The sequence below is a fragment of the Microtus oregoni genome, unplaced genomic scaffold (genome assembly GCF_018167655.1).
Source record: "Microtus oregoni isolate MIOR12 unplaced genomic scaffold, Mior012 000020F_ref0000438, whole genome shotgun sequence".
NCBI classification, from domain to species: Eukaryota; Metazoa; Chordata; class Mammalia; order Rodentia; family Cricetidae; genus Microtus; species Microtus oregoni.
The window spans coordinates 24,071,516-24,142,700 of record NW_024543079.1 but is presented as its reverse complement, the minus strand read 5'-3'; the positions used below and the strand labels follow the sequence as shown (position 1 = coordinate 24,142,700).

At 45.3% G+C, this 71,185-nt stretch overlaps 2 protein-coding genes and 1 non-coding gene across 7 annotated transcripts; 1 reads left to right on the top strand and 2 right to left on the bottom strand.

Moving 5' to 3' along the window:
* Positions 1-42,001: 42,001 nt before the first annotated feature.
* Snx5 (sorting nexin 5) lies at positions 42,002-59,528 on the bottom strand. 4 transcript variants are annotated; one of them, XM_041670676.1, is made up of 14 exons: positions 59,389-59,528; positions 59,071-59,153; positions 51,565-51,669; positions 50,894-51,004; positions 49,313-49,434; positions 48,663-48,786; positions 47,932-48,027; positions 46,519-46,624; positions 46,360-46,435; positions 45,534-45,573; positions 45,350-45,436; positions 44,285-44,444; positions 43,428-43,513; positions 42,002-42,628 (listed from the first exon to the last, which is right to left on the bottom strand). In XM_041670676.1, the coding sequence occupies exons 2-14, from the start codon at positions 59,119-59,121 to the stop codon at positions 42,578-42,580; spliced, it is 1,215 nt and encodes a 404-aa protein (XP_041526610.1). In that variant the 5' UTR covers positions 59,122-59,153; positions 59,389-59,528; the 3' UTR covers positions 42,002-42,577. The 4 variants fall into 4 exon arrangements, with proteins under 4 accessions (XP_041526610.1, XP_041526611.1, XP_041526608.1 ...); XM_041670677.1 differs by having other exon boundaries at positions 51,565-51,664; XM_041670674.1 differs by lacking the exon at positions 59,389-59,528 and having other exon boundaries at positions 51,565-51,664; positions 59,071-59,325.
* Positions 55,051-55,289, bottom strand: LOC121460591. Its single transcript, XR_005976081.1, has one exon. It is a non-coding gene; the product is annotated as a small nucleolar RNA SNORD17 (small nucleolar RNA).
* An 83-nt stretch (positions 59,529-59,611) lies between the features above and the next one.
* Positions 59,612-70,188, top strand: Mgme1 (mitochondrial genome maintenance exonuclease 1). Of its 2 annotated transcripts, none has more exons than XM_041670678.1 (5): positions 59,612-59,760; positions 60,673-61,230; positions 66,405-66,621; positions 68,886-69,018; positions 69,380-70,188. In XM_041670678.1, the coding sequence occupies exons 2-5, from the start codon at positions 60,735-60,737 to the stop codon at positions 69,539-69,541; spliced, it is 1,008 nt and encodes a 335-aa protein (XP_041526612.1). In that variant the 5' UTR covers positions 59,612-59,760; positions 60,673-60,734; the 3' UTR covers positions 69,542-70,188. The 2 variants fall into 2 exon arrangements, with proteins under 2 accessions (XP_041526612.1, XP_041526613.1); XM_041670679.1 differs by having other exon boundaries at positions 59,672-59,760; positions 60,678-61,230.
* Positions 70,189-71,185: the final 997 nt, after the last annotated feature.

Below are 71,185 nucleotides of genomic sequence, written 5' to 3'. Positions count from 1 at the left end.
GGGGACATAGCTCAGTCAGGGCAATGTCTGCTATGCAAGCCTGAGGATCTGAGTTCAGATCCCCGGGACAGAAAAGTGACTACAGTGCTGATGGCTTATGGCCCGGGGCTCTCCTACCCTCACCCTCACCCCTGACCACAGCAGGGCATGAAGCCCAGCAGGGGGGCACCTCTGAGCATGGCGCCCTGTGTGACTCTGCAGACAGTGGGCCTGGCAGCTGGTCCCCGCCTACCAAGACCTGGCTGAATCAAGTATAGAGGATTTCCACCAGAAACATAGCTAGGAGTGGAGCCAGGAAAATTGATCAAGAAGGGGTGAATCCTGGCCTTGGGAGGCCAGGTCCTGAGTGAGGTGCAGCCCCCTCCTGCCCCCAGGAATCTCACCAGAGAAGATACAGTAAGTATTCGTGGTTTTGCATTGAAAACCTTGGCTCTACAGATGTTTAAAGCCCAGAAGACTCTGAGGGTCATGGTTACTCCACAGCTTTAGTTAGCAAAAGTGCAAATCAGTAGAGCTTCACGCAGGCCAGGCCAGGGGATCTGGAGCTGGTGTCTATTTAATGCGTGGAATATCCAGGCTAGTGCAAAGGGGTCTTCCCCCAGACATACATACATGCACACACACACATGCACACACGTGTACACGTACGCACACGCACATACCCGTGTGTGCCCTACCCCACCCACATCTCTGCTGGGACCATCGTATCACCTCCAACACGCCACCCATAAGCTGGCTGGCCCACAGGAACCTGCCCCTAGGCCTCCCGCCCCCATGCCTCCTGGATGCTGGGCACCACAAAGAGTGTCTGTGTTATCGTCCAGCAGACGCTGAGCCTGCAGACAGCCTACCCCTCCTGGAGGCCACAGGGCACAAAGGCTGCTCTGTGTGGCCTGCCTGATGAGCCCACTGCCTCCCTTCCTCCACCAGGCACAAGGATAAAGTCATCGGAGTTTCCCAGGAGGCTACCCAGGCAGCTGAGGAGACAAGGAGTTGCCCAGCTGAAGGGTCCAAAAATGGTCCTACAGGACTCCAGTGGGCAAGCGAGCTGTGGCCTTCCTGCAGAGTGGCTGAGCGGTTTGCCAGTCTCTCTGGAGTCTCTTGGTTGGGTCAGGTAGTTCCAATACACTCTCCCCTAATCAATCTTCCCACACTCGGTACGGGTACCACGATCTGCAGAAAAAGGCCACAGTTGTCCCTTAAGTCCATTTCCCGCCTCTCCTGGATACTGCAGCTCAGTCCCATTGGTCTTTATTTCCCCAGCACTAGAACCGAACCTTGAACCCAGAGCCTTAAAAACGCTGAGCTGGCACCCTTCCACTGGGCGACATCCCCAGCTCTCTTTGTAATTTTCATTTTGAGGTAGAGTCTCTCTCTCTCAGCTGCCCAGGCAGGACTTGAACTTTCTAGTCTCCTGCCTCAACCTCTTTTGTGGTTGCGATGATGGGCTTGGATCACCAGGCCCAGCTCCATCTGCTTTCAAACTCTCTGGAGAGACGGGGACCACTTGAGTCAGAGCTCCCCACCCCTCACCCTTGCATTGCCCTCCATCTCCCCAACCCCTCCGTGGCCAGGAATGCTCCCTTAACACATTTTATTGCATGCCTTCTGTGTGCTAGGCACAGTTTTGTCAACGCAGTTCTACAATGCTTGGCATCCATGTTAAACAGCACCCCAGGGGCATCTGTCTCCATAGCAATGGCTCCTGGGTTGGGTCATGAGTTGATGCAAGTTGTGTGCACTTATGAGCACAGTGGGTGCCCAATGTGTGGTTCTCAGTTGGGAAGACTGTTTCTCCATTAGGTACCTGGGTGCCACTATTGCTAGCCCTCCCCAGTCCTGGGCTCTCCGCTGAGCTCAGCTGTGCTTTGGTGGACAGGCAACAAAGGAGCTCAGCTCCCACGTGCACATGATCGGCTTTGCTCCACAAGACCCCTCAGTCCACACTCGGAACCACCCAAAGTGACCAGAATTCAAGGGAGACTGGAGAAAACCTCCCTGATGAGGGTCTGGATCCAACAGGTAAACACTGTAGCCTCCCCTTCCCTCTTATCCACCCTGGGTCCTTGGATGATCCCTGCAGTGAAGGAGCCCCATCGTCCACACCGGTATCCAGCACTGATGTACTCACCATTGACTTCTCTTGCTCCTTCCATTCCCTTTCTTGCATGTGGGAGTCAAGAGAGTGCTAGCCCCAGGGTCTGCTTTGGACCAGAACATCATTCCGTATCTCCTGCCTGGCCCAGCTCTGGTCCCTGACTTCCTTCAACAGGGTGCCATGTGCCTGGTAAATGCTGACACCAGTGACTTGGGCACTGTAACCTTTTCAGGATAGCCCTGTCAGTTTTTACTCTAGCTGTTCTCACCTTGTGAGGAGAGAGAAGGAAGTAGGATCTGTACAAGTCAAAGAGTGAAAAACAGGCCAGGGAGGAGGAAGGCATAGCTGATAGATACTATGTCATCAATTCCAAGGGACAAAATGTGGGATTCCCCTCTGTATGCTGTGAATATCATTGGTTAATAAAGGAACTGCTTTGGGCCTATAGCAGAGCTATAAGGGAACAAAGCTAGTGAGGGGCAGGAGACATGACTAAACAGAATGCTGGGAGAAAGGAGGCAGAGTCAAGGAGAAGCCATGTAGCCCCACCAGAGACAGATGGAACTTTAGCTGGTAAGCCACAGCCACGTGACCATACACAGATTAACAGAAATGGGTTAAATTAATATGTAAGAGTTAGCCAATAAGAAGCTAGAGCTAATGGGCCAAGCAGTGATTTAATTAATACAGTTTCTGTGTGATTATTTCGGGGCTAAGCGGCCCCCTCCTTACAACAGGGATTTGCAATTGCTTAGATCCAATCTATAGGAGACAATGGTAAGAGATGAGATGAAGACACACAGCCCATTTCTCCCTCCCTCACCACAGGGCTGGTGAAGGCACCATGTAGTGACCTCTGTGGGATGCCTTTCTGTCCAGATCCTGGCAACTCACCCTGGAGCCCTTCAGGAAGAGGGCCTCAGCCCACTCAGGGGAGAGCAGCCCCTCCACGAAGACAGGCTCTGCAGTGATGCGTACCGAGTTCTCACTTGTCTCCTGACGTGGTCCACACTGACGGCAACCTGATAAATCCCCAGCAAGGACCCTTGTGCCTCACCTCACGCAATCCAAATCAATATTTGGCCCAGATGACCTCATGGCATCTCAACTCAATTTTCACATCTGGAAAATGGGGGTTAGGGCAGTAGGGCTGAGCATCCTGCAACCCTCTTCACACCAGCCCAGAGGAGAGAGGGGTTGCCAACAGGCTCTGGACTCCTGACAAGAACAAGGGCTGGAGGAGTGACATTGCTGGTTCTTTCTCCCCACATGTCTGCTTCCCACCACATCCACTCTCCGCCACACCTTTCTCACAGCTTTAGCATGGCTCACCCCAGTGGATGAACTTCTACACACTAAAATAGAGATTATTCACTTGCCACAAATTGGGCTTCTGTTTACCCTGCAGTCAGCTTTTTTGTCTTCTGTCCCTGTAAGAGAATACCTAAGCCTGGGTAAGTTATTCCCTACAGACATTTAACTCATGATTCCAAAGGGTAGGTAGCCCAAGTGTGTGATGTCTAGCAAGAATCTTTACAATTTCTGCATCAACCCATGGCAGAAGCTGGGAAGGAAAATGACATGGGAGTCCCCTCTGTGGGCTGTGATTACCATTAATGAATAAAGAAACTCCCTTGGCCTGTTGATAGGGCAGAACTTAGGTAGGCAGGGAGGACTGGACTGAATGCTGGGAGAAAGAAGGCGAAGAGAGAGAGACCATGGATCCGCCACCGGAGATAGACATGCTGAAACTTTGCTGGTAGGCTGTTGGGAGCAGTGAGACCCCAGATCCTGAATTTCTGGTAAACAACTTTTTTTCTCCTGATCTGACTGCCTGCAGCTGCTCTGAGCACGAGACCTTCAGGAGTTCCTGGTGGCAGGAGAGTGGTTTCTGGTGGGTTTGGCTGGGGCGTGGCTATCTCTATATAATCTGCCCCTGAACACAATAAAGGGGGCATTCTTGGGGAATTCAAGGATGACCCGTGTCGCAGTCTCTCTGTCTGTGTGTGTCTGTGTATTTTAACCTCCAGCCCCTTACCCGAAGCTGGAGGTAACTGGGTGCCAGCACACAGAGCGCAGACACGGGGGCGCCGCCGCGTGCACGGCATTTGGAGGTCCCAGCCGAGATATCGGGAACTAGGGAACGCTGAGAGGTCGCCCTCAGAAGGTAAGGGTGGAGTGGGGTATGTAATCCTGACGTCCTTCGCTCAGTTTGGCAGCAAGTGGAACCAACCGAGAAAGAGGGGTAAACGAACAGGGTTGTCCCCGGCCAGAGGGGGCGTATGTATTGGGAAAAGATAGAAAGAATGTATATAGCTTAAAAAGATAAATATGTACAGATGTATGATATGTTGATTGTGCTGTCTTTTGTGTTCTGGACTGGAGAAAGACATTTGATTCAAGGAATTGCTAAGAAAGGTATTTTGACTTTAAAATAAGGGCTTTCTGAACCAGCGTTTGGAGCTGCGTGTGTCAGTCTGTTTCCCAGCCTCCAGCCCCCTTGCCCGAAGCTCGGTAACTGGGTGCCAGCGCACAGAGCGCAGACACAGGGGTGCGGTGCACGGCAGTAGGCACGACCTCGTGGTGATATACAGATTAATGGAAATGGGTTAAATTAAGATGTAAGAGTTAGCCGATAAGAAGCTAGAGCTAATGGGCCAAGCTCTGATTTAAATAATACAGTTGCTGTGTGTGGGCTATGCTGCCGGGAACTAATTAGAGGCCCCTCCTGCAACAGGGAAAGAAAGGCTGAAAACAAGATGGGGTTGGAGCCAGTTTTACTGTCAGTACAAAATACCTACCCCCAGGAAAACTAGTTAAGCCCTGAGGGCAGAGATCTTGACGCCAACACAGATACTTTGAGACTTAAGTTCCAATGCGGGAATTTAGCAGACACATTCAAGCTCTCCTCATCTCCCTGGGCCGTTGACGTCCTTCTATTCTGGGCAACCCCACTGTATTCCACTGGATGCCCTGCCTGTATTTATTTTGTTGACTTGTCCCTTAACTCAGGATGTCTCCTTAGTAACTATCACGGGAATTTAAAGCATAAGTCATCTCCCTGGAGCCTTCTCCCAGGCTCCCTTAGGAAGCAGGAACGTTGCAGTCCTCCACATTTGACCTAGTATTTTGTTGGTGGTGGTAGTGGTGGTGGTTGTTGTTGTTTGAGACAAGGTCTCACTGTGTAACCTTGGCCAACCTGGACTCACTATGTAAATCAGGCTGGCCTCAAACTCACAGCAATGCTCCTGCCTCTGAGTTGTGCACCAACACGCCTGCCAATCTGGCAATTTGAAGTTCACAGCAGTAAATAAAATGACAAATCATTTATCTCCCTCCCAACTCCTCACCTTCCTCTTCCCTTCCCCCTCTCAGAATAAGTCTGACTTTATCCTGAGCAGTCTGCGATATTCCCCTTGGGGATGAAGCCATCCTCAGTTAGTTGGGTTTTGCACTGAAGGAAGGCCCAAAGCCCATCTGCCCCCAGCCCCAAAGGCCGGCTCTGGGCTTTCAAGTTCACACAGCACCAATTCCAATGTAGCTTCAAGTTTTCCTTGGGGCCTTCAAAAGAAGAAGAGGACACTACAGAGAGTGAGAAGATACTGTACAAATAAGACTTTAGATGTTGAATGGACCAGTGTCCCTAGAAAGGCAAACAGCACACTCGCCTGGGCAGTCTGAGAAGAGTTTAACAAAGACCATATGCAAAGATGCAGATTAGTGTAGGAGACAGTACAGGGTGTCACTCATCCCACGGCCAGCAACAGCAGGGGGCCACTCCAATAGGTGAGGTGACAACTGCTGGTACCCAGAGACAGTGGCAGCACAAAAAAGGTCCCAACCAGAAACTGCGGCCTTAGGCAGGAGATGGACTCAACAAACAGAAACCTAGAAAGGAAGGGATTAGGGAGGAGACCTTCTGACTCTCTCCCTGTCCTCTAAGTACTATCAAAAAGGACCAGCTAGAACAACATCTTAGGAACCCACTGGTACAGGCTTTAGAATCTAGCATCCCAAGACACTAAGCTGAATAGATGGGGGAACCAGGCAGAGCCCAGAGGGGAGCAAATGGGACGTCCCTGACAGATGCTCTGAGAGTCTAGATTCCAATTAGAAATTGCTGGGTTAATGGAACTGGGGAGTAGCAGTTTTCCTAAGTATATGATTGCTATTCTTTTACAAATATTGTCAACTATTTTCCTTTCAAAGTTCTCCCTGCAACTGAAATTTGATTTTAATTATGGGATTTTCCCACTTACTCATTGCTGTTCCTGACCTCAGACATTCAAGCAAATAAAGGCATGGAGCAAAGTGAGGTTCGGTATCCCCATCCCCAACCCTACAATGTCCTCGCTGATTCTACAAAGGACAGAAGAAGGCAGGCAGCTCCCCAAAATGATTGCTGGAAGAGGGAACACCCACAGAAATGCCAGCCAGCCCTTGCACAAAGCCCTCGCCCGAAGACTACCTTACAAAGGTCACACCCGACGTAAGTGGCTAAGCTGAGACAGAATAGCTGCCTGTGCTCAGCCGGACAGCTGCCATCACAAATAGTGCAGGGGGCCTTGCAGGGGAAACTAATCCTTAAGTTCCAGATCAACAGAAGTTCCCTCCCCACCCCCTCGCCGCCAAAGGCCCGTTCTTCACATTCCCACCAGGAATCCCCAAATCTACAGAACTGTTAAGGTGAAGAGCTGGACTAGCGTCTTCCAGCTAAGGTCCTGAGAAAGGGGCTTCTTCCCCTGTGTTCTGGCTCTTCGACACAGCCGGCACTGCAGAATTATATCTTAACATGTGATAACAATAAAGCCAGCCCGTGAGGCTGGGGGCTCAGCTCAAGCCCAAGAACAAAATCCACCCCCATCCTCCCAGCTGGGAGACAAATGTCTGGATTCACACAAAGTGCTTGAGATATGATGTCACCCAGTACTCTGCTGGACCTGAGGTGTCGAGGCAGGAGCTGTAGAGACAGACAAAGCCGTCGCAAGCCACGCTCAAACCTTTCCCTAACATTTTCCGCCACTGCCAGCACCTAGGTGGGGGCCTTTCTCTTGGAAGTCGGATCAGGAAAGGGCAAACTGCATGAAGGTCAGAAGCCAGATTTTAAAGACGCTGTTCTTAACAATTGACCTTTTCAGACAGATCCTAAAGAAATTCCTCTCTTGGCACAGTGTTGGAGACCTCAGAGAGGGAGGGAATGCCAGGTCAGTGGTGAGCATCTTTGTCTCTTCTGAGCACCTCCTGGGCCCTCTTGAAATACCTATTGTGTTTCTGCACACTGGTGACTGCAGACTGGTTCCTTTACATCATAATTCCTCAATGGAGGCCATTGTCTCCTGCCACAGGCTCCACAGTTCTTGTCTTGCTCTGTGACAGTGTAACAGGATCCAGCCATGCCCAGAGGAGGCCTTGGTTCCTTGGCAGCCTAGGCAGAGGCTGATGGGCAGGATGAAGGAAAGGCTCTCCATCCCGGAACTGGAGCCAGACTTGAGCAGCCTGACTGAAGCAGATCTCACCGTTGCAGCCAGCCTGTTCATCCTGGTCTTCCAGTCACATGACACCACTTTCCACTGCTCTGAGACGGCTAGCCTTTACCAGAACACCCCACCTCCTGGTAGCTGGACCCCCAGAAGTCCCCTCACCTGTATAATCTGTTGTGGGATGGTAGCATGCGACCTGGCCATAAAAGACACAGTGGCTCCTGCCTCACTCTCTTGGGCCCTTCCCTTGAGAGAGCTGGCAACCATTCTGTCGAGAGGTCCGGAACTAAAAATGGAGAGGGTGAGATCAATGTCCTGGGACCAAGATCAGTGTGTCCAATGGAAGCTCCAGGGGAGACTCTCTGCCTCTTCTAATGGCTGCTGGCATTCCCTGGCTTGGAGCCATCTCTCTCCAAGGGTGGTGCCTTCAAATCTCTGCTTCATGGGCACATCCATTTCTCCTGTGTGAGGTGTGTTTCAGGTTTCTGAGATTCTCTCCCACAAGGACACATAATTGACATGTGAGGCCTATCTTGGAAATCTAGAATAATCCTTTTGACTCACAATCCTCACAGCACATCTCCAGAGACTTTTTTCTCCCCAGTACCAGAGATTGAGCCTAGGGTCCCACACATGGTAGGCAAATACTCCTTCGCTGAGCTATTCATACAACCCTCGTTCTTTTTCTTTTGAGACAGGGTCTCACCAAGTTGCCTAGGCTAGCCTTGACAACACACACGTGGAAGTCAGGGGACAACGTTGGGGAGACAGTCCTCTCTGACAGCCACATGGCTTCCAGTGATCAAACTGAGGCCAACAGTGTTGGCAAAGGAAAGCACCTCCAGGCCACCATGCCAGCCCCACCAGAGTTGTTGCTAATTATCCCAAACACGCTAAAGTAGGGCTGCTCTGAGCTTCCCAAGTCTCTGTCAGGACTGCTGATGCTATACTTTGGGATCACTTGAGACCTATCAGTCTGGACTTAAAGATGGGATCCGGATAAATCAGTCTTCCTCGAGGTTTCCATTATTTTCAGTTCACGGGTCCTCTAGAAATGACTAGACTTCCTTGTCTTCAGTAGAGGCAAAAGAGAGTTTATAATGAGGAGTTCTCAAAGCATACTGACTAGGTTTGTGTCCTGGCCCTGAGGTTCACAAAGATATCCTGCCCATATGTTCTGCAGTGTGGTATCTGGGCTCCCACCTTCGGTACAGGGCCAGCTTGTTCCATCGCTGTGGACCAGCGGTGAGGCAGAGTTCCACGGAGGCAAGAACACGCTCAGAGAGGCCAATCAAACAGCACAGAGAGAGAGACAGAGTGAGCAGGTAAAGGGTAAGATACACACCTAAGGACCCGACACCACTGGCCTATTCCTCCAACTAGGTCCCACATCTTGATGGTTTTTTCCTACCGCTGTCTGTGAACAAGAGCTTGTGGGGGCATCTCATATTCAAACTGTAGCATGATTCATTTCTCCCCCTCTTCTGCACTGAGAGCCTGAAAGTACTTGTTACTAGCGTGGGATAGAGGTGACCCCATGCTGTTTCAGAAAACTCTTTTACCAGACTCCTGGCCTGCCTCTCGCCCTTGAGCTCCTAGCGGTTCTGGACAGGCCATACTGTGGCAGCTCATTATACAGAACCTGAAGCAAGCAGCAGGCCTCAATGAGTTCCCAGCAGAAAAGACCACAACGAAGACCTGATGCTAAATTTGGGTGAATTTGGGTGGTGAGCCCAGAAGTAAACAGGAAGGGGTGGAGCTGTGAGAGACAAGAGAAGGCACCAATGGGAAGAAAGACTTCACATTTAGAATGCCACTAGGGACCTCCTGGGGAGAGTGCAGGACACATCTCAATACTGTCTCAATAAAATCTGGTAGTCAATAAAATCTGGAAAACGATAATAGAAATTGCTGAAAAATTTTGAAGATAATACTATATATAATCAACAATCACACTTCTAGGTTACCATCATTTGAAAACATCTTCAAATTTCAGGTCAGGCCAATGTGATGAGAGACCTGAAGGCTTCCTGGTAGGTGGGACTGAGGACCTCAGCAACATTTAGCTACCTTGCCCTTCTGCCGGCCTCAGCATGGGAACACAGCACCCTCCTCCCAGAGGACACTGAGAAAGCCCTCACCAGGCACCAAATTCTGAGTTTTAATCTCGGATTTCCTAGACACCAGATTATGGGGGGAAAATCCTATTATTTAATATCACCCAGTCCAGGAGCTGGGGAAATAGCTCAATGGTTAAGAGCACTTGCTGCTCTTGCAGAGGACCCAGGTTCAGTTCCCGGCATCCACATGACGACCCATAAATGCCTATAACTCCAGGTCCAGGGAATCCAGTCCCCTCTGGAGACCTCCACAGGTACCGGGCACTCATGTGGTACACATTCACACATGCAGAAAAAGCACCCGTATACATAAATAAAGATATAAAGAAATTTTGGGGATTTTTGTCTTTATTTTTGTTTGTTTGTTTGTTTGACAGGGTCTCACTGTGTACCTCTGGCTAGCCTGGAACTTGCTATGTAGACAAGGCGGGACTTGAACCCACAGAGATCTGCCTGCCTCTGTCTCCTGAGTGTTGGGATTAAAGGTATGGGCCACCACACCAGATATAATTTTTTAATTAAAAAAAAAAACTTTAAAAAATTCCCTAGTCCAAAGTTTTGTGTTGTAGCTGCCCAAAGAAACTAAGAAACAGGACTAGATTGCAAATAACTCTTGAAGAAATATTTGCATGTTCATGTTTATTACAGCCTTAGCCCCAGCAGCTGACAGGTAAGAGGAAGCCAAATATCCACCCACAGATGAACAGTAAAGGTGGCCAATAGGAAAACACTGGAAGATTTTTTTGCCGTGACAGAGTGAATTCAAGCAGGCACAGCAGCACACACCTACAGTCCCAACACACAGGCAGCAGGAGCAAGAGGAGCCTGAGTTCAAAGCCAGGGTCGGCGCCACAGTGAGCTCCGAGCCAGACTGGGTTACATAGTAAAAGCCTCCCTGGAAACAAAAAGAAGAAAAGGAAAATCCAGATTATTCTATAACGGGGAGGGGACTTCGGGACATTATGCTGTCAGTTGCAGAAGAACAAAAATGTCTGACGCCATTTATACGAAGTTCCTAGAACCGTCAAATTCATAAAGACAGAAAAGAGGATGTGGTCACCAGGGCCTGGCGAGAAGGAAACGAGGACTTGTTCCACGGGGTGCAGAGTTTCAGTTTTGCAAGGTGACACGATCTAGAAATCTACCCCTCACATGTGGTACCTACAGTTAACAGTGGTACATACACTTGGCAGCGTGAAGGCCATGAACTCAGTGTTTTCTGCCTTTGTTTGTCTGGTGTTGGGGGTCGAACTCAGGTCCTCACGTGCGCTAGCCAAGCGCTCTGCCACTAAGCTGCATCCTCAGCTTTGAAGTTCTATGTTTTGCCACAGTTAAAAAATAAAATAGTTGGGGCTAGAGAGATGGCTCAGCGGTTATGAGCACTGGTCGCTCTTCCAGAGGTCCCAGGTTCAATTCCCAGCATCCACATGGCAGCTCACAACTGTCTGTAACTCCAGTTCCAGGAGATCTGACACCTTCACACCAATGCACATAAAATAAATTTAAATAAAATTTAAAAATAACAAATAAATGAAATGAAATGTCTTGGCCAGGCAAGGTGGTACACACAGGCAGGAGGATTTCTGTGAGTTGGAAGGCAGCCTTCTCTACATAGTTCTAGGACAGTCAGAGATAGACAGTGAGACCTTGTCTGAAAAAGCCAAAATAATAATTAATAATAATAGTCTTATTAAGTAGCATACATACCCATCGTCTGCCATCCCTCACTGTCTTAGAGGCCCACACTCTAAAGGTCCAGTGAACACACACACAGACATACACACACAAAAGCATGCTTGCACGCACGCACGCACGCCCCACAAAGATACACAGAGGTGTGGGCCCATAGAGACTGGGTCAGATGTCACTTCTGGGTGGCTGAGGACACAGGCAAGGCACACACTACATCTGCCATCTCATTTACCTTGTATTCTGTTTCCTCACCTGTCTGTCAGAGATGAGGCTAATCCTCGATTGGAAGATTTGCCGGGGCAGTTTTGAAGACACCTTGCGGTGTGTTCAGTTAAATCTGCTGTGGGAATGCTGGAAGGAGGTGCCATTTCCCACCCCATCAGGCCCTGTTCCACAGAGCTGCTTCCCAGTGCCCCACCCTAGGATGAACTGGACCCCAAAAGTCAGGCAGACCTGCTCTGGGTACCCTGATTCTCTCAGAGTTGCTACAGTAGCTCGTACTCAGCCCTACAGGCCCAAGGATGTCCCCAGGCCTGTCCCTAGGGCTGCACAGACTTTCAGGACAACAACTGGACAAAACCTGCTCCTGGGCCCCTCCTGGACCCTCCAGCTTTGCCTTCAAGGGGGGTTCTTCCTAGCCTGCCCCTAGCCTGCATGCCACTTCCATCGGAACCAGAAGGACGCATGGGGTCTGCAGTTTTCTCTCCTCTCCTTTGTATCTTTAAAAATCAGTAAACTCCTCTCTCGGCTCCAAACATACGGGAGCAGCCTGAGAGTCTTACAGATAGGGCAGGAGCAGCTCTGAGTTCTCCAAGGTGTCCAGCCATTTGTCCCTCCCGGCTTACAGACACAGCCCAGCAAGAAGCACAAGCTTCCCTCAGGGCCGGCCTCCGCTGGCCTGACATCACTGCTCTCCAGAGAAGACGTGGCTTTTCCTTATTGTTCCCCACTTCAAGAGCAGTCTGGAAAGGCTTTTCTGGATGCTGGGAAGGCATGAGCCTGCAAGATTAACAGGGCTGCAGCGGCTGCAGGCCTCCAGCTGTTATTTTCTTCTTTATTCCTTTTCTATTTTCCACAGTGCGTACCTTCTATTTTTTTTTTAAGCGTCAGAGAAACAAATGAGAGGTTTTTTAAGTAAGCAATTTAAAAGCTCGCTCTGTTGCCTTCGGCACGTTCCCCGGCCTCTGCTCATCCTGGGCTCCAGCGTTTGCTGTTCTTCTCTTGGCTTCCAGTCCTCACCTTCAGCCCCTTCCTCTGTCCCTGAAAACTCTGTGCTAATTGCAGTGGTTAATGGGAACTAAACCAGGCTCCTGAGAAGCTTCTAGATTTTTCCTTCTTACCTGGAAGGAAATAAAATCCTTTTATTCTCCCAGACCAAGAAACTGATCTTCTGCTGATAGGAGAAGGGGACATTATTTTCCGAGAATTGTCGGAAGGCATACAACCTGAAGCCAATCACAAAGAGATGTCAGTCAGACTCTACCTAAGGGACGCCATGCAAGATCGCTGCCTGCATTTGTCATTGATGTCAATGTCATGGAAGGAGGGCTAGAAACAGGACAACGAATGTAGCAGAGAACTGCGATATTGTTTTTGCTGTAAAGGATATCGCTGGAACGGTTGGTGACATTTAATCACAATTAGATAATTGTGTCAATTCCCGTCAATTGCCTGACCCAGAAAACGGCCCTGTGACTATGGCTAGAACGGCATTTTCTCTTTAGGAATAACACTGACGCTCTGGGGTGGGGGTCAAGGGCATCATCTTGTCTGTAATTTATTCTCACTTGATTTAGAAAAAGTATAGGCCAGGTGGTGGTGGTGCACACCTTTCATCCCAGTACAGGGAGGCAGGGGCAGGCAGATCTCTGTGAGTTCAAGGCCAGCCTGGTCTACTGGGTGAGTTCCAGGACAGCCAGGGCTACACAGAGAAACCCTGTCTCAAAATATCAAAAAAAAAAAAAAGAAAGAAAGAAAGAAAAGGGGAGAAAGTATATAGATACATAAACAGATACACACAAGTAGAAATAAAACAACAAGATAAATATGGTAAAAAAAAAATCTTACAATCTGGGAACTCTGGGACAATTTCTGTTCTGTTCCTGTGTTTTTCTGTCTCTTTGATTTTGAACCTTGTGTTAATGAACAAAGATTGAATCCTAACTGGCCCCTAACTAACCTGTTTGCTTTCTTCACCCTGAGCAGGCTAGCTGAGTGATACTTAGTTCTTACCAAAATAAGCTGTTTTATTTTGTTTGAGGCAGGGTCTTATTTTATGTGGCCCAGGCTGGCCTTAAACTAGCTATCCTCCTGCATCAGCTCTCCCAAGGCCAAGAGCATCGATTGTGTTACCGTGTCTAGACTACAATGGGTTCCTGAAGTTGCTATTGCTATCCCCAGTTTACAAAGGAGGGAACTGAGGCTTGCTTATTAAGGCCACAGCCGTTATCCCGTGGCCCCCAAATCATCACTGTCCCACAGTGACCCACTCTGACACTGGTGAGGAGACTTCCTGTCTGTTGCTGTTTTAAACTTCTTCTGGTTATCCTTTGCTGAAATGATGGACGGAGAGAGGAGATCGAGGCTGCCTGGTACAGCAAGCATTGGCTACACACACACATATCGATGCACAAATTACGCACAATCGAAATGCAAACCTCAGTCCCCGGTAGCACTGGACACACCTCAGCTCAACAGCCTTGTGTAGTTAAAATCTGCTGTTTTTGAAGATAACTGAGCATTTCTTCCATTGCCAACTGGCATGCCGTGCGTGCTGTCCTGAGAATCTTTACCTGCAGTTGACTGCCCACGGCAGCTTCTCTTCACATTTCCTACTTCGACCGGGCTGGCCTCGAACTCACAGAGATCCTCCTGACTCAGCCCGAGTGCTGGGATAAAAGGCCTGCAGCACATCCACGCCCAGCTTCCTGGGTAACGTGGAGTTCACAACAGTGTCTCTGTCAAGCACAAATTCATTTTTTTCTGGAGTCAAAGGGAGACACCTACAGGGAGTATTTGGAACTGTAACCCTAGCACAATCAGACACTGACCTTTGGACCTCTTTCCGGTTTAACAGGTTATCAGCAGCCACTTGTGAGGTCATAGGTGGCCTGAACTTGTAAGAAAACCTCCCACGCCAGGAAAAGATGAGGACAAAGTACCAGGAAGATAAAGTTGAACAAAATGTGCATCCACCTCCAACCTGAACCCTCCAGCGGCATAGCCCACAGGGTTAGCACAAGAAGGGCCATTCGGGAAATCCATGGCAAACACTAACTGTATCCATGAAGAAATGTCTAGTGAAAGCAACCGACTCATTTGCAGGAAGATTCCAGAACCCTACGCCGGGCATTTTTGTGTACTAACTTTGGCTTTTAACTGGATGTATCATCCACTGAGACATCAGGGTGGAAACGGGATCTACTTTCAGGCAACTCATGGTGTAAAAACACATCGAGGAGCCGGGCGGTGGTGGCGCACGCCTTTAATCCCAGCACTCGGGAGGCAGAGGCAGGCGGATCTCTGTGAGTTCGAGACCAGCCTGGTCTACAGAGCTAGTTCCAGGACAGGCTCCAAAGCTACAGAGAAACCCTGTCTCGAAAAAACCAAAAAAAAAAAAAAAAAAAAAAAAAAAAACACATCGAGGGGTGTTTGAACTTTATGGGAGTCATCAAGCACAGAGACATGGAGATTTCTAAGAAAAGCACTAGAGACGTTCCCATTTTCTCTCTCAACACAGGATGCAGGAGTGAGTGGTGCTTGCTTGATTGAGAGACGGATCCATCTAAATTATTTATCGACCCACTCAGTTCACAAACACTCGTCAGGCCTCACAGCATCCTGGGAGCAGTGGGGTGGAAAAGTCCCAAGTCCTGAACACAAGGTTCGTCTTGGCTTGGTCCCAGTCTTAGATTCTTATATCCCTGGGCAAAATATCAGACAAAACAACTTAAAAGGAGGGAAAACTTGGGAAGGTGCCATGGCTCAGTGCTTAAGAGCACTGCTTGTTCTTTCAGAGGACCCGTGTTCAATTCCCAGCCCCCACGTGGTGGTTCGCAATCATCTGTAACTCCAGTCCCGAAGAATCGGATGCCCTCTTCTGGTCACTACAGGCACTGCATGCACATGGTGCACATGCAGGCAAATACTCCTATTCATACAATAAAAGTCATTAAAGTCCAAAAAAAACTTTTTAAAGGAGAAAGGATTTGGTTCATGGCTCTGTCTGTGGTCAGCTGGCTCTATGATTTGGGCCTAAGGTGAACCTGAACACCATGGCCAAGGAGCCGTTTACCTCACGGTAGAGAAGAAACAGAGAGGTGAGAGACAACCGTCCAGGCAAAAGAACCTTTGAAGGCAGGCCTCACTCTACCCCAGTGATCTATTTCCTCTAGCTCCTAAGTAGTCCTCCACTTCCCAAAATAGGGTCATCCACGGAGGACAAGGAACTCAGTACATGAGCCCGCAAAGGATGCTTGGAATCCAGATCATAGGAAAATTAGTTAAAGAATGAAGTCCAGTTTTGTTTAGGGTTTGCTTTAGTTTGTCTGTCTGTTTGTTTGTTTATTTGTTTGACACAGGGTTCACTATGTAGCCTCAAACTCATAATCCTCCTATCTCTGTCTCCAAAGTGCTGAGATTATAGGTATACACCACCATACCCGGCCCGAATGAATTCTTGACTTTGCAAGAGGGATGGTGTCAGAGCTGGACCCTGGGAGCAGACACATTCTATTTCCCGTAACAAAGAGAAAAAGAGATGCCAACAAAAGCCACCGACACCATCCTAGGGCAGTAAGTGTTCTGAAGAGGGCTGGACTGGGGAAGTAGACTGTGGTCTCTGGGAACTCAGAGCAATCAGGGGAGCCCCACGTCCACCTGCCACCCTGGGTTGACTTGTAGCCAGAGGCTAGATGGAGGGCAACAGCTGCCAGGAAGGCTTTGTGTTATAAGACGTCTTTCCACTCAAGACAGGAGGTTGGGAATACAGACTTGCTCTGCAGCCTAGGCTTCACACTGTCATTCTCCTGCCTCAGCCTCCTGTATGCAAGAATTACAGTTGGCTATCACCATAGGTTACCTTTTTTGATACACTGTTCTTGGGTCTTTTTTTTATTTTTAATCTTAGAAAGATATGAGCTCAATACTGTTTAAAAACACTAGCTGTTCCGTGTGTTCTAGTCAAATTAGGGAGTATTTCCCCCGTTTAAGGAAAGGCTCTTTTTGCCTCATTAGCGAGCTCAATGGGTTTCCATCCCCAGGGGGATGCAGAGGGTTTTTATAAAATCTCACTGCAGCAGTCGCTACCTGAGAAGGTAATGACGCAGGCCCTGCCCACATGGCTTGAGGTGTGTGGGTGCCAGCTGTCAGCCTTAGACTCTTGTCTCAGCATTCCTCTCCAGTGTCCGGGGAAAGAGAGGAGACAGTGAGAGTGGTGGGTGGGTGGGGTGGCCAAGCTCAAGGTTAACCACCAGACACAGTCTGGCTTCAAGGGCATTGGGGTTAGGATTGGGACTTTGCCTACGGTGGGAGCCTCCAACAAATGCCTGTGTCTTGTCCTAAAAGTCCCAGCTCTTGCCTACAAAATAATTAAAGTGGCTGGGATGAGGTTCAGCGTTGGAGCACTTGCCTGGTGTGCTTAAGGTTTTATCCTCAGAACCAAAAATAAATAAAAAATAAAAAATAATAAAAAAAATTTAAAAAGTATTCTCTAGACCGGAGAAGAAACTCCTCTGACTAGAACAGACAGGTAGAGAAACTCAAGGTTCACTGAAGGTGAAGATGGAGTTGGTGAGCAGGCCTCAGGTGTCTTGGAGCTCGAGGATGCCCACCAGAGAAACAAGAAACTCTGGTTTCGGGGCACATCACTTTGGGGAGACGCACTGTCCTTTCCTGTCGGTGCATTTATACTAGGTTTTGGCTCTGCTTGGAATCCAGAGCTCTCAGTCTCCCTGTGGTGACAGCCCCCCACATTCTGATTCCAACTAAAATCCACTTCTTCAGGGAAGCCACGTAGCATCTACATCCCCACGTGATCGCTAACATGCTGCTGCTGCTGTTGCTGACGATAATGACGACGACGATGATGATGATGATGATAATTTTTGGTTTTTCAGGACAGTATTTCTCTGTACAGCCCTGGCTAACCTAGAACTCATTCTGCACACCAGGCTGGCCTCAAACTCAGAGATCCAACTGCCCGCCCCCACCTTCCAAGTGCTGGGATTAAAGATGTGTGCCACCCCAGGGTACTAATATGCTTCTTGCTTTTCACAACCCTTATTACTTACGGATGTTTGCTTGTTCATTTGTTTGAGAAAAGGCCTTTATGTAGTCTCGACTGTCCTGGAACTCACTCTGTAGACCAGGCTGACCACAAACTCACAGAGATCCGCCTGCCTCTGCCTCTGCCTCTGCCTCCCAAGTGCAGGGATTAAAAGCGTGCACCACCACACTCTACTCCATTTTTTTTAAACAGTGCTGAGAATGCGTCTCTGCTTGGTCACCTCTCAGAACTGGGCTGTGCCCCCATGTCACACCCAAAGCTTCGCTGTCTTTTTCCCTTGTAGGCCATGACAACCGTTCTCAACCTGTGGGTCACGACCCCCTTGACAAACCTTTATCTCCAAAAAATATTTACATTACAATGCATAACAGTAGCAAAATAACAGTTATGAAGTAGCAGTGGTTGGGGTCACCACAACATGAGGAACTGTGCTAAAGGGTCCCAGCATTGGGAAGACTGAGAACCGCTGCCGTACAACATTTACCAAGTCCATCATGGGTGTTTCGTCATTCAGTCAGCCAGGCGTGGTGGTACCCGCCCTGGTCCCATATCTATGAGCAGAGGGTTACTGACAGAGCTCTAAGGCAGGCAAGTGCAGGAACAAGCCAAGCTGAAGGCACACAGTTGGTCATCACTAGAACAAATTCAGTCAAAGTCCACAGAAACTGATTAAATCTCTGAAGCGGGATGAGGTACAGAAATAAAGAATGAGGGGGCAGAAGTCTTCAATGCCCAGCACTTGGGAGGCAGAGGCAGGCAGATCTCTGTTAGTTCAGAACCAACCTGGTCTATATGGTGAGTTGCAGGACAGCCAGGGCTGGCTTGCAGTGCACAATTCTCCTGCCTCGATCTCCTAAGGACTAGGACAAAAGGCATGCACCACCACACCTGGATTTAAAAATTTTTATTATCCATTTGTGTGTGTGTTTGTGTGTGTGTGTGTGTGTGTGTGTGTCCTTCCATTCTGTGGGTCCCTGAGATCAAACTCAAGTTGTCAGGCTTGACAGCAAGCACCTTTAGTCACTAAGCCACCTCACCAGCCCCAGGGGTTAGGATCTCAACCAGGGCAGTCTGGAGGTATTGTCAGGACCAGGACAAAGACAGAATGAACAGCTTATAACGGGTCTTTAGAAAACCACTTTAGACCAGGTGGTAGTGGCACACACCTTTAATCCCAGAACTCAGGAAGCAGAGACAAGCAGATCTCTGTGAGTTCCAGGCTAGCCTGGTCCACAGAGTTCCAGGACAACCAGGGTTTCACAAAGAAATTCTGTCTTGAAAAACCAAAAGAGAGGGGGCTGTTGAGATGGCTCAGAGGTTAAGAGCATTGCCTGCTCTTCCAAAGGTCCTGAGTTCAATTCCCAGCAACCACATGGTGGCTCACAACCATCTGTAATGGGATCTGGTGCTCTCTTCTGGCCTGCAGTCATACACACAGATAGAATATTGTATACATAATAAATAAATAAATATTTTAAAAAAACCAAAAGAGAGAGAGAGAGAGAGAAGGAGGAGGAGGAGGAGGAGGAGGAAGGGAGGGAATGGGGAATGGAAAGAAAGAAAGAAAGAAAGAGGGAGGAAAAGAAAGAAAGAAAGAAAGAACGCACTTCGGTTAAAATCATGGACTCTACACTTCAGCCCAAAAATGCTGAAGGCTGGAAGCTAAGAGAGTCTTTTGTCAGGGTGTAATCAGCCTGGATTCCAGGAACAGGTGAGGCTTCTAAGGGGCAGCCCCTCCAGAGAGGACAATTATCTGTGCAGCCTACGCTACAGTCAGGAGTGGAAGGAGACAATGCTGGGTAGGAGCATGCCTGGACCAGGGTGCTTTAATTACAGACCTTTTGTCCCCTGCCCGAACCTAAAGCTCCAGTCAGTACTCTGAAGACAGAACAAACCCTTTATTTCTTCCCCTTTTCAATCCATTCATTAAGTCTTCGGCCACGAGGTGACGGTAGCTACTCTAGTCAGCCCTAGAATCCAAAATCTTCCGGGGACATTGTCTGACAAGACCTTGTCTGACAAGAAGGGGCAGAACTTACACTACCATTCTGAGGAGTTTGAGGTATTCTGCTGTGTTGCTGAGCCCTGCCCAGACCTCCAGGGAACAGGTGAGCTGCCCGTTAAAGGAAGAGACCGCCCAATGGACAGCCAGTCAGCCCTAGCTGACCACCAACTTTGTACACAAGAAAGACCCAGGAAGTCAACAGAACCCAAGCAATGGCAGGCAGTAGAGACCCTACTGGCTGTGACTAAAAATAACTGTGGGGAGTCTTGGTATTGGAGAGAAAGTGAGAAAGAGAGCGAGAGAGACCGAGAGAAAGAGACAGAGAGATAACGTGTGTGCACACGCGCCTGTGTGCTCACACGGGGCTTCAGAGATTCGAGGCAAGTGCTTTACCACTGAACCACTTCCCCCCCACAGCTGTTTGCTAAGCAGCCCGCCTGTGCCAACAGGCAACCAATAACTTCAAACGGGACAAGGAACTAGCGGTTTCCAGCCCAGCACCTGAGGAGTCTGAACACCATCACTCCATCTTACTAAGATCCAACAGAGTGACAGACCAGGCTAGGAACAAACCTCAGAGGAGCAGTGCTGGCCTAACATGAGCAAGGCCCTGGCTTTACTCCCCAGCACCGCTGGAAAAAGTACAAAACAAAAACCAAAACGAACGAAAACAAAGGCAGACCAGGGTGCTCCGTACATAGACTGTCAAGTGTTGTAACACCCAATTCTGTGTTACCCTCCAGGTACAGTTCACGCAGCACTGTACCATACGGGAGTCGGGCAAGGGCCTGGAGATTGAAAGAACACACAAAGAGACCTGGGTCATTCGAAAGGAGATCAGCCAAGAGCCGTTTATTCAACCTTGGGAAAATCCTCATATACCTCACTGCTGCACAAGGATTTCCGCCCAGGCAGGTGGGAAATTACCACAGCAAAGATGGAGTAAACAATGCCCTACAGCTAATCACCAGGCAGGGCAGAGGGAGCACAGGAACAAACAGAATGTTTCAGTTAGCTGACCAGAAACTGTCCTCAAGATGAACCCCAGGAACAAGGGTGGACCCGGGCCCAACACAGTGTAACCCGCTGTTGTGAGTGCCACAAACAGAAGCTTTCGCCGCAACCAGCACGAGGGTAGGACAACCTGAATGTGGCTGACAATGTGCTGTGGGCACAGTGCGAACAGGTCTGAGGGACAGCTCCAGGGGACAGGTCTAGGAGGGGCACACCCACGCTTCTGTGAGTTCACCGCCATGGCTACCCAGGTCTCACGTTAACAACCGGAGGAAAGTGTTCTCGAGCCTGGACGTGGGTGGGGGTGTAGGGTGGGAAGCTCAGTCACTTTGAAATATACCAGAGCATTCTGTCCTTTTGAACCAAGTCTGCCTCCAAGAGAAACTATTTTACCACAGCCTAATCTACGGAAGTCCAATCAGAACCCAGGTTGAACTGATCCAGGGAAAGGAAAAAGCCCAACCTCAGCCTCCTGTAGACATCCTGTTTCATTGAATTAGAGGAGAAAGCTGAAACTCGCTCGTAAATTCCCAGCCTGAGGCACAGGTAACTAAGGGCCAGAGATCAAGCATGGGAATTCAGAATGCCACTCACCCGAACACTTAAGCCGGGCTGTTAGAGGCCTTCCGCCACAGTTCCACCTGGTACATCAGCCCAGCTTCCAAAAAACTCGGAAAGACTGAAGGCTGAAAGGTTTGAGGAGACAGAGAATCTGCTATGGCAGAAACGATGCAATGACCAAACCAGGGCTTTGAAAAATTGTGGAGCTGGGCATGATGGCACACATCTGAGATCTCAGCACTCAGGAAGCTGAGTGAACAGGGAGCTGGAGACCAGCCTAGGCCATACAGAGAGACCTTGTCTCAAAAAAATGAACACACACATACGACTAATGTATTTCACATATATGATTAATGTGATAAGAACTTTAATGCAAAAATAGACAGATGTTAGGTAGATGCTCTAAGCAGACATGGATATTAAGGAAGATAATAAACCAGATGTGCTAGACACTTAAAAAAAATAAACCACTGCATCAGAGGCTGGAGTGACGTCTCAGTGGTTTAAGAACACATTAGAGAGGACCCAGGTTCAGTTCCCAGCACCCACATCAGACCTGAAGCCTCTGCTTGGCACTGGCACCTGTACTCACATGCCTGTAGCATGCACATGTGCACCATGCACTTGCAGACACACACAAACATGCATACAATTAAAAAATAATAAAAATAAATCTTAAAAAAAAAACCACTGTAACAGGAATGAAGAATGGCTTTGATGTCACATTGGTAGACTGGACATGGCTGAGAAAAGGACCTCTGAGGCAGCCAGGCATGGTGGTGCATGCCTACAGTCCCACAGGAGGAGGTTGGAGGACTATGAGTTCATCTTCAGTCACACACTGAGTTAAAGACTAGCCTGATGGGCGGTGGTGGCGCGCGCCTTTAATCCCAGTACTCGGGAGGCAGAGGCAGGTGGATCTCTGTGAGTTCGAGGCCAGCCAGGTCTACAAGAGCTCGTGCCAGGACAGGCTCCCAAGCTACAGAGAAACAAACAAACAAATAAACAAAAAAAAAGCATTTGGAGACAATAGAAACCTCCAAAACTTGAAAGAGAGAAATAAGACTGGGGATGACAAGGGGCCAAATGAAACAAAGTATAAAACTTTGGGTCAAGCAAACAAGCTGTGATGTGCGCACAGGGCTATAGAAGGAGAAGAACAAACTATCTTAAATAGTATCAATAGCAAGAATTTCTCCACTGAAAGACACAGATCCAGGAAGCTCAGAGAATGCTGAGTAGGAACAAAAATGAAAAAAAAAAAACAACAACTAGGAATATTATATCCAAACTGCAGGGAAACAATCTTGAAAAAAACAAGAAGAAAACACTGGAAAACCATGCAAACAAGAGTGAATGAGATGGGCTGGAGAGCTGGCTGGAGATAGCATCCCAGCTCAGGGGCCCCGAATGCCCTCTTCTGACCTCCATAGGTGCCAGGCTTGCATGTGGGGCACAGACATACATGCAGGCAAAACATGTGTACGCAAAAAGTTAAAATCATTTAAATTGATTTTTCAAAGAATGAGTGAAATGCCTAAATTGGTCCAAGGAAATAAAACAAACCTAGAGCCCTTTATCGTGTAAAACTATGCTTCAGAAGAGGCGTGCCCTCGTTGACTTCTCTGGTGCTGAGATGAAAACTGACTAAACCACCTGAGGACAGTGCTTCTCTCTGACAGCTAGCTTGCTGTCTATCAGCGAACGAAGCCCAGAGAGGAGATCAGGGAGGCTGAAAGGAGCTTCCCTCTTCCCAGATGACTTCAGCATATATGAAACTGGCAAACACAAGCTAGCACAAGGAGAGAAGGCCTGGTGGTCCACCCCGGTATCCCAGCACTTGAATGGGGGAGACAGGAGAACCAGGAGCACCAAATCTCCTGTCGACGTTGACATATACCTAGTTCAAGGCCATCCAGGGCTATATGAGATTCTGTCTCAAAAAGAAAATAGGAGAACCTAGAGAGATGGCTCAGGGACCACAAGCATTTGCTGAGGCAGAGAATCTTCAGTCTGAGGCTAGTCTGGTTTACACAGCAAGATCCTGACTCAAAAAAAAAAAAAAAAAAAGCAAAACATAACGGACAACAAGGAATTTCTCAATGCTGTCAGGAGCACATAAGCTATTTGCCAGGAGAAAGTATTTGCAAAGGATGAACTTGAATTGGATAAACGATGTATCCAAAGTACACAAAGAACTCTTAAAACTCAACAATAGTAGCCAGGTGTGGCCTGGAGATGGTGGCACACGCCTTTAATCCCAGCACTCAGCAGGTGGATCCCTGAGCAAAGGCAGGCGGATCTCTGTGAGTTCGAGACCAGCCTGGTCTACAGAGCTAGTTCCAGGACAGGCTCCAAAGCCTCAGAGAAACCCTGTCTCGAAAAACCAAAAAATAATAATAATAATAATAAGTAGCCAGGTGTGGTGGCGCGTGCCTTTAATCCCAGGACTCAGGAGGTGGATCCCTGAGCTCAAAGCCAACCTGGTCTACATTTTAAGTACCAGGACAGCCTCGCTATGTAGAGAGACCCTGTCTCAAAAAACTAAAGAAATTAAAATTATAAACCTCAACAATAGTAAAAGGAACAATTGAATTTTAAAAAAAAATGAGCCTAACGTCTTCACAGAATCTTCACCAACTAAGACAGACCGCGAACAAGCAGGTGTAATGCTGTGCACAGACTGGAAGAGCCAGTCACGGCAAGAAGTGTCGGCTGGGTCAGATGGCAAAAGTATGGTTAGCTTTGTGAGAAACTGCCATGTTTTCTTCCCAAGTGGCTGTGGCCCTTCCCAGCATGCTGCTGTGAGCATCCTCATAGCATTTCAAACTGTAGATGCTGCAAACAGCAACACCAAGATTAACATATGAAAGCAGCCAGTTGACAGAAAAAGATTATAAGGCCTACATCACCTGGGCTTTTTATTATAAACAGAGCATGAGCAAGAAAAGCACACACACACACACACACACACAAGCGCGTGCACACACATATTCACCAAAGAGGCAGACACTGTGTAGATGATCTATAAAGGGACATAGAGTTCATGGCATATCCCTTTTTGAACTTTTCTTCAGTTCACTGGCCACTTCTATTCTTGGGGGTGTTGTCCTTCCCTTTCCTTCCTGTCTATCTTTCTTCTTTTATTCTTTCTCATTCTGTGTGTCTGTGTGTGGGTCTGTAATGTGTGAGTGCAGGTGCCCACGGAGGTGAGAGGTGTTGAATCACCCGGAACTGAAGCTACAGTAAACTGTGAAATGCCCCATGTGGATGCTGGGAATCTGCACTCTTAACCACTAAGCTATCTCTCCAGCTCATTTTTCTTCCTTCCTTCCTTCTTTCCTTCCTTCCTTCCTTTCTTTCATACTTATTTTTAGCAGGTTGATGGTGGTGCACGCCTTGAATCCCAGCATTTGGGAGGCAGAGGCAGGGGAATCTAAATTCAAGTCAGTCTCATCTACAGAGCAAGTTCCAGAACAGCCAGGGCTATGCAGAGAAATCCTGTCTAGAAAAACAAAAACAACAACAACAAATATTTGTATTATTTTTCAGTTGTGTATGCGTTTGTCTCTAGTTTGTATCTTGTATTTTGCTGACGCGAACATGTCATTACACATTGCTCAAAATCCAGAGAATGCACACTGGTGTGATGGTCAGTCTTCGTTGTCAACTTGACTACATGTGGAATTAACTAAAATCCAGAAATGGAGGAAATGCCGTGAGGAATAGTTTGCTAAATTTTAAGTTGGTAGACCCACTTCTAATCCAGACCTTTGAGGTGGGGAAGAAACACACCTTTTATCCAGTTCTTGAGGTGGGAAGACACACCTGTAATCTGGCTACACCTTCTGCTGGAAGCCCGTACAAGAACACGGAAGGAGGGAACTTTTGCACCTTGCCTGTTTGCGCTCACCTCGCTAGCAAGTCCATCCCTTCACTGGCATTGCAGCCTACTTCTTTGGGATTCCAGCATCTACAGAAGACCAGCGGAGACATCCAGCCTTATGTACTAGGAGCAAGTCCATTCCTTCACTGACATTGCAGCCTACTTCTCTAGGATTCCAGCATCTACTGAAGACCAGCGGAGACATCCAGCCTTATGAACTGGGAAACTCTCAGATGCTTGGACTTGCACAGCTCAGTCATTCTAACAAATCCCTTTTTTATATGCGGTAAGATTCATTCCCTAAGCTGTTCCTCCAGAGAACCCTGACTAATACAGCAGGAAGAATGCTAATGCAGACTACAGACTGAAGATACTACAGTTACGGCAGATGTACCACTCCACTGCAGGGGGTTGACAGTGTACAAATATATGGGGGAGAGGGAGAAGGAATACAGCAACTCTGTATTTTCCTCTCAGTTTTGCCAAAATTACCCTGAATATTTAAAGTCTATTTAAACAAGGTGTGAAAAATACTATGAGAGAAACAAAGCATTCTAAGGGGCAAGAAATTTCCCTAACACACTCTGGTGGTTTGAATAAGAATAGCTGGCTCATATATTTGAGTGCTTGGTTCCCAGTTAGTGGAACTGTTTGGGAAGAATTAGGAGGCGTGGCCCTGTTGAAGTGGGTGTATCACTGAGGGTAGGTTTTAAGGTTTCAAAAATCCACACAGGCCCAGACTCTCTCTTTGCCTGCAACCTCCATTCAGATTTAAAGTCTCAGCTACTGCTCCAGTGCCCCAATGCCAGCCTGCCTGCTGCCAGGCTTCCTGCCATAATGACTGTGGACTCTGACCCTCTGAATCTGTGTAAGCAATTCCCCAGTTAAGTGCTTTCTAAGTTACCTTGGTCACGGTGTTTCTTCACAGCAACAGAGCAGTGGCTAAGACACACTCTAACTGTAGACTCAGCAACAGGAAGAGGGGAGGGTGCACTGTACCCTGGGACAAGAGCAGGGCTCCAGGAAACAGACAGGTAGAAAGAGGGAGCCAGGTAAGGAGACACACCTGTCATCTCAGCACTGTGAAGGCAGAGGCAGAAGGATAGCAAGTTAGGTCAACCTGGACTACACAGTGAAAGACTGTCAAAAATGAAACCAAAAAAGAAGGAAAACATAGTGTTTGTTGAAATCAAAAATATAAGGCAAGATTCTAAAGTTTAGAATCTACTAGAAGTAGATTCTGTTGGAGGAATGTGAGCTGGGCAAGTTTCTCCCTTTTCCTCTGCCCAGTGCAGCTAAGAACCCTGAACATAGCACATAAAATACGCATAAGGAGACTGGAGGGGAAAAGACAGAAGAGACCATGACTAAGGCCCTTGGAATCTGTTTTTGTTTTTTTTTTTTTTGTTTTTTTTTTGTTTTTTTTTTTTTTGAGAAAGGGTCTCCGTACATAGCCCTGGCTGGCCTGGAACTCTCTATGTAGACCAGGCTGGCCCCAGACTCATATAGATCCGCCTGCTCTGCCTCAAAAGTGTCGGGATTAAAAGCATGAGGTATCATTCCCAGCTCTCTGGAGTTTTTTTGCCTCGTGTATTCCAGAGCAGGTGCCTGAGAAGACACAATCCATACATGCAAACAAACAGGTGCACTAGAAAGGGAGGGGTAAAGGGAGGAAGAGGAGGAAGGGGAAAAATAAAACAGGAGAGAAGGGGAGGGGAAAGGAGGGCTGCTCTCTTTAGCCAAACTACTAGAGGAAAAGAGTCTCACAAAAACATTTTGGAAATAAAGAATACAAATCACCCAATCTAGAAAAGAAAGTTGACTTTTTTTATAAAAAAAAAAAAAAAAAAAAAAAGGAAAAGGACCAAGATAAAAGTCCCAGGGTCCCATGGGACTATGATCAAAGAGGTGCCATCCACGCCACTGGAGTCCCGGGAAAGGGTGAGCAGTTGAAACCGAAAAGCAGCTGAAAAAATATGGCTTATTTTTTTCCCAGTTTGGTTAAAAACAAAAAATCTAAAAGCATACTGTTTACAGCTATGTGTGCTGGAGAGATGGCTCAGCAGTAAAGAGAATATAACTGCTCTTGAGGAAGATTGAGTTAACCTCCTAGCATCTACAGAGGGCTGTACCAATTGCCTGTAACTCCGGCTCCAGGAGGGGATCCAACACCCCTAACCTCAGAGGGCAGAGGGCACCAGAACTCTCAAGCAACACCACACACACACACATACACACACACACACACACACACACACACACAAAACCTAAAAGTAAATCCAAAAAAAAAAAAAAAAAAAAAAAGATACTCCATAAATCCCAAGCAGGATAAACCCAAGGACCAAAATACTAATAATAGTAAGGCTGAAAGCAGCAAAGCAAGGATGCATTCATTGCCTTCAGACCGATGGCACTTTTCTTATCAGGAACTCGGGATGACAGAAGGAAGTAGCGTATTTGTCAAGCATTTAAAAGAACTACCAACCTAGAGACCCACGTTCATGAAAATATCCTTCAGAACTGAAGTCAGGACTCTCTCAGATACAGGAAACATAGCAATTTGTGACTGGCAGGCCTGGGCTGGAAGAACAGTTATAGGAAAGCTTCTAAAGGAAAGAAATTGATCAAAGAAGGCACCTTGGAACGTGAGGAAGAGATAAAAACAGCGCCAGCAGAAAACATTTGGGGGAAAGCACAATGGACCCTATTTCCTCTCCTAAATTAAGTCTGACACTTGAGGGGACGTTGTTCAGAGTTTCCTGCTAAAAGACTACATACACTTCTCTCACAGATGCCAGAAGTCGTTTCCGCCCTGAATCTCATCTTCAGTAGGCATTTTGGGCATCCGCACACGTGGGCGACAAAAGTGCCCCTTCACAATGAATAAACATGTGGGAATCCCGCCTAAGATCAGACCAAGCCTCTTTCCCTTCGGTCTACAGCTTTCCCTGTAGCGGCTTGGAAATCATCTAACCCGCGTAACCCTGGCTCCAGTGTGGGAAGGGTGATCCAGTAAGGTGTGTGAAGGTGCAAAACAGACAACGCTGAAATGGCCACTCCGCGGGTGGAAAAGAGAAAGGTTATTTCACGTTGCCAAGGCTATCTCTCCAAGGAAAAGCAGAGATAGCAATACGCGGGACAGAGAAAAGTCTTGAGGGTTCTAAAGAGAACGGGTATCTGGGAGGAGGGCAGACTGGCAGGAACAGCCTGGGGCTCCGATCTGTTGGAGGCTTGTTGGAGTTGACAGAGAGCTAAATGCCCTCTCTGGAGGTTGGGGGCTGTAGGAGCAGATAAGAAACCCTGTCTCGAAAAACCAAAAAAAAAAAAAGAAAGTAATGGCTTTTCCTGACAAACAGAAACCCATTTTACAAGGTTTCTGAAGGATGATGGGTGTTTACTGGGGCAGAGTCTAGCCCGAGCGGAGCCCGCATTGCCATTTGCAGGTGGAAGACCTGACAATAAGTATTTAATACAACCATGTTACAGAGAAAGGGTAACTAATTAGCCTTTAATCACTCATATCTGATACAACTAGAGGAACCATGGGGAAAGGCATGCGAAGAGATTCATTCAAAACCAGAACCCAGATCTCTTTAAACAATAAATAATACCACGGAAATATTACATGACTGTATATGTATAAATCTGATCATTTCAATGAGATGTGTGGCATGTTATTCAGGCTTTCATCCCTGTACCAATTTCTCAGATGCTCTTTCTCGGCGTTTCAGAAGTTCCAGTCATGGTCAGCTGGATTGATTGCTTTGAGCCTGAGGCTAAACTGAAGATCACAGCAACAGGCTTGAACGGTAGCAGAAAAAAAAAAAAGAAAGAAAGAAATGATCAAGGCAGCCGGGAAACAGAATGTACTGTGCTCAATGGCTTCCTCCTTTCATTCCACCAGGGCTTTTGGATTATTGGCCGTGCTGCCTACATTCAGGGTGGTTGACTCAGGAAATGACCTCAGGGACACTCGCAAGGGTGTGATTTATTCATTTCCCTAGGTTTCTCTCCACCCTCAGAGGGATTATCAAGATGGGCCATCACAGAGGGGAGGATGGTGGCTCACACCTGCAGAGCCAGCATTTAGGATTGGAGGTGTGAGAAATGGGAGTTCAAAGCCAGTCTGACCTACATAGTGAAATCCAGTCTCAAAATAAAATCAAATGTAATAAAAAGAACTGTAGTCGGGGTGGTGACGGCAGCACACACCTTGAATCCCAGCACTCTTCAGGCAGAGGCAGGAGGAGCTCTGTGCACTGAGGCCAGCCTGGTCTACACAGCCAACCAGGGCTACAAAGTGAGAGCCCATTAAAAATGTTTTTCTTTTGAGACAGAGTCCCATGAGTAGCTCATGAGTAATTAGACTTGAACTCATGACCCTCTTGCCTCAACCTTAGGAATGCTGGGATTTATAGTTGCAAAACAAGCCTGGCTTTTAAGTTGAAATTAAGAAGAACACCCATCATAGATGGACTCCTCAAAAACAACAAAATTCCACATTCCATTTGTGACGATTAATCTTCATAGTTAGACAAATGGACTTAGAATTACCACAGAGGCCCGGAGCATTGCTGTGAAATCGTAAAGACCAGTTTGGATCCCAGCACTCACACAGCAAGCTGGGTGCCATGCTTGCACCTGTAACCCCAGCTCCAAGGGGTTTGGAGACAGAATTGCTGCGCTTGCAGGCTTACAGCCTGAGAATACTCCAGCCCCAGGTTCATGGAGAGATCCTGCCTCGAAGGAAAAGTTGGAAAGCAATAGAGGCGGACCCCTAACATCCTCTCTGGTTACAGCACACACATGGGCATGCATACCACCCCCACACACAAATAAATAAGTCTTCTTTAAACATTATGTTAAACAGCTCCCTACTGAATGCCCCCCCCCAATAACATTATGAGACAAGCAGAACTCCATACTCATATTCAGCACCGTGCTAGAAGCTTTAGCTAGTGAAATAAGGCAAAAACAAAAGAGACACGAGAGACAAAAGACAAACAGAATGTGGTGGCACATGCCTTTAATCCCAGCTCTTGGAAGACAGAGGCAAGCAGATCTCTTCTAGGTTTGAGACCAGCCTGGTCTACATAGTGAGTTCCAGGACAGCCAGGGCTATGTAGAGAGACCCTGCCTCTAAAACAGAAAGAGAAAAGGAAAAGAAAGTAAAGGAGAAATAGTATTGCCCTGGCCTGTGGGTATGGCTCTGGGATGGAGAGCTTGTGAACTAATATCTATAATATCCTGATTCCATTCCCAGTGAGTGAGAGAGAAATAGGTTCCGACCTGCAGATGATATAACTGCCTATGTAGAAAACCCCAAGGAAGCTGGAAAAAAATAAAATTAAATTAATACTGCAACTAGTAAGTAAAGACCTGAGTTTGACCTCTGGGACCCATGTGATACAAGGAGAACTGACTCTACAAGTTGTCTGTCCTCTGACCTCCACATGTGTGCTGTAGTACACATGTGTGCATCACACATAAATAAGAGGAAGTAGGGAGGCAGAACATGTTCATGAGAAAGATAGTCCCACTCATGGTCAGTTCTTCAAACGGACTGCCAGATTAAAGCTACTGCTATCAGAATTCCAGTCAGGATTTTATTGATATGAACAAGATTATCTTAAATTTTATATGTAGTGACAAAGGAACCAAAATAAATAATCCCAAGAAAGACAAGGTTGGAGGAACTGACACAACTGAGTAGTTTGAAAATCTACAACAGTATTGGAGAGGGGACAGACAGACAGACCAGTGGAGGACAGAAGAGAACCAGATGCTCGTGATCCAGCCAGCTGCCTATGCAGAGAGGTACAGAAGCCCCCGTGAAGTGACGATGGAACAAACGGGCACCCATAGGACATGCACGACACAAAACTCAAAAGGGACATAGAGCCGGCGTGGCAGAACACAGCAGTAAGCACACTTAGGAGTCTTTGAAGGAGGATGCTGAAGTCCAAGGCTAGCCTGGCTACATAGTGAGACCCTGTGTAAGAAATAGATTAAAGGCTGGGTGGTGGCGCACGCCTTTAAATCCAGCACTTGGGAGGCAGAGGCAGGCGGATCTCTGTGAGTTCGAGGCCAGCCTGGTCTACAGAGCGAGTTACGGGACAGCCAGAGTTACACATAGAGAAACCCTAATATGAAAAGTCAAAAAATAAAATAAAATAAAAATGGTTTCTGGCTTATGTGCAAAATGTAAAGCATAGCCCCTAGAGGAGGCGCAGAACAGCTCTGGGATTCAGCACTTGAGTTTTATATGAAGGTCACTACCCGCAGTGGTCAAACTAGACCTCGCTGAAACTAACAGGATCTTGTTAAAGTGATGGGAAGCCAGGCCACAGGGTGTGAGATAATGTTCTGAACCACTCAGCCAACAAAGAACATCATTCACAAAGCTCCTCAGAAATAAAAACAAGCAGTTCAATTAGAAAAACAGGTTTAAAAAAAGAAAAAGCAGACATTTCTCTGAAGAGGATATCCAGGCAGAAAACAGGTCCGTCAAAACATGTTCTGCACTATCAGCCACCAGGGAAATGCAAATTGAAACCACGGAGACACCAGCGAATGCTGCTCCTCTGTGTGGCTGTAAAATGAACAGCCGCCCTGGAGAACAGGTGACAATCTCTAAAGAATTCCCACTCAACAAGAGGGAAATCATGTCTAGTACAGGAAACCTAGCCAACTCCCCAGGACTAGGAAAGGCAGGAGTCTTGGGGGAGAACCTGAAACTGCCACTTTACAAAGCCAGCATAATCCCTAACTACATTCTAAATATTTGCCCTTGTACCCACAGATAGGTGCCCTCCTCACCCCTTGCCAAGGAAACTTTTCTTTGCAACAGAGACCATTACAGAAAACCACAACCAATCAACATGCAGAGTTATGAAGCTCAGTCATAAATCTACAAAACACTGCCCCTCCTAAGGCTCAGGAAACATTGCAGAGGTGTGTGTTTGGGAGGGGGGGGAGGGGGGGAGAGGGGGAGGGGGCACAGAAAGATTGTAAGAGCCAGAGGATGTGTGCTGTGAGATTGTTTCATAGAAATGTCAGAAGCTACACCAACACGGCTGCCTGACCATGACCTGAACAAGGATAGCAACAACAGACACGTGTGTGGGTGATGGAAAGCCCATGAGGCCTCAACCTACACAAAGAACTGCTGGCAACTACGGAACACTGCGAGCAGGAGAAATAAAATAGTCTTCTCTAGGACAAAGCACACAATTGGTTATCCAGTACCAAATGGTCAACCTTGAATATATACATAAAAGTAGCATTATACAGCCTGAGCAGGTTGTCCTCATGTATTTAAGAATTTGTATGTATGCCTTTAATCTCAGCACTTGGAAGACAGGTGGATCTCTCTCTGTGAGTCACTCAGGCCCTTTGGAAGAGTCCAGACGATCGTGAGTGGGTCCCAGAGTGGGCAAAAGAGTTATTTATGCTGTTGGAATTTCATTTTGCTTTGTTCAGACTGTGCCTATGTCCTGCTTCTTCCTTTTTGAAGTAAGAAAGTATTTTTTATTTTATAGGAACCCACAGTTGAGAGACTTTGAACTTTTTTTTTTTTTTTTGACTTTTCGAGACAGGGTTTCTCTGTGTAGCCCTAACTGTCCTAGAACTCAGTTTGTAGACCAGGGTGGTCTCCAACTCACAGAGATCTGCTGCCTCTGCCTCCTGAGTGCTGGGATTAAAGATATGTGCCACCACTACCTGCAACTACTTTCTTTAAAGAGAAAAAGAAAGTGGGGGCTGGAGATGGCTCAGCAGTTAAGAGCATTGCCTTCTCTTCCAAAGGTCCTGAGTTCAATTCCCAGCAACCACACGGTGGCTCACAACCATCTATAATGAGGTCTGGTGCCCTCTTCTGGCCTGCAGACATACACACAGACAGAATATTGTATACATAATAAATATTTTTTTAAAAAAGAAAAAGAAAGTGTTACCACTTGGGAAGGAATACATAGGACCGCTGTGTATTATAGGAGGCAGAGGTTTTCATTGGGAATGCAATCAGCTCTGTTCTGTCAGCCGCTACCCAAATAACCATTTAGAGACTTATTAATAATTATAAATGCTCAGCTGATAGCTCAGGCTTATTACCAAGTAGCTCTTGCAACTTAACCCATTCCTATTAATCTATGTGCAGCTCCAAGGCTTGTGGCTTTTACCTTGCCTAAATGCCTTGCTTCCTTTCCATCTGACATTCATTATCTGACCTTGGACACAAGAGAGTGGCCAGGAAAAATAGAGTGCAAAGGAGATTATTTCAACTTGGTAGAGACCAACTGTCCTATTTTTCATCCTGGGAGAAGCCCTTTAGCTTCTCAGAACTTCTGTTTCTTGGTTTGTAAAATAGGAGTCTAGTAGAACTGTCAGGGCCTCCCCAGTATACTGCAAACCCTTCCCTGCCAGTGCACAACTTTGCCTTCACACTCACAGGAAGGGAAGATTCAGCACGCTCCAGAGAGGCACCAGCCAGGGACCAAGAGGAGCAGGCCGATCAGAAAAGCCATCTGCGTGTCTCCCAGAGCTCAACACTGAGTCTGAACTCCGTGGCTCATGGTGATGATGCATTGAATCACATATTCTCATCAGCTGCCCTCTGTCCTGTATCAATTCCCTGTGAACCCCTCCCCCTCCCATAGAAGGTGGTTGCACCTGAGTTGTTGTCAGTTTGGGTAAAATCTCGGCACTGTTCTGTATGCAGGCAGAAGCCACAGTTCTGAGTGGGTATTCGGGAGCTTTCCCATCCATGATGCTATGTAGACTTTTAAGAGGGACATACGCAATAAAACATGGAGACTGGGCACGTAACTCAGAGGTGGAGCCCTGGCTCCTGCCTAGTTCAATGGCTCCCTACAGACCCATAACTTCGGTCTCTGACTTTCAAAGACCCAGCCCAATACATCAAGCAGCTAACGGATGTGCTGAGCAGCTTTGAGGCAGAACATCATTCGCTGTCGAGTGATATGATCTGTAGCCTGGAATTATCTCAAAGTGAACTAAGCAACATTTGTAGCCAACCCTGGGGCATCGCATGGAATCAGGGAAAGATGGGGTTTGTAGAAAGGATGCAGAAGCTCCAGGGGAAGGTTTCCAGTGGCTGGGGTTGAAGGAATATGAACAAGAAACTAATTGACAGCAATCACACTGTGACCTATAGGATAAAATTAATATCCATGAGGTCACACTGAGATACATTAATATTTGGTTAAATACATTGCTAAAGACGTGACAGCTCTTCTTTGGGACTTTCAATCTGTAGACCAGGCTGGCCTTGAATTCACAGAGAGCTCTGCCTCCTAAGTGCTGGGATTAAAGGTGTGTGCCACCATACCTGACTATTCTCTATTTAAAAAGATTTTAGTTATTTATGTGCATGTGTACAATTTGTGTTCAAGTGCCATGGAGGCCAGGCCTCCATGGAGCTAGAGCTACAGGCAGTTGTGAACCACCGTGTGGGTGCTGGAAATAGACCCGTTTCCTGCACTTCCAACCTCTGAACCATCCCTCCAGCCCCAAATTCTTGCAACTTTTCACTTGTTTTCTGTGTACTAGGGAGAGAACCTAGGGTACTATGCATACCGGGCAAGTGTTCTACAAATGAGCTACATCTCCAGCCCCCTGCTACTTCTTTTACTACTATTCTCCCCCAAAGTTCAAATTTAATAGAAACGAGGGAGAAAAGCCAGCAGCGGTGGCCCAGTTTTCCAGCAGTGTCTCACTGTTTGTGTTGAACGGTGTCTGACACCAGGGCAACAGAGCTCAAAATATTTTGAATGTGGGAAAGACGAGGTCAGGGCTCAAGCATTTTCCCTTTAAAATCACTCCCCGAGCTTTGGAAGAGGCAGACTCACCAAATCCCAGCTGCATAGACGGGGCAGAAGATGCTGGGGTTTGGTTGGGGCCTGTCACTCATTTGTCAACAGCATCCGTGACCCCATTCTGGGGTCAGGCCCACGTCCAGGCTGACTTGCCAGAAGATGGTGTGCACATCTGCTGTAAATGTCCCTGGCTGCAACCTCTCCAGCTTGTTCGAATTTGGACCCAGAGCCTGTGCTGCAGCCAGTAGTGTCTCTGGGGCTGTTAGGAATATTCTGAGAACCTCTACAAGTTTATAAAATAGGTATAAATGGGGGTAGGGAGGTGGGTGGCTCAGAGACTAAGAGGGGTATTGTTTTTTTTTCAAATTTAGTTACCAGCACCCACATCAAGTTATGTGGGATGTCTTTCTGTATGTATCAGTTTTATTGGCCAATGGCAGGACAGAATATAACCAGGCTGGAAGAAATATATAGAATAGGCGGAGTCAGGGAGACACCATGTAGCTGCTGAAGGAGGACACGCTGGAACCTAACTGGTAGGCCACAGCCTTGTGGTCATACACAGATTAACAGAAATGGGTTAATTCAAGATATAAGAGCTAGCTAAAAATATGCCTAAGTTATTGGCCAAAAAGTATTGTAATTAATATAGTTTCTGTGATTATTCAGGTTTGGGTGGCCAGGAATGAAAGAGCTGTCTTGGTCTATAACACCGGTAACTCCAGCTCCAGGGGATCTGATGCCCACTTTTTAGCCACGGACACCGCACTTCTGTACAAAAATGCACGAACACACACATACATATAAAATCAAAAGGATAAAATCTTTAAAATGGATATACAAACATTAGCTGATAGTAAATCATAAGAGCTAGTTCCAAGACAGGCAGGTTAGAAGGTACGTTCTTGAGAGTCCCCACCCAATCTCTATGTTCAATGCGCACCCCAGCTGTTTCCCACCCAAACACCATTGTAAATAGGAAGTTTTTAGGTCCAATTAGCAGAGGGCCTAGAAGAGGAGGCCAGAGTGCAGAACAGAACTTTCTGTACTTCCCCAAACTGTGAGAGGCTCAGGACTGGAGTCTCAACTTCTGTGGTCTCGCATAGCCAGGACAAGAACACCCTGGCCCCAGCAGCACCTACCACACTGACCAACTCTACTCTCTGCAGCTGACATATGCCCCCCCAAGGCCACAGACCTGGGACAGGTGATTGGTGACATGCCTTTCTACAGGCCAGGCCAAGTGCTCTGACCATACCTGTGTGCAGAGGGTGAAGTCAAGACCACTAGAAGGGCAAGGACTGGGAAGAGGAGAGATAACCTGTGGGAGATTGGGGGGGAGTGTATCCCCTCAAACAGGACAACACCTGAGTCAGCTAACAGCGTAGGCCTACTTCAGACCTCAGATGTGCGGTCACCCTGGAAACCATTGCTTCTACTGTTATCTAGAATTTGGAGGTAGCCTTGTACAGCAAAAGCAGTTGAAACCACCTACCCTGGGGGTGTGCAGAAGTCTAGCGAGGGAGATTGACCTCAAAGGCCCCAAACTCCAACCCCAAAGACTTCTCTAACCCCTTATTTTCTAAAGGCATGTCCTATACAGTCATGAAGTTTGCCTTACGCACACACATGCAGTCACTACGGCTTTCCGTTTCCTTGCCTGCTCAGACCACTTCTGTGTCACTGGAGGCTGAGCCTCAGCCTCAAGCATGCTAAGCACTCTACCACCACTGCATCCATCCTCCAGCCTCTAACTTGATAATCACCGTGTATAGATTAATTAGACAAAACACTTAATTTCAATGCATTAGAGGATTTTCATACATACATTAAAAAATTTAATGAGTCTCTCATCACCTTTCCTTGAGAGAAAATATGTAGTATTTGTTTCCAGTTTTTGGCTCATTTACATGGTGGGTTCTGGGGAGTGAACTCAGGTCCTCATGCTTACAAGACACTTTACTAACTGAAGTATCTTCCTAGTTCCCCATCTCAACCTTTTAAAATTTTGCTCCATGATCCTCTCTCAGTTAAGGTGTCAGCTTGTTTTGCTATCCATCCTTCTGAAATTATGACCTTAAACTGAGCATGCTCATAAACAGGCCCAACTTCACATGACTATATACAGGCCCCCAGAATAAAATCCCCACTTTCCCTGTTGGAAGGCACATTATTGGACAAATTCTGCAGACAGATTTCCTCCGTTTTCACATCTTGGCTGTGCATTTTCTGGCTTTGCACATGCATTCAACAACAGTATAATACTAACATCTCCACCACTAAGCATCAATTGGGTGGCAGCTACAGCCTTTTTATTTGTGTACTAGTGTTTTGCCTGCATATATGTTTGTACTTCACATGCCTGCCTGGTGCCTGGTGTCCAGAGACCAGAAAAGGGTCTGGATGTGTAGGTACTAGGAATCCAAACCCAGGTCCTCTGGAAGAACAGGCAGTGCTCTTAATGTCTGAGCTTCCAATGGATTACTTCCCTTTTGAGTTCACAGCTCCTTCAATGAGACAGATACCTATATTCTCACCTGAGATTGGACCAATGTTCCAAGTGCCTCTCAGCAAGTAGGGACCAGACCCTTCACACACCAGCACTCCTTGTACTTAGAATATGCAAAGGGACAGGTTGCACATGGCTCACTGGTATCAGGGAGGAGTAACAGGACCACTGTAATTCTAGATGGCATGAACACTTAGTACACCAAGGAATCCTAGTCTGTAAAGAAATAAATGCTAAACCACAATTTGAAGGCATAAGAGGGCAAAACCTAGGGCCAGCAAATTCACACCTGTGGAGGCCATTTCCTGCTGTTCCCTTCAAGAAATGCCCTGTTGCCACTCCCTTTGTAACTCTGTAGTTCAAGGAGCATGTATGAGGGCTTGGGTTTCATGCCCAACTCGGGGTGGAGGTGCACAGAACAGCATCTCAGTTGTCTCCTACTCTTGGGCTTCACAAATGAGCCTCGCCATTGGGCAGTCAGCAGCAGGAAAGCTGGCCCTTCCTCAAGCCACAGAGCAGCTTCCTGGGGGAAAGAGACAGCTGAGGAAGCAATGAAATTAGAGACCAGTACTGTGAGCAAATTAAAGAAGTGAAGTTACAGGCCAGGGAGAACTAGCTAAAGGGAACAAAGCCAAAGAAAAGGGATAGAGGGGACATGACTGGAAGTCCCTCCAAAGCCTAGGGGTTCATAGCGGTCTGGTCAGATCTTATCCCTTCACTTTTAGGACCCCAAGGGAGTCCCAGATGAATTTGTGATCTTGGGCATCCAGCCTAGTCTCCACACCTTTTTCAGCTATAAAAGGGGGCCGGCAAATAACAACCCAGCAGACATTGAACAAGCCAAGTGGTCCCAGCTCTGGCCTTGGCTCACAAGAACATGCATACCAACCCACCAGACCCAACACTGCCCATCTGCAACCCCAGCACTGGGAAGTGAAAGCCTGCGTGGGCTACAAAGTGAAAACTGTCTCAAACAGACCAAATTATAAACACCTAGGCAGTCTATCACTGACACCTAGATCTTTAAGAGTGGCAAGGATTGGAATGGAGGCGCTGATGCACGAGGAGGAACCTGAGACTGGCAATAAAGGAGGGTGGGTGGAGCAATGAGAAAGGAGAGGACTGAGGACTTCCAATTACACTTGCTAAGCCGCTGAGCACCAGGTGCATGAAGCCGCAAGTTTCATTATGACAAGACCATCTGGATGGAAGCCAGACAGGCCTGAGAGGAACAGTTAGTCCGTGTCACTCAATGTTAGGGGCTTCAGTGAAGTGTGCACAGACCTGGGGCTGGGAATCTATCTCAATGGTTGGGCATATGCTCAATAAGCGTAAGGTTCTGGGTTTCTAATCCCCAGCACACACACACAAACATGTGAATGCATGCTCATGAATGTGAACGTGCACACACATGTGCAGTATAATATACACACGGCCCCAAATTAAAATGTAAATAAATTAAAAATGAAATTTTGCTCTTCAATTGCATTAGTTACCTTTCAGGTCCTCAGTATGGAATTGCCAGAGTCAAATAAAAAAAAATACCAACTTCCCAGCAAAAATTTAAATCTCAGATCAAAAACCAACGCCAAGGGGGCTGGAGAGATGGCTCAGTGGTTAAGAGCATTGCCTGCTCTTCCAAAGGTCCTGAGTTCAATTCCCGGCAACCACATGGTGGTTCACAACCATCTGGAATGAGGTCTGGTGCCCTCTTCTGGCCTGCAGACATACACACAGACAGAATATTGAATAAATAATAAATAAATAAATATAAAAAAAAACCAACGCCAAATACTATACAGGACATGATTCAGGCTAAGCTAAAATACGACTCCAGTCAAGTTGTTGGTACCATCCACTTCCCAACAAGGACACTTCTAAGTAGCTAGCGAGTAGCCTCAGCCCTCTTTCACTCCTCCTGCTGTGACACTTTTCAGGATATGAAAGCAGTCACAAAGCCGACTTCAAACACAGAGGCCTTCTGGAAACCACTGCAAGCCTCCAGTCTTCTCCAGCATTCAAAGAACAGGCCAAAATCTGCTTCACCCCATCATCGCGTGGTCATTTCAGCCTGCACTCATTGGCCCCTTCCCTGTCTCCATGGGAAACTTTTCAGACATCCTCTGTTCTCGCCAGATTTTCTGCCCACCATCCCAGTTGGGATCTTAATACTACCAACAAATCCAAGGAGCCTAGAGGTCCTGCGGTGGCTACAGCTGGACATGTAAAAGCTGGCTCTAGCCTGGTGTTCCCTCTCCAGTCAAGCAGTAAACTGTTTTGTAGGATTCTCCCTGAGTGAATACTCAGGGTACGGGTTATGAAGTACGAATCTGACCAGCCAGACATTTGACTTCACCTTGTTATCTTTCAGGATTACAAATTGTTCCCTTCTATGGTTTTGCAACATGAAAGACCAAGAACAAACAGCAACCACAGCCCTAGGCCATTTCGAATCCCACCCAGATCATAGGAAAGACCTAAGACAAGTTGCAGTCAACAGCCCTAATAAGCAGCCACCTGTCCACATTATCTTCAAAGCATGAGGTAGAAGCCTGAACCCACCCCCCCATACTGCAAACCCCCAAAACAGTGCTGTTTCATTCACCAGATGAATTTACGACACATGGGCAAAAACTGAAAAACGATCAACAGGACTATCAGAGACCTTTTCTCAAAACTAAATACCCAAAGAACTAACAAAGCTTTTCTATGTAGATCAGGCTAGTCCTGAACTCAGATCCACCGGGTATATGCCAACACTGCCCAGCAAACCAACAAACTTAAAGGAGCACTGAGAGTAGGTTGAATGCAATGGAATGCAAGCCTGGCGACGTCCCTGCAAGTCATCCGACTTGTGCCCAAGCCCACACAATAAAGTTCATTTTCCCAGGCCTCTAGAGACAACCTTCTCCCTAAAATGCCCTTTATTACATCCTGATAGAACAGTTGGAAACACCCAAAACTATGCTAGTATCATGGACCATTTCCACCCAAGATGTGTGTATACTTGACTGCAGTCAAACAGGTCTTTCTGCTTTTATTCCGCTCGTTTTTATACTGCTCCAATCAAATATGCACTCTCATGGTTGACCAATGGCAAAGGTTAAGCAAATCTGCGGCAAAGACTCTGCGAAACCAACCCTGACAGATCCCTCGCATGCACTGAGGTACACTGGGCAGAGATGAGAATGTCCCTGGAACTCATTTCCAGACAGGTCACATGGCCTGGCTTTAAAGCCCTATTATTTCAGAGTTAGGAACCTCAGGCTCACTAGTCTGGTTATAGCTGGCACCCTATACTAGTGGAGAAGTCAGGTGATTGGGCATTTCTCCTCCTATTATGATTGACATTTTATTTTTACTTTTTATTTTTTGGTTTTTCGAGACAGGGTTTCTCTGTGGCTTTGGAGCCTGTCCTGGAACTAGCTCTGTAGACCAGGCTGGTCTCGAACTCACAGATATCCGCCTGCCTCTGCCTCCCGAGTGCTGGGATTAAAGGCGTGCGCCACCATCGCCCGGCTTATGATTGACATTTTAATCACACGAATTGAAAGACTTTGCAGGTCAAGACGATAACTAGTCTTTGCCTGCCGCCTATAGGAAGAAAATTGAACATACAAGACACTTGATTCTTCCTATGCTCAAAATACCCTCTAATGGATATCAACCTTTACAGGTAACTCAAAATGAACCTCCAATATATAATAGGCAAGACTAATGTGGAACTCATGCTCACTGAGTAGAGCAAAGCAACTCACCCTTTTAAATTTGTGTGTGAAGCCTCCTAATGTAAGTACGTAGTTACCATGGAAGACCAGGAATCTAATCCAGAACTAGGATACAGGCAGTTCAGAGCTGCCTGATGCACTGCACACTTCACCCCCCTCAACTTCCTGACCACGGCTTTACAATCTTTACAACCATCTTTATTTTTTTTTAAAATATTTGTTTACTTATTATGTATATAATATTCTGTCTGTGTGTTATGTCTGCAGGCCAGAAGAGGGCACCAGACCTCATTCCAGATGGTTGTGAGCCACCATGTGGTTGCCGGGAATTGAACTCAGGACCTTTCGAAGAGCAGGCAATGCTCTTAACCACTGAGCCATCTCTCCAGCCCGTCACAACCATCTTTAACGGGGTCTGGTGCCCTCTTCTGGCCTGCAGGTTTACACAGAGAATATTGTATACATAATAAATATTTTTTAAAAAAAAATAACAAAAAAAATCCTCAAATATGTCCACAAGGGAACAGTTCTCAAGGTATAGTCTAAGCTCACACCTCCCTGTACTCTTGGCTTGAATCCCGATTCAAGGCCAAATCTTGTTTAAAAAAAAATACTGGGGGCAGAAACATTGCTTGGCCAGTTGCATAGTCCTGGGCTCTATCCCTAGAGAAGACAGGTAAGGAGTACCAGACTGAGCAGATAATGAAGCTTTTCTACCTGTGGAGATGACAATAGCATTCTTAAGACACATTCTAGTCTTGTTTTCTGCAAGAACACTCCATATAATAACATGGATTATTTTATTATATACTTTCTATAAAAACATCCAAAGCACAAACACACATGACCCACCATCAGGGAGCGTCAGAACCCCATTCTCCTTTTCCCTCAAGCATTTATATCCCAATCACAAAAATGGATCTGTAAAGGATATATAAAGACAAACGAGATCTTGCTTGTTACTGTACAAGCACCTAAAGTGATCTTGACAAGAGGGAGCAAAATCTACCCAATTAAAGAAGCAGGCACCTGCCACCTGCACTGAGACAGACACAGGCTTCTCATTTCCAGAAGGCACACATCTCCATACCATTTATTAGTAATTCCTGACAATCTATAGGAGAATCTGTTAGATTCTACCTACTTTGAGGTATTAAATGCATAAGAAAAAAAGATTAGTTATGTCCAAGTAACATGCAATGACAATATTTTTAAACCAACATGGTTAAATGTTAAGATTTTTAGAAATCAAAATATTTATTCACATGATTTTTAAACTAGTCAAAGCTATTTCTTTTGCAATAATGATTTAAGTGCAAGTGATGCTGGCTTTCACACTGGTGTCTTCAGAGTAAAAACGGGTCAGTTGTTCTTGAATAAGTCAATGCAGCTCTGCAAGAGGGAGACATTGTTCTAGGGAAAAAAAAAGGCATGTTTATGAAAGTGAATGAAATAAACCTAGTTTTCCTCATGAATTCTCAATTGGAAGTAGCCCAACTGGGCTGGCACTTTCCTCCAGTACAAGAAGCTAGTGGCCACTCCTCCTGCCACACCCCAAACCTGTACCTTGTTCTGTTAATGCCAAAATCAGAAGAAAAAAAGACTTGATAAAATCCCAGTAAGGATTGTTGCTGTTAGCAGGGACCAAATTTATGCCCTTCATTATTTCGAGGGCAGTGATCTACGGAGCCCACCCAAACTCAATTGTGATTTAAATATAGGATCAAAACTCTTTAACCCATGGTTCATGTGCAGGATTAAGCACATGCCACTCAGTTTCTCTGCCAAGCTACCACAAAGTACATACCACATAGCAATAAATTTTTAGTTTTTACTTTTGGTCCCAACACTTCAGAGGCAGGGGGATCTCTGAGTTCACACTAGCTGCTAAGGCTACAAAGCTCCAAGCCTCAAAAACAAACTCAAGCACTAAAATACCCTTTTTGGTATGTGTAACTAAATGGCAGCATCTCACTATGTCCAAGTCACCATCAAACTTGAAATTCTCTTGTTGATAGTAGCCTCTTAAGGTTTATACCACCACACAAGGTTCTGAAGAGCTTTACTAACAAAAATCACATATCTTAAGAAAGTGGCCTGTCAGGTCTGAGAGGGAGGCAAGAAAGATTACTCTAAACCTCAAGTCAATCTATCTCCACAATAGTGGGTCAATCAACTGGCAGTCCCTAAAATGCAGGGTTAAAGAACTCACCCTGGCATGCTTTATTTCCAGTTCAGACATTTCGATTAGGTTCTTTCTAAATGCTGCCACTCTTTTCCGTTTGAAGTTTATCAGTTCTGTAGGAATAAAGAATTAAAATTACCAAGCTATAAGGAAGATCAATTTTTCCACTCAAAACCCCTTTCAAAATGACCTCCAGCACTTTCTTATAGCACACACTGCTGGCATGTGGGCTATAAACATGCCTTGGTTAGAGAACTGGCAGCCCAGGACTGCCCAAATTTGGGGTAATCCTTTCCTCCACCTTGGTAGGATTCCAGACCTTCCTTATGAAAACTTGAAGAATTAAGGATGACTCAAGTTCACTGTCCTATCATAAGATACATTCTAGTATTTACACTGAGGCTTTGTTTCCCATGCCCATCAAGGCAAGATACAGAGAGCTTCTGGAACTCTGTAAGAGCAAGTACTCTCTCTCAACTACTGAGCCAACTCTCCAGCCCCTCCCCAACCTAATAAGAACAGCTGGATTTTCTTCAGTACTAAAATTCACCTTTCTTGTATTACTGGGGACAGCCCATAGTCTCACAAATGTAGGGAGATAGTCCACCAGAATTGCATTCCAGACCTGGAGGGAGGAGTTACTACTTCTGCATAATTTGTTAATATGTTTCCAAATAAAAACTGAGCACAAGCCGGGGGAGGTGGCGCACGCCTTTAATCCCAGCACTCGGGAGGCAGAGGCAGGCGGATCTCTGTGAGTTCGAGACCAGCCTGGTCTACAGAGCTAGTTCCAGGACAGGCTCCAAAGCCACAGAGAAACCCTGTCTCGAAAAACCAAAAAAAAAAAAAAAAAAAAAAAACTGAGCACAGAAGAAACGCTTAACCTTCTTTTGCAGATTCAGAAAGCTGTTCAAATTTCTGGCAGCATTCCTGCTGGTGAGTCTCAGCCAACTTGACATCTTTGCTTTTTAACCGGGCTTTGTCCAAAGCTTTGTTTGAATTCTCATAGTCAATTAGGGCTTTTGTGCGTCTGTATAGCAGATCCTGGAAAGAAAATTAATAGCTATGACATAATCTCCAGCGAACAAAAAGAAAAATATTGTGTACCCAAAAATGAAATGTCTAGACACATACAAAGGTAGACTAAAGAATACCAACACTTTGAAATAATAAAAGCCGAGACTGTGGCCCATTTCTCTAGCTTTAAGATTTTATTTATGTAGCTATGTGCATTTGCATACAAGTCTGGAGTTATCAGATCCCTAGAGTGGGAGGTACACCTGACATGGATGTTAACTGTGACACATCTCTCTAGCCCCTTTATCCAACATAATCTCAAAATGTCACAAGGCACCGAGGATATAGCTTATTGGTATAGTACTCGCCAAGAATACCTCTAGGATTGATCCTTAGCACCAGAAGGGTGCTAAGGGGCTCCACCTACAAAATGAGCGTGCCCAATTCCCAACATTCATAATCCTAATACAGAAGAAAAACCCAGATGAAAACTTCCTTCTAGTTGAACAAAAAACTGAAATTGTATCAAAAAAGGAAGCACTATATATCAAACAAGCATATTTGCTGCAGAGTTAAGAAGAATGCCTCTGAGTCACAACCCAGAGAGGAACACCCTGCCCCTCAAATCCCATTTCTGGAAATCAGCAGCACCAGGAGCCACCTAATTTAAAATAAAACCATGTGTCTAATATCCTTGAAACCTACCGTATAAGTCCTAGATCAGTAAGATGATCTGTTTAAGAGGGAAAAATGCATGACACAGAAGGAAAAAATCCGTAAGGTTATTCTCAGGATTATTCACACGCGTGCACACATCTCAAACACGCGTACCCCAATATAAAGCAACATTCCTTTGAGGCCCAAAGGAACTATCTTAAGCATTAAATTTCTATTGGGCAAGATAACAGCACTGCTCATGGGCTAAACTTTACCTTTGCAGCCTCTATGTTGAGCATGTAGTATCGGAGGAGTTCTGTCAGTTTTAAATCTTCATCTGATGAGACTCGACCTTCCACTTTCTAATTTAAACAAGTAAAGGTCACCAGTTACCACCCAGGCAGAAATCAAATCTAGGGACCTTAACTAAATTATTACCAAGACCAACTCAAAACTTACCCTCAGTTTTTCAAATAGCTCTGCAACCTTCAACAGGTACCTGAAAGCATATAGAAGGTCACAGTTCTCTATGATCTCCTAAGAGTTATCTCTTAAAATCACAATATTTATAAGGTTAGCTGAATAGTGGTGTTACATGCCTTTAGTACCAGCATCTGGTAGGCAGAGGCAGGCAGATTTCTGTGAATTTAAGGCTAGCCTGGTCTACAGAGTGAGTTCCAGGAATGGCTCCTTAGCTACTGAGAACCACCCCCTAAGCACTCATCTCATCTGTCTCAAACTTCCAAGTCAGAACGAAGTATGTAAGGAAAAACCTGAAAATCCCAGGACTGATGTAAGTCTAAGAAGTGACCAAGGCCAAAAGTCTCATAATCAGGTCTCCTGAAAAAGTTAAGGCCAACACCCAGCAAAAAGAACCAAGCATCAAAAGGCCAGAGAGTGCCTTTTCAAAGGTAACCATACCTTAACAAGGAAAGTGCATTTAAGACTTGGATGCTAAAAATTACATTTGATTAGATTATGTTCCAGGACAGAACTGAAAAACAGCACTAATTCTTGGGTTTTTAATGTGTCTAAAGCTGGGGCTCTACTCATATAGCTCAACCTTGTCTCAATATCACTATGCCAAGGGTGACTTTGAATATCTGATCCTCCTGTCTCCTAAGTGGTGGAAGTACAGGGCTTTGTGAAGGCTAGGCCAGACCTGGTCCCCTTTTCATTGTGCCTCACTGTGGAGAAGATCTGGGAAAAGTAAAGGTCTATGGGATGAACTAAGCAAGGGCCTTGCATAAGTGAGGGAAGCACTTTGCTTGAACTGCAGACTTACTTTTTGATGACTGTGGGTTCTTCTAAGGCCAAGCTGTGCAAGCAGGCTGCAGTATGGATGTAGTCATCAGCGACACCTGGAGAAACAAGCACAGATCTTGTTATCTGACAGCAGCACATACACAGAGCTCTAAGTGGCCGAGTGGGTAAAGGTATTTACTTTTATGAGATCTGGTCATTTTGTCAGCTTTAGCACAGGAATCCTTGATCCTGTTGTAATAGTTAATAAGGAAGTTCTTCTCTTGTTCAAAGAAGTCATCCACCTCCTAAAAAGGAAGGAGAAACTTAAGCAAAAATATCAAGAATAATAGAGCAAACAAGCCTAGGTTGGACTCCAATCTAAACAAAATGGTTATTAACAATCAACCTGTACACACTAGATTACCAGGAGACTTTCATACTTACAATTCCCAAGACTGACGACAAGTCAAGTACTAACAGGCTGCACTAGTAGAGCACTGCACGAATGGTCAATACTGATACCCTCTATACCCAAGTATTCTTGTGCAGTTGTCAGGGAGGCACTGATACCTAGCCTTGATACCATTTTATTTGTGTAACTGTGTGTCCACGTTTTTGTCTTGTTTTTGATTTGAACTCCATTTCCAATCTTTCCTTTCTCTTAGCACCTGTGCCCAAAGCTCCCTTATCAATCCCTGGAGAGGCAATAGCTGTCAAAATCACTGTTTACGAAGAACAGGAAGGCACTCAGTGTGAAGAAATAAGGCATTCATGAACAAGAATAGAACTTTTTTTTCATTAACTTCTATGAGCTCTATCCACTCCACAAACAAAAGCCAAATGCTAACTTTAATCTTGACAACATTCAAAAACAGTAATTTCAGCATATAGCAACATCAGTAAACACGTTCTCTTGTACTAAGTACATAAAATCTAGTATATGTAAGATTTAAAATTTAGTTCCCACAAGGTCTGGTAGCAAACACCTTTTGAGGAAAAGCCAGGAGGATCAAGGCCATTCAAGGTTGTAAAGTTGAGTTCCTATCAAGAAAGGCGAACCAACTCCTTATTTGTGTCCAGCTAAGCAGGCACCAGCATACTCTGTGAATCTGAGGACTTCAGGACTACAGATCTACATACCTAATACTTGTTTTTATCAGTCAGGGTCATGCTATGTCACAGTGTGGCTTCCACCTCCCTACAAGGTTCATAGACAGCCCTGTGACACCTTGTTCTGCTATAGCTTATTTTCTTTTTCCATCAGTAACCTACATCTTTCCAAAAAAGGATCCAAGGATGAAAAAGTTCATGTTGGAGAAAGGGTATTCTGAGGAAGTAAATGTAAGTTGAGTTACCAGGCATGGTGACCCATACCTTTAATCCCAGCACTTAGGAGACATAGACTAGCAGATAAGAGCCTGCATCGAGACCAGGCTGGTACAGTACAGCCAGAGCTACAGAGAAGCCCTGTCTTGAGAAATCCAAAACGGGGGGGGGGGGGGGGACACCCCCACTGCCTAAAGTGCCTGTCTCATAAACAATCCCCTTCTCCAAAGAAAACCATCTATTCCCATGAAACCAAGAATTTTCTGAAAGAGCCCAAGCTTCTTACCTTCACTCCAGAAAAAAGGACTTCATCAGCACTCTTCACCACACTTTTAAAAAAGCCACCAAACATCTCTTTGGTATTTTTCCGCCTAACGCTTAGCTAAAGGAAGGAAATTCCAAAAGAAGTTTGATATGGCATCTGTTTCTGCTAGCATATCTTAGTAATCACACAAGAAACATGTTTACTAGCATAGGTAATCCTTCCTCAAACCATTAAATCCACAACACTGAGTGGCTAATATCAAACAGACTACCATATTCTAAAAGGCTACCCTAACATTTCTGAATCATGGAGGTACCAAGTCCTATTTGATCCTATTGATCAAGAATTTAAAGATGTTTTTCCCTTTTGAGACATCTCACTATGCAGCTCCAGCTCTCCTAGAACTTACTATATATACAGAGATTCACTGAGCTTCCAACTCACAGAAATCTGCTGAGATTAAAGGTTTCCTAAATCAGGGCTTGCTTAATATACATGAAAAAACAGACTTAAAAAATAACTACAGAATAAAGGTACATGAATTTCAATTCTTCCAATATTAAACCAGAAGGAAGGAAACTAGTCTGGGGGGGGGGTGTTCTTGCAGTGTTTTTTTTTTCGAAGTGAGCTATATAGGGATCTAAGCAGAAGAGAAAGCATTGTTTCTCTACCTTTTTCTGTACAGATAAATTTAAACTCAAGAAGCTCATATTTTACAATTCCAAATATGGAAATGGAAAAAATTGCCTTACATCCTGATCATATTCCAGGAAAACATGAAAGTTGCGGTCTTTACTGAGAACAGGGTGAGAAGAAAGTCGCTGAAGAAAAACTTCATGGGAAGACACAGTCTTCTTAAAGACAGCAAGATACTCACTGAAAAAACATGTGCATAAAGAATTCAATTGGCATTGCTCAATTCCTGCCCAATACAGCTCACTCCTTAACTCCACTCTTCTGTTCATGATCACTAAAGAAAACACTGCAACTAGACTGACCTAAACACTATAACTCAGCTCAGTAGCTAGTTAATTCGGTAGCTGCCATTTTGGAAGTAGTAGAATAAACCAATGAAGGTTAAAAAGTGCTGCAAATGGTAACTGAATTTGCTGCAGTCTGAGACCCCAAGCTTACATGCAATTTGCTGTCTCATAACTAGCTGGTTTGTGTGCAAACTTTTAAGATGTTAATAATCTGTGGCCCTGGCCTACACTTTGAAGGTACTTATGTGGTCATTCAAAACTCTGCGGCAGCATTAGCTACCTTCTACAGCGAAGTTCCTGAAGCACCCCATCTAACATGTCAAAATCTACAAAATATGGTCCCTATTTTTAACACTAGGTCTTTGTCACTCGGTTCCTGTGTGCTTCTGTCAGAACAGAGAGTAAGAAAATTCACTTACGCTTCCAGTTCTTGCTTCATCTTGGCAAATTCTTCTTTTGTCATAGATCCTTCCCCTTCTCCCAGTTTCTGCATCTTCTCTCGAGGGCCATCAAAGTCTGGCTTTGTAGGAGCAGGAGGGATCTATAGCAGAGACAAGTAATTTTATCCCAGTGGCTATATATATGGTAGCTGTGATCTCATCAGGACTGCCAATGAAGATGGCCACCCCAATGGAGTGTGTGTGTGGTGGGGGATCGGCAAACCTAATTCTTTCTGACCTTTCACAAAGGAATTATCCTAGCTGGGCATGGTGGCAGACCTTAATCCCAGCATTCTTAAAGCAGAGGCATGCGGATCTCTGTGTTCAAGGCCAACCTCATCAACAGAGATAGTTCTAGGACAGTCAAGGCTACACAGAAAAACTATCTCAAAAAACAAAACCTCCTCAGAGAGCATTGAATGCTATCATCTTTTCAGTTTTAGTCTAGTGGCAGAACACCACAGTACACATACACTTCACTGTCAGCTTAGAACAGGTACAATCAATGCTAATGATGACTAATCATTAAGAACGAGGTTTCCATATACACCCAAAAGAATTCCCATTTCTAAAGATTCTCACTTTGGTGTTGGAGATCTAACTCAGGTAGAGTTCCCTACCTAGTGTTTGATCCTCCACATCACAAAACCAAGTTTAATTATTTTTAAATTAACATTCCTGAACAGAAAAGAAATAAGTAATGATTCAATGTAAGAAATTACAGACAACTATGGTATACAGCACCCAGGAACAGATAGCTCAAGTTCCAGGTCATCTTGAGCTGAGATCCCATATCAAAGAACAAGAGAGAAATCACTAACAGGACACTCTTCCTTCTGCTCAGCTGGACAGGATATACATTTTAAACCATTTAAAATCTAGCCACAAGCTCTGCCAACTGTCTCTGTCACTCTAAGTACCACTCAGGAATTTTACCATACTAATACTCAAGACGTCCTGTAACTTAATCCTACTGGTGCCTTGGGTAGCTGTAAAGGAGACACCCAGAAGGCTGGAGAGATGGCTCAGTGGTTAAGTTCAATTCATAGTAGATGCAAGCACTGTAAAATCCGGCTCTAGGGGCTAAGACACTCCTCTGACCTGTGGGCATCCACACTCACAGACACAAATACACAGATTTTAAAATAAATTGTTAAAAAAGACAAAAGAAGCCGGGCGGTGGTCCCACATGCCTTTAATTCCCGCACTTGGGTGGCAGAGACAGGTGGATCTCATTGAGTTCGAGGCCAGCCTGGCCTACGAGAGCTAGTTCCAGGAAGAGGTTCAAAAGCTACAGAGAAACCCTGTCTCAAAATAAATAAGACAGATGAGAAAAACCAAAAATAAAGTTAAGACTCTGCCTTACTTATATAATAAGCACAGACCTGTCTGTAGGCTCACTGCTCCTGTACTAGTCAGATTTTAAATGTTTTCAACAGTTAATGGACAAAAATAGTCAGAGGAAATAAAATTTTTACAAACCACTGCAAAATACAGTCTCTTTAAATAAAAAGCAAGGTACAAGTTAAATAATCTGATTTTTCACTAAAATGAACTCACAATAAGCCCGGCATAATCTGTTGTTTCAGTAAGAGTGTCATGCAGCCACACGAAGTCTTCATGCTGCCTTGTAACAGAAAACTCTGGGCTCTGAAATGTGGGCAGCGTGGTCTGTAAAGAGAAAAAGTGGTTACCCACCATTAGATAAAGATTCATTCCCTAGGCTTCACAATGGGAGCATCACAATCAATACCACAGACCTAGGTAGCTTAACAGTCTTCTCTCTAGGAAATACTCTGCACAAGACCTTTAGAAGCTTGCTGTGTAGTAAAAGTTCTAGGAAGTTAACAACTTTACAGTCACAAACAGAACATCAACATATCATTGTCTCTACCAGTTTACTAAGGCTCTGGAAATTGTCCTTGGCTTCCTTTTCATCCCAGTGATTTACCTCATATGCAAATGAAAAGCAAAAGGGAGAGTTAAAGCTGTGAAAGTGGTTGAGCTGCACAGCTGCTTGTTAAGGGCTCCACCCCAGCAGGCAGGAACCAACAGAAGCACAACACGTGGAGAGGAACTCTCCACAGGCAAGACGGAAGCTCAAGTTCTCAGAAGTTTCATAACTACCCCTAAAAACACTAACCATTTCAGCTCAAGAAATCTCTTTCCACATTCATCTGAAAAGGCAACCTATAATAGTATTATAGAATAGAGGTTATTCTATCACTTACCTTGGTGTGCACTGTAAATTTGACCTTATCTCTCTCACTGAGAGCATCAGGTATGTCAATCTGAAGCGAAGGGTCAACATTCAGGTCCACAGACACAGATCTGAGCTGAAATACATTTTAATTACCAGTCACATGTTTAGTTCAGAGAGTTATTTCCCACTGGGAGTGGGAAAGCCAGCAAGTGTTCTTTAATGATGTGACCAACGGCCATACCATCCAAAGATCTATAAGGTCTAGAGTAACAGGACATGGTGGTGCACACCTTTAATCCTAGCACTCACAGATCTCTTTGAGTTCAAGACAGCCTGGTCTACAAAGTGGACAGCCAGAGCTACATGAGACCCTGTTTCCATCCCTTCATTACCAAGTAAAAAAGGGTCTACACTAGCTCAGACTGGCACAGTCAGAGATGTCGCTCTCAGGCAAGACGATCCTGGGTAGAAAGGCCTCTAAATAAATCTAGGAACTGAAACTCTAGCACCACCAAAACAAATGACCCCAATAAAAGCAAACACTTTCAAAATTCACTAAACCCAGCTGTTTTTCTTCTTCATATCCCTGAAACTGAGTTTGGCATGTCCCACTCCTAAGATCAAACTGGGCCATACAATCTGGACTTGATTCGGGAAAAGAAAAAAAAAAATCTCAAAGTTGGATAAGGGAAGGTGGTTATAGAAGAAGCTGGTGTGTATGAATACATTCAACATATACCATATGAAATATAATAGTTTTAGAAAACATTTTCCAAAAAAAAAGTCAGGCACTCAGAAATATACTTAACTACCTAGCAGTGGTAGCACATGTTTTTAATCCCAGCACTCAGAAGGCAGAGGCAGGTGGACCTCTGTTGAGTTCAAGGCAAGCATGGTCTAAAGGGTGAGTTCCAGGCCAGAGATACAGAGAAACCCTGTCTCGAAAAAACGAAATTTATACAAATACTACCATACCAAAAATATCTGATACCTCAGCATAAGCACCAGTTTGCCCAAATGCACTCTGCTCAGTTTCCTACATGCCCATCTGAGATCCCTGCAGAGTCCACAGCTAAAAAATATGCACTTACAGACTACAGAATAAGCTTACTATAAGAACATGAGTTTTCTTCTAACCAGAGTATATGCCAAGAGGCTGAACACACTTGAAAGCCTGAAGTTCAAGGGAATTTTAAAATCATAACTTTGCTTAATTCTGACATTTCTGATAAGCAACCTTCCTTTTCTGTTATTAAGTAGACACAGCCTCCAAAAATTATCAACATATAAACTGCAAAGGCAAGCTGTCATTTCATATTTCATGACTGTTATGGTCAGGTGGGCTTAGGATAGGAATAAAACCAACAGCCAGGTTTCAGAAATGGCAGTACTAGTAAATACACAGGGCAGCCTATCTTTAAGACACTTCTCTTGGGTGTATTTTCTTGAACTCAGCAACAATGCCCATACTTCTGAATAATCACTTCCTTATTCTTTTTTTTTCCTTTGAGACAGTCTCTCTGTGGGGCCCTAGCTGCCCTGTTGAGTAACTGTGTAGATCAGTCTGGCCTTGAACTCAGAGCATCAGCCAGTCTCTGCTTCCCAGGAACTGGGATTAAAGGCATGAGCCACCACTGCCTGGCTCATTCCCTTATTTTTAAAGTCACATAATCCAGGTTACTAGAGTTAGTATGTTATTCAGTGGTTCTCAACCTTCCTAATGCTAACTAATACTCAGTTTCTCGTGTTGGGTAACCCAACATAAAATTATTTTGTTCAGGTCATGTTTAGGCAGTCATGCTTCATAGGTACAATAGTGGGCAGGAATGTTGATTGCTTCTCTCTTTTGGAAACTTGCAGAGCACCTCTTTGTACCATGAAAACTCAAAGGTCTTTCCTATCAGGTCCTTTCCAGCTCAGAGGATCTCTGGGCCCTGTGTCTTCAGTAGTAGTAGGGACTTACCCTCTACCCATGGAACAACCAGGGGCAATACCAATAGCCTTATTTTGGGGGAATGTCTTAGACGACTCCGATTAACCTCTCAAAGATGGTAAGCGTGCTTTAGAAACCAGGTTTTTCATGCCTGGTGCTGTAGGTTTTGTTAGATTGCCATGGGATTCTTACGGAGTATCCTCAGCCCGGACCCTATGAATCTTCCTTCTAAAGAAAAATTTTTGAGTTTGTGTCTATTGGTCTGTCCTCTTGTTGCTAAGGCCAGATCTGATCCCCTGGAGCTAGTGTCACAGGCAGAGCTGTTGACATGGATGCTGGGAACTTCTGAAAGCAAGCCCTATTCCTGGCTGACTCAGCCCCTTTCCCTGGATCTTGAAGCATGAAAGTACTGAAGATTACTTCACAGTATTGGCCAACTATGTGCCTAATTTGGGACAAATGCCTTAGGGATAGAGGGGAAGATTCATTTAAATCATAAGTGGGAAGGTAACCATGTTGGTAACATGCTTCAGAACCAAATCCAACCTTGGGCAAGCCAGATTTTTATTATAGTTACCTCTTGCTGAGACCCTTTAAAATATTTGTAGAGCAAATTTAAAACAATATCCACTCTCGCACAAACTTAATATTTCCCTACCACATCTATCCCTCAGCAAGTATATTTATCCACTTCACCAGAGTAAAGAAGCATTGTTAAATATCTTTAAGGTGAGGAAGGCCTGGTACTTGCTATGTAGACCTTGAACTCAAGAAGAGACCTGCAGGCCTCCAAGGATTAAAACACTGCTGGTAAAGCTTTAAAAGGGTTGTCTCAGTACTTACAAGGCTGTGGCATGAGGCCAGATGATACCAAGTAGCTAGAATGTTTAAGACATGACTTCAAAACCTCAGAACACAGGAGAAACAAAAATGAGACATGGTAACCAACTGCTTAGGTTGTCAAAGTACTTGCAAGCTCTCCTTTAGACAGGTGCCATACAATCAAAATGCTTTGTCAATCTAGCCCAGCTTTTGTAAAGTGTTAAGAAGTCATACAGCGCCAGGCAGTACATGTAGATGTGATAGAGGCCAGCCTGATCTGAGCAAGTTCTAGGAGAGCCAGGGCTACACAAAAAAACCTTGGGGGAGAGAAAAGGGCCTAGTCATACACAGTGTCATTCCCAATTATTTCCATTTTCATTTGATCAATACAAAAAAAAGTAGCACAAAAGAAAAATACTTGTTCTTATTTAAATAATTTTTCTATTTCCCATTTCTAATGCAGAAAACCATACATATACGTAACAGTCCTAAATTCAAATTTTTGTGTTAAGTGAATCAAATATCAATCCTACTGTTTACTCCTATTCCGAAGATAGCTAAATTCATGCAATTCATCTGTATGTGTTCTGTCAATACATGTGGTACTAGTGCACAAAAAGCAACTGAAGCATCCATAGGCACTATACTCTCTCAGCCAGTCAGGCCATTTTCCTCTTACCTCTGCAAGTGGGAGGTGCCCATTCACACAACAAATGTAAAAAAATAACTTATGAACGTGAACGAGAAGGGCTGCAGGAAGTGATCAGATTTGCACCACTCATCTTGGTGAGATGGAATCCGGAGAGCCCATCCCTGCTGACACTAGCCATTCTTACCAGTAGTAGTCTACCAACACACAAGCAATCCACAGTAGAACACTGCAGACAGCAGGGCATTTGGAGCCTACTCAGCCCCAAGTTCCCAAAACAGGAACTGAGACTGGGAAGAAGGTCAGTGCAGCGTACTCAGCGAATGGATAAACATAATCATCATTTCACAAGGCTGCAAGCCCAGGTACTAGTCAGATTATGGCAAATTGCTACCTTGGGTCATGTCAAGGGATCTTAGCTATCTGGACAATTATCAAATAATTGCAAAAGATTCCACTTCCCTCCTTTTAGATTCCTAGAAAAAGGATCTTCGATGGCTTACTAGGAAATAGGTGCTGGACCCAGCAAGAAGGCACCTGTGGCCAACCTGAACATAGATCCCCAGGTGGGGGGTACAAACTCCCACAAGTGTCCTCTGACTTCCACTCCACGTATGTCCACACAAACTGAAAAGTTAGACCATACAGAAAAATTTCTCAATTTATGTATTACTGAAGTTAAGTTTACCACAAGATGTCTGCCCTGTAGTTAGTACCCTTCTGATTACAAAAATTAATATCCAGCACTCTGAAAACAGAGGCAGGCAGATCTCTGAGTCTGAGGTCAGCCTTGTCTCAAAGCAGTTCCAGGACAGCCAGGGCTGTTATACAGTCCCAGAGAAACACTCTTTCAAAAAACACAAGGTATCAAGATTGTAACCATACTACATTTTAGAACACCTGACTAACTTATGACATTCAGGTTTGTAACACAACATAATGTCCAAACAGAATAATTTTTTTTTTTTGGTTTTTCGAGACAGGGTTTCTCTGTGGCTTTGGAGCCTGTCCTGGAACTAGCTCTGTAGACCAGGCTGGTCTCGAACTCACAGAGATCCGCCTGCCTCTGCCTCCCGAGTGCTGGGATTAAAGGCGTGTGCCACCACCGCCCGGCAGAATAATTTTTTTAAAAGTATGTGCGTGCTACTAGTCCACTAGGCAGCCTATGCTGACCAATACCCTGATCCTGAAGGTTAAGCTTCTGAATAGTGTTAGCATTGCGGGTACTGTCTTTCAGGGACAAGGTTTTGTGAGTGCAGTAGCAAGGGAACCTTGGCACTGACAACACAGCTGTACGTAATGCTAAATTAAAGGCAAATTTCCTGATAATATCTGGAAAAGGCTTCAAACAGTCACCAATCCAAGTTGAATGTAGCATGTTATTTCCTTTCACAATCCATTAACCACAGATCTAAACCCTCGCAGTACTGGCAAACTTCACCCCACTCATGACACCATTTTAGAAAGCTGACTTAACCTCATGATTTTCAGCTAAGGGTAAATTTGCTCAGTGCCAAAGGACTTCTGACAATGTTTACAGATAAGAGAGGCGGCCACTGTCATCTCCAGTCAAACTGTCAGCTATGAACTATGAAAAAGACAGGCTCCCAAAACAATTTGACAGAGTCCGAGTTAAAATGAGGTTCTAGATCAGATGCTAGTCACTTATAAAATATCATCAAATAAGCACTTAGATCATACTTAATCCAAACCCAGAACATCACCTAAAAGCTGGCACGCTACTTTACACAGCAAAAACTTGAATACATCATAACAGGCTGAATTGCTCACAAATGGGACACTAAGATATTATGTGCCAGTTGCTGATCCAGAACTAAGGCGTAGGCAGCTTTGAGAAGCCACACTTCCTGAGTCCTATGACTGCAACGCAAAACTTCCACTGCACAAAACTGATAAATTTAGATTAGTTACAGTACTGGTCAAAGTTCAAGGCTAACCACCACAGTTAACACAAGTGTCTATAGAGAAACAGCAGCAGGTGGGGGAGCACAGGTGTCCTTTCATTAAGTCCACGTAACCAATCCTCTAAGACAAAGTTCCAGTCAATTATAGGCACTAAGGATTGGGTTCAGAGCACTGCACATGTTATGACAGACAAGTTACACTGGTACATTCCCAGCCCTCTAACAAGGAGAATCCCTAGTTTAAAAATGGCTGTAGAATTGAGTGCTAAAATAGGCTCAACTTTCTGTTTTCTGAGTTTTCTTGTTCTTGAGACAGTCTCACTATAACCCCATTATCTACCAGGCTGGTCTCCAGAGATCCCATGGCCTCTGCCTCCTAAACGCTGGAATTAAAGGGATATACCCTTTCAAAAAAAATTTTTTTGATTTAATGTGTCACTAGCTAGTCCAGGCTGGCCTTAAAGCGAGCCTTCTACCCCAGGAAGCTGGAATTTCAGGCTAGGAACACCCCTTCCATCTAGTCAAAAAAATCTCAAGCTTTTCAAAATCGAAGAACTATCCAGGGACAATCTCAACACCCCAACACAAACAATGCTGTTGCACCTGTCTACCCTAAATTAGACGGACCCCACCATGACAATGAATCTGGTATGTCAAGTACTTAATGACTTTCAGTAATTGGAAGCCTGACAAAAAAGGTGCAAGGCACTTAGGCATAGAGGTTGAGTTCCAGGGTTCTATTTCTCACTAACATCCCCGCAATTCTAATTATTAGTTTAATTCCAGGAAATAGTAACTAGATCAACTTCAAGAATTACACCTTCGTGGAAATGACAAGCTAAATTAGAGCATTTAAATAAAATTGTAAAATATATTAGTTGACAAATTTGCCCAACTTGGACTCCAGTTCCATTTTGACACTTGCCAAATTTCCTTCAGGTAACTTCTGCCACCCAGACCAGATCCGCCAGCCTAGTACAGGTCAGATAACAAAAACGAAACCACGTGCTATATAAGCAGTAATTTCCCTCTATTTCTCTAACTCAAACGGGAAGGAAGCAAAAGCTATGTAATTCTCTCCACTGTAGGTATGTATCCGCACGCATTAAACCCTTAACCATCTCCAATTTTGCTGGATCAGGGTGACAGCGAATTCATTTTAAAACTACATTTATATAGGAATTAATATAGACGCGATCAAGTCTTCTTACATAGCTCATTCTACTCCAAGTTACAAGGACACAGGTATCAGAAAACGAGAAAAAAAAATGCCATCAAAATCCCACCCAGTACCTATTATAAATGCTAGGGGAGAGAAAAGTCGCTAATTCTTCTGGAGTAAAAGAAATAAAACATCACGTACAAAGTTCTATTTCAATACAGTCCCTTGTTTCAACAGCACCGTTGTTGGAACAATCCAACTGGTGTTCCAGAATGGTATTTACTTACTATAAGAAAGTTTGTCCATTCAAATACTTTAAAAAAAAAAATCTAATAGAGGCATTCTTAAAATGTTAAGAGCTCCTAATAGTTCTTTAGATTCCTTTTAAACTCATGTGTTGGAAAAACTATACTGACGACTCTGCACACAAAATTGTGACTCATAACTTACTTGTGCAAAACTCAAATTTAGAGGACCAATAAAGTGGGATCTTTAATTGCCTACATAGTAACCTCCATTTATTGCACCCGACTTCAAGATATTTTGCAGCCCGGGGCTTAGATTAACACACAGGATTTACTAAAAACTACAACTCCCGCAAGGACACAAAAAGCTTTTTTAAGTTGCAAGAAACATGCTACAGAGTCTTGATGGAATTTTCCCACTTGCTTAAACGAAAAGGCCGTTTTCTTAAAACGGAGTAGGAATCGCCAGCGAGCCTCCGATTCGCTTTCAATGACCAAGGAGTTGAGTTTCGGGAATCTTGAAACACGCTCCTAAGGAAAGGTCTCCTCCAGGTTATCAGCCGCAATCAAAAGACTGGCAGAGCGTCTGTCAAGAATCGGGGTCCCACCTGGCCAGAGGATGAGGGTGCAGAGACCCCCACATGAAAACACTTATAAAGGGAATGGGGTGGAAGGGAGCTCCGAGTCTTGCAAGCGCTTCCCTTGCGAGGACCGCCCGAAACCCCAAGGAACAGGCACCCCAGAAAGGCCGGCGGGACCTCCGGCCCTAGGGAGGGAGCAAAGCAGAGAGGACCTCACCTTGCTGCGGTCCTCATCCTGCTGCTCCAGCAACTCGGGAACCGCGGCCATGGCGACGCGGGCCTCGAGCAGGGGCTGTCTGGCTGTGCGAGGAAAGAAGAGGCTGGGCCGCCGCCGGGGCGCCTTTCAGGGGCGGCCGCGGCCCCGCCTCCGCCGGCCTCCTTGCCGGACGGCGGCTGGAGGCCGCTGGACTCCGCCACCATCCCAGCAGCCCCGGGCGCGGGCCAGCGGCACGCCACGTGCTCCCCCAGAGCGGCCTCCCCCGTCCCCGCCGCCGTCCATCTTGGAGCCGGGCAAAGAAGCAACGCGGGGGCCTACCCTCGCTCCGCGCCACGCGGACACCGGCACTGCAAGGCCGGGACGGGGACGCGGGATCCGAGCTCTCTCCCGGAGAGGCGCGCCTCGAGAAGGAGTGCGCGCGGCGGCCCGGGGAATTTATTGCTCAGCCAGGGTCCAAGATGGCGACAGACGGTGACGTACGCAAGATCTCGTGAAGGCGAAAACGCGAGGATTGGAGGCGCCCGCGCTTCGGCTTCGCGGGAGGAGGAACGGAGGGGGAGGGGGAGGGAGGCCTGAGCGCCGCAGTGCATGCTGGGGCCGCCTCTCTCTCGGGAAAGCGCGGGACCGATGAAAGTACGGGTCCCGGGAGGTTGACTGCACTCTGGGCTCAGGAACGTGGTGGTGTCTCAGGTACAAGCGGAACCCTGCAGTAGGCTGAGCGTCTGTCTAAAGAGTCTCTTCCCTGTGCACGAAGGGCCGCAGTTGGCCTGTCCCCGCCATGGGAGACACATGCACAGGTCACTTTCTGGAATTACGTTGTTGGGCCCCACCTGAGACGAGTGACCTGCAGGGACTCCTGTGCTGAATCTGTACCACGGGGTCACGATAGCATCTATGTTAAAGGGTGTGCAGAGTACCTGGGAAATGCCCACACGGAGTGTTCAGTAAACAGTTTGGTGTATAGGCGGCGGGGTTTAACTGTTAAAGATTTGTGAATGTGGTTTTGAGGTGTGTATAGGTGCGCGCGCGCGCGCGTGTGTGTGTGTGTGTGTGTGTGTGTGTGGTAAGCAGAGGTGTTTTATTTGTGGGTATGTGTGGTTGGGATGGGTTGTTTTCAGAGACAAAGCCAAGCTAACCCCAAACTCAACTATCATCCTGCCTCATCCTCATGAGTGATAAGTATCCTGGCCAGTGCCACTAGGCCTTGTCACAGGACTTCACATTAAGGATTTAGGGGGTTGGTGAGATGGCTAAGAGCACTGGCTGCCCTTCAGAAGTCCTGAGTTCCATTCCCAGCAACCACATGGTGGCTCACAACCATCTCTAATGAGATCTGTATACCCTCTTCTGGCATGCAGGCAGAACACTGTGTATACAAAATAAATCAATCTTTAAAAAATAAATAAATAAATAAAGCCGTCCCAGACGGCTGACACGGTGACATTTAACGAATGCGGGTTCCTATAATTTTGATGAATCTTTCTTGGAATGATTTTTCTCCAAATGTCAGAAATTTAGTGTTTGTTCTTGTGTGACTTTTCGCTTTGATGGTTTGAGTATATAAAACATGTTAAATCTAACACCACTTTTGTTTTCTGAAAGATAAGGTACAGCAAGCTTTTAAACATGACAGACTAGAGAAAGCGAAGGGGAACAGTCTAAACATGAAGCCACTTCTGACCATCTTCAGGCTGCTTAGACAGTTCAACAGATTTTCTGTAAAACCAAGCCCTCTTGTGAGTTTCTCCACTTCCCCTTATTTGTGCCGCCAGAAGAAAAAAAACCCGTATGAAACAGTAGACCAAGGAAAGTACTCTCGTTTAGTGCGGTCTGTCTTGTCCAAAGGCCCGACCCAGACCCCAGAGTCACTGTTCAAGGAAGACGATGTTCTCTTCGGTCCTGTGTGTAAGCACAAGGCTCCAGAGCAGCCGGCAAGAGTTCCAGAGACCTGGTTTCCTATCTTCAATGAAGAGAGAAGTGGGAAACCACATCCCAGGGCTTCTGGTCCCTTGAAGATCCCTTTGCAAAGACACGAGACACCCAGTGTGACGCGCGTCCTTCAGCAGACCATGACACCCGAACAGAGCTTCTTTCTGGAGAGGTGGAAACAGCGGATGATTCTGGAGCTGGGAGAAGACGGATTCGCAGAATATACTTCAAGTAATTCTCTCATTTCTGGTTTTGTCTGGTTTCTAGGATATAGAGCATTCCTGTCCAAAAAAATGAGGTTTAAAAAGCAACTTACTGAAGCACTCCTTTCAGATAGCATTAAATAGCATTTCCTGACTCAGGATCCCCAAGGCCACGTTTTCAGCACAAAGGAAATTGATTTGCCCCATAGGGACAGATGACAGGAAATAAGAGATAAACACAGAAGATGGGGGGAGAGGGGGAGGACGAGACAGGACAAGGAAAAGGGGGCAGGGATATTTATCCAGGAGGGACAAAGGACTGCCTCTGGATAGAGAGGAGACAGATATGGCACATAGGAAAACGCCTGTTAATAAAAGTACAAGGGGAAACTGTGTGTTAGGATAAGGTGTTTAATTTTCATTGGGCATGTTCATTCGGCAAGCCAAAGGGGGCTTCTGATTGCTGGACTTCAGTACTTTGATAGCTGAACCTTGGTTCAGTCACAAGAGGGGGAAGTGGCCAAATAAGGGAACAGACCTTGGTGGCTAGCTTTAGGAAAGTAATCTAATGATTTTTAGCAAGGCGGAGGGAATGGGGAGAAGGGCAAGGCCTGCCAGAGCTATGCTCCCTATGCCTGAGCTATCCGGAGTCCCTTCAGTGTCTGCTAACTCACTTAGTCCTCCTGTCAGATGCTACTGTTTTTACAGAAAAGGATGAGACAGATCGAGTAACTGACAAACTGCATAAAGTGCATCTGAGTTGTAAACAGCTATCAGTTATTTTTCATCTCTTGACAAAAGTCTAGGTTTTTTTCTTGGCTCAGAATCTAATTATTACCCATTGTTCTAGTTATTATCGTCAGTTGACCAGTAAGTTTAAAGACTGGCCACAGTTCAGAACACACGATCCCCACTTACATTTTAACTAATTGAACTAATCAAATGTTCTTGACTAAAAACTAGTTAAGTAAACTTTAGCCTTCAACTGCCTTATTTTTAAACATTTTACTAGTTCTTTGAGACTTTTGTGCAGTGTGTTTTGAGCAACCTTCGACACTTGACTTCTAAGACAAGTGAGGGTAGCTCCCTTAAAGCAGGTCCTTTTTCAGCCTGGCAGGGAGGAACACACCTTTAATCCCAGCACTGTGGTGGTAGCGGCAGGCAGATACAGACCTCTGTGATTCAGCCTGGTCTACAAGTGAGTTCCAGAGCTACATAGTAAGATCCTGTCTGGAGACTGAAGGAAGGTCACATGTTCAGGCCAGTCTGGACTACATAAGGAGGCCCTGGTGGGGGAGGAGCTGGGAGTCGGGAGCAAACCATCGGCATGTGAGAATGAGCTCGTTTCATAAGGATTACATAGTTTAGGTTAAAACAGGGGCTTACATAGACATTCCTTAGCCTTTGTTTCCCCAGGAATATATGTACCCCTAGTGACATGAGCACTTTTAAGATTATTGTCCTTATTTTTAGGTATCTTAGGAAGAAAATACCAGAATAGTGTACGCATATAATTATGTAGGTGGTACCTGGATGTGGCAAACGTGATTGAGGCTCTCTTATAACAATCTCCAGCTATGAAGGGCAAGGATTATATGCCGGGAGTGCTTCTTAATGACTAATGGAAACCACTAAGCTGTAAGCAAACAAAATGAAAATCTCGTAATAACATCCTAAGTTTTTTATGTGTGCCACTAGAATTTAGAGTTGATAGTTTTCTAATGATAAATTGTTTTGCTTTTCCTTAAACTAAGAATGTTTTAATTATCAGGAACCCTAAAATTGATAACAAATGTAAAGGTGGCATAAGCAAGAAGGCTCCACAGGTAAGAAGACACCTGCTGCCAAGCCTGATGACTCGAACTGCACCCAGAAAGTTATCCTCTGACCTCCACACAGGAGTGCTGGCACACACACACCACTAAATTAATTAGTTAGTATTTTTAAAAAATGAAAGAAAACTGCCAGGACATATAGGCAGGCCTTGACATAGAGTAAAGAAACGCACTGGTGTGAGTGAGGGAACCCAGACCCAGAAAGACAATTATCACATGTACTCACTCATAAGTGGTTTTTAAACATAAAGCAAAGAAAGCTAGCCCGCAAATCACAATCCCAGAGAACCTAGACAGACAGACATAGATCTAATTTACATGGGAAATAGTAAAAGACAAGATCTCCTGAGTAAATTGGAAGCATGGGGACCATGGGAGAGGGTTGAAGGGGAAGGGAGCAGAAAAAATGTATAGCTCAATAAAAGAAAAAGAAAAAAAAGACAGGCTGAACAGGGCTCATCTCTGTAGGTACAGATTGGCTTGTTTTTATTGGGGGAACACATGGTGTTTGGTAGACATGATGTAAGAACTAGTCTGTGGAGGAATAAAAATGTTGTGGCCAAATTAAAAAGAAATGGGCTGGTGAGCTGCTTGGTAAAGGAGAAGGCTTCTGTTTGGAGCCGGATGAACTCACTGTCCTGGCGGACAATTTCCTAGTCAGCTTTAGACTAAGGCTCTGCTGTGTTTCTCCGTTAATATGGACTTTAAGCAATGAGCAAATTTACTTTCAAGTAGAGTAATCATATGTGGGATCATGCAATAGTAGAAGAAAGGAAGCTGACCGTATTCTTGATCCTGCTGCCTCCTCCCAAGTGCAGGGATCACTGGCACACACCGTGCCCAGCCAACATATTTTTAAATGTTTTTAAATTTTATAAGTTGAATCACGTTTCACATTTTCTGAGCCTAAAATTCATGGGCTCCTGAGATCTAGATGCTCACGGTTACATATTTGTGAAGAATCTAGCCAGGATAGGTCTGTAGCTGGGAGTTGCCTATTTGCCTGGCAATGAATGAAGTAATTTATTATTATTTGATAGCACTGGTGGTTAAACTCATGACCTTCTTTTTTTTTTTAATATTTTTTTTTTTTTTACTCATGACCTTCTGTAGGCTACTTAACAACCCCTCCTATTTTTAACAAGTGGTGTGTAAGCTAACACTGCATCTCTTTAAATGTTAATTCCATCAGGATTAAATTCCTTGTAGGCCTTTGACACGTAGAACATTTCAGCAGGGCTGAAAACTGTGGAGTAGTTTACCTCCTAAACTGAATTCCATTTAACTCTCCGAGTCATTTCCCAGAAGCACTTTCAGTTTTTGCTTATGTAGAACTGGCCTTTCAGAGTCCTTGTGAACTTGACATAGTATGGCTTACTGTGACCCCATGTGGATGAGATTGTTTTCCTCTTTCTGTGGGTCTGTCTGCAAGCATGTGTCTATGTGCATCTAAATCATGCCCCTAGGCTGGAGAGATGGCTCAGTGGTTAAGAGCACGGCTGCTCTTCCAGAGGTCCTGAGTTCGATCCCAAGCAACCATATGATGGCTCACAACCATCCGTAATAAGATCTGGTACCCTCTTCTGGCCTGCAGGCAGACATACAGACAGAACACTATATACATAATAAATAAATCTTTTTTTTTTAAATATTTATTTATTTATTATGTATACAATATTCTGTGTGTGTGTGTCCGCAGGCCAGAAGAGGGCACTAAATCTCATTACAGATGGTTGTGAGCCACCATGTGGTTGCTGGGAATTGAACTCATGACCTTTGGAAGAGCAGGCAATGCTCTTAACCAGTGAGCCATCTCTCCAGCCCAATAAATAAATCTTTAAAAATAAATAAATCATGCCCCCTGGACTTAGCTCCTGGCTTTGCCAGGAAGATACTTATGCCAGGGTACTCTTGCTTTGGGTAAGCTAACAGGATGGTCTAGGTTCGTTGAGGGGCCACAGTCATTATCTTGCTCAGTTACATAAAAAGTAATGTTTGAAAGCACCACCCACTGCCTAGCCTAAGAGTGCACCCACCCTCTTTCTCCTTTACCATTGATCAAGTGACAATATAGCATTCTTGCGTTTATTAATATGTTTGTGTTTCCTTTTCTTAAAAGAATATAAGGAGGGCTAGGGAGATGCTTAGCTGTGCCTGCTAGGCAAACATGCTTACTGTAGTCTTGATCAAGGCTCCATTAAGGCCTACTAAGCTATTTCCTTCTGCTCAGAAGTATGCAATCTCCCTCTACCCTGGGTGGAGACCTAAGATTACAACCTACCCAAAACAGAATTTATCCACTTGGAAGGGTCAGTCAGCCTAAGGGACCACTCTTCAGGAAGGTATATTCACCCAAAACTATGCTAGGAGATGGGGAGGGATAATTATCCCCTTAATGAAATAATGTACTTTTCCTTCCTAGAAGCCCACGGTCTCCATGCATTCGCCACTGAGCTACAAGTAGCTCTGTTAGATCTGCCACCTTTATGAATCCTGGCTCAAAATTACAAATTTTCCCCTTTTTTTCGTGTGTATGTCTGTCTGTCTTTTGGACTAACCAGAACCTATGTACGATTTTCCTGGTACTTTTGGCTTTTTCACTCTTTCCACATGGCTGCTTGCAGACCTCCATGGCTATCTCAGAAAGGAATGGCTGTCCCTTTTCTTCTTCATCTCCATCCTCTGGGCAGCTTGGGTGCTGGAGAGATGTTCAGTGTTTGAGAGAACTTGCTGCTCTCCCAGAGAACCCTGGTTAGATTTTCAACACCCATGTGGTGACTCACAACCACCTGGAACTCCAGTCCCAGGAGTCCCAATGCCCCCTTTTCTGGCTTCCATGGCAATAGGCACATACATGTAGTATAAAGACATACATTTAGATAAAACACTCCTACACATTAAAAAGAAATTTACAGCTTATTGACCCTGTGGTTTTTCTTTTAAACACTTTAAAAATATTTTTTGAAGATAAGTCAGACATGGTGGCACATGCCTTTAATTCCAGCACTTGGGAGGCAGTGGCAGGCAGATGGATCTCTGTGAAGTCAAAAACAGCCTGGTCTACATAGTGAGACCCTGTCTCGGGCATGGGAGGGTGGGGTGAAAGTGCATTCTTAAGTTTTACGGGAAACTGAATTTTGCTGAGCATAGCTGTATATACCACATGTGACGCTTACATAGAAGACTGCACACTGAAGGCCAGCCTGTAGTACCAACAAGACCCTCCCTACAAAAACAAAGGATGAAATTTTGTGTCAAAGAGGTTGCCGTTTAAAGATAACTTGTTTATAATATATATAGTTTAAATCCTACTTTGGTTTGGTTTCGGTTGGTTCAGTTTTTATTTTCCCTTGATTTTTCTCATTAGATACCTTTTTACAAGGCAGACAGTTCCACGAAGCCTTGGAAAGCATACTTTCCCCCCGGGAGAATTTAGAAGGGAGAGAAGAACTCCTCCAGTATGGCTATATCAAAAGCGTCCAGCATATTTTGAAAGAAATCAGTGGTGTGCAAGCCCTGGAAAGCGCTGTTCAGCACGAGGCCCTGAAGTATGTAGGGATGCTGGACTGTGTGGCTGAGTACCAGTAAGTACAAGAGCGTCCATCACAGTGGGTGGTGCAGTGATGTCCACGGGCAGGCGTCTCTTAACCCACTTCTAGATGTGCCTGAGGAATTGTGACCTCCACCTTTTTAAAGTAAAAAGGAAGTGGGAATGTGGCAGGAGGTGGGAGAAATAGAGCAGGGAAAACACTATGATGCCAATATAAAAACCAGAGTGCTGGGGAAAGTGTTTTTCAACAGCCCCAGCATGGCCTGTCTTCCAGCCTGTCCCTTCTCCCTTTTCTCCAAGAAATACGCCAGCAGCAAGACTACGCTGATTCCTGCATGTTCTTTTCTGTTTTCCTCTTTAATCAGTGTTGTTTTCTTCGCCCCCCCCTCCCGCTTTTTTCCTGTTTTCCCAAAAATTGTACAGTGATCTGTTGGCCCGGAACATCAGCTCTCTTCCTGGCTTCCAGACAGTGGTTGATATGATAAGGATTCTGAACCCACTACGGTTTCTAAGTCGTGGCTGTTACTGTTTTCCCCAGTCATCCCGATTCCAAGGCTGGCTATTTTCTACAGATACCCCATTCCAAATAAAGCATGTGAGCAATAACAGGATGTGGGGGAAGAGTGTAAAATCTGTGTGTTTGACATTTGAACCTCTGAATAACTCTGGCTGTCCTAGAACTTGCCTTGTAGATCAGGCTGGTCTCGAATTCACAGAGATCCACCTGCCTCTGCCTCCCAAGTGCTGGGATTAAAGGCATGAGTCACCATGCCCAGCTTCTAAATTTAACTTTTTAGATGCTCCATGTAACTGACATCATTTCTGCCACTGACTTATTTCATTTAGTATACTGTCTATTTTCCATCCATCCATGCTGTCCCAAGGGACACAATTTCTCTCTTCATTTGTTGTTTCTTCTTTTTTTTTTTTGGTTTGATTTCAGACAGGGTCTAGCCACGTAGTCCAACTGACCTAGAACTCACTATATGCCAGTCTCTGCCTCCTGAATGCTAGGACTAAAGGCTTATGCCACCAAGCCTGGCCCTACACTCTAATCTTCTGAATGTCTACAGTTAGTGGGTATTGTATCATCAGAATGGATGGGGTAAAGAAGTGTCTGTCTGCATATAAACCTTTAGGCAAGGATCCAGATCTCCTCTCTTTTATGTCTATATATTATAGGTTCCCACAGATTGAACCTCAGCTTTTATTTTAAAGTGCCATAATGTGTAATCAGTCCATAATGAGTTCCTTACGACTGATATATTGTGCTTCAAAAAAAAATTTAACCAAGCCGGTCGTGGTGGCACACGCCTTTAATCCCAGCACTCGGGAGGCAGAGGCAGGCGGATCTCTGTGAGTTCGAGACCAGCCTGGTCTACAAGAGCTAGTTCCAGGACAGGCTCCAAAACCACAGAGAAACCCTGTCTTGAAAAACCAAAAAAAAAAAAAAAATTTAACCAAGACCATGATGTAGCTGTAATTTTAGTTTCTGCCAGCTGTTAAAGTAAAGGAAGTCCCAAGGAATAAAGAATTATTATTTGAACTTGAAAAATGTGCTTCCTATTCCTGAGTGCTTTGTGTATAATAAAATTCCCTGTTGTTGAAACTGTCCAGCCCATCCATCCTGGTTTTCCCTCTGAAGGCGTGAACTCACTCAATAGCCCAGGCTGGCTTTGAATTCATGACTATCCTCCTGCCTCCACATCATAGTTGCTAGAATTCTAGGCATGAAGACCATGCCTGTTGTGCTCTTCTAATCCTAAGAAATAAAGCCTATTTTGGAAAATGGAGGATAGAAGCACCAGTCATTAAGGAACCAAAATTAAAGTACGTAACAGACAAGAGAGAAGAGTTAACTTAGTGGAGTTTTTTCTGCTTCCGGGGATTTTGTTTTGTTTTGTTTCGAGATAGGGTTTCTCTGTGTATCCCTGGCTGTCCTGGAACTCACTTGTAGACCATGCTGGCCTCGAATTCACAGACTTGCCTCTTCCTCCTGATTGCTGGGATTAAAGGCATGCACCTCCACCACCTGGCTTCAGGGGATTTTTAAATTATATTTATCTATTTGTGTGTGTGTGTGTGTGTGTGTGTGTGTGTGTGTGTGTGTGTGTTCATGCGTGCACTCCCACACCATGGTGCACATGTGGGGTTTGCTCGCCTACCTTGCTCCTCCGAGGCATTGAACTTGGGTTGTGAGACTTGGCATCGGGCACCTTACCCCCTGAGCCATCTTGCTGATATGAGGTTTTCAATTTCAACTGTTACTTACAAAGATTTCCTCTGGATTCTCCTTAGAGGCAAGCTGTGTCTGATTGATTGGAAGACATCAGAGAAACCAAAGCCTTTTATTCACAATACGTATGACAACCCACTACAGGTCGTGGCGTACATGGGTGCTGTAAACCATGATGCCCATTACAGCTTTCAGGTCAGAATCTTAGCTCCTGCTTGATAAGCTTGTGCGTGTGAGCATGAGTGTATGCGTGTGTGTGCGTGTGCATGTGTGTGTCGGGATTCACTCTTTATAACACTACTGACTGTTCCTTAGGAATCTCTCATCTCCAGAGCACTTCCCTTCTCGGGCTGTTTCCCACCCTCATTCTTGCTTAATGAGCACAGTCCATTCTTGAGTCTCTCATCTGCCCTCTTTGTGTTCCCTGCGTCCTGGTGCAATCTTTAACCAGCTCATCTTGGAAACCGGTTTGGAGCTACTACTGTAGATGCTTAACATTGGACAGTTCGCCCTGGAACAAGAGGAGATAGTGGAGCTGTGCTGTGTTTCTTTCCAGGTTCAGTGTGGCTTAATTGTGGTGGCCTATAAAGACGGGTCCCCTGCCCACCCTCATTTCATGGATGAAGAGCTCTGTTCCAAGTATTGGGCCAAGTGGCTTCTTCGACTAGAAGAATATACAGAAAAACAAAAGAATCAGAGTATTCTGAAGCCGGACTAGAAGCCAGGATATGACTTGGAAACATTCGGCGAATCTGAGAGTTACATTAACACAAACTGAAGATGTAATTTGTTGGGACGTATTGCTAGTGAGTAGTCAGCACTGAACCAGCTGTACTACCTCTGTTACGTACCCAGAAGAGGGCACACAGGATTGACGGTCACCTTGGTGACTTCTGGACTCACTTGCAGATCTTTTTGTGTCCCTGGCAAGATGCCCAGTCTTTGGATTGAGATCAGAAGTCAGTGAAGCTTTATGTGCCAAGCATGCCCCTAGGGCTCTCAGGGAGGGGGTGAGGGTCCCAACCACCAGGGTGTGAAGAGGGAGAGCACATCAGCCTGCTGCCTAGAAAGCTAGCACACTCACCACAACATGGGCCAGAGCCTTTCCCATACCAGTGAAGCCCAGCAGTGGTCACCATTGTTAGGGTGTAGTATCTGTTTCTGGTGTCAGTCAGCAGGCCATATACTAGAAAAACACTGTTGTGGAATTTTTCAGCTAAGAGCAACACTGATATAATCCTTTTTTTTTTTTTCTGTGTTTGGTAGATAATCATTGGTTGTTCTTGGAATTGAGAAAGATAAATAAATGTCATTATTTCCTTGGGAGAGGAAAAAAAACAAAGAGTAATAAAGTGGTTTTGTTTGGTTTTATTTAAATGCGTATTTGTGGGGTAATTTTATGGGCCTGAAAATTGTTTTAACTTTATTTATGTTTTTTGTGGTGCTGGGACCAAACTCTTGGTGTGTGCTGGGCATATGCCCTACTGTCAAGCTTTGCACTTTACTTTTAAGTCCACAATTTTACCACCAGCCCCTAGCTTACTGAGTTCTATTTGAATGCATAAAGAAGATGTCCCAAATGAGCTCTCAGCCGTAGTTAATATGACAAAGTAAGATGTAGATAGAGAAGTGAGTTAGGTTCACTAGAAAAAGTGAACCAAGAAAATAAAAAAGATTTACTAGGTTGACATAAACTATAGGGCTGGGTAGCCCAACAGTGGTGATTTATGCCAGAAGGCAGAGAATACAGTAGCTGCTCACTCCAAAAAGCTGGATGCCTTAGCCATTCCTGTCAGAGCTGAAAGTCTCAAAGCTCCCTGGAAAGTTCCTGTGTTGAACCGTGTTTGAAGGCTGACCTGGAAAATGCTAATGCTGGGACAGGTACTGTGATCACAGCTCCAGGCAGGCTTCCTTCCTTACAGACTCAACTCGTCCACAGTTGATACTCCTATGACATCGGTTCAATCCTCAGTCTGATGAAAAGGAAATGCACATTTTAAAGACTGTTTTAAATTTTTTATTTATCTGTATTAGTATATGTCTTGTGAGTGTGTGCATAGGCCAGAAGAGGCCATCAGATCCCTTGGACCTGGAGTTACAGCTGTGAGATGCCAGCCAGAGGCGCTGGGGGCCAAACTCTGATCCTCTGAAATCTGTCATCTTTCCAGCCCCAAAACACACATTTTTATAAAAAAGTGGGGAGAGCCAGGCAGTGGTGGCGCACGCCTTTAATCCCAGCACTTGGGAGGCAGAGGCAGGCGGATCTCTGGGAGTTTGAGACCAGCCTGGTCTACAAGAGCTAGTTCCGGGACAGGCACCAAAGCTACAGAGAAACCCTGTCTCGAAAAACCAAAAAATAATA

Coding starts and splice junctions, on each gene's coding strand:
- Snx5 (XM_041670674.1), bottom strand. CDS start 59,273: ATGGTGGCGGAGTCCAGCGGCCTCCAGCCGCCGTCCGGCAAGGAGGCC. Junction 51,005..51,564: donor AATTTACAGTGCACACCAAG/GTAAGTGATAGA, acceptor TTCTCTTTACAG/ACCACGCTGCCCACATTTCA. Junction 44,445..45,349: donor TCAACATAGAGGCTGCAAAG/GTAAAGTTTAGC, acceptor TTTTCTTTCCAG/GATCTGCTATACAGACGCAC.
- Mgme1 (XM_041670678.1), top strand. CDS start 60,735: ATGAAGCCACTTCTGACCATCTTCAGGCTGCTTAGACAGTTCAACAGA. Junction 61,231..66,404: donor ATTCGCAGAATATACTTCAA/GTAATTCTCTCA, acceptor TTTTCTCATTAG/ATACCTTTTTACAAGGCAGA. Junction 66,622..68,885: donor GACTGTGTGGCTGAGTACCA/GTAAGTACAAGA, acceptor GATTCTCCTTAG/AGGCAAGCTGTGTCTGATTG.